This window comes from Halyomorpha halys, unplaced genomic scaffold (genome assembly GCF_000696795.3).
Source record: "Halyomorpha halys isolate HHAL.00 unplaced genomic scaffold, Hhal_1.1 Scaffold971.1, whole genome shotgun sequence".
NCBI lineage: Eukaryota > Metazoa > Arthropoda > Insecta > Hemiptera > Pentatomidae > Halyomorpha > Halyomorpha halys.
The window spans coordinates 79,545-151,633 of NW_027108333.1; the positions used below are offsets into that span (position 1 = coordinate 79,545).

General features: G+C 29.7%; 4 protein-coding genes across 5 annotated transcripts in view; 1 reads left to right on the top strand and 3 right to left on the bottom strand.

The window, feature by feature from the left end:
- Positions 1–981: 981 nt before the first annotated feature.
- LOC106687493 (DEAD-box helicase Dbp80) lies at positions 982–12,494 on the bottom strand. The gene is made up of 10 exons (XM_014431414.2): positions 12,280–12,494; positions 11,986–12,209; positions 10,753–10,845; positions 9,291–9,393; positions 8,355–8,469; positions 5,421–5,598; positions 4,639–4,879; positions 3,558–3,720; positions 2,467–2,658; positions 982–1,132 (listed from the first exon to the last, which is right to left on the bottom strand). The coding sequence occupies exons 1-10, from the start codon at positions 12,355–12,357 to the stop codon at positions 1,071–1,073; spliced, it is 1,449 nt and encodes a 482-aa protein (XP_014286900.1). The 5' UTR covers positions 12,358–12,494; the 3' UTR covers positions 982–1,070.
- Positions 12,495–18,158: 5,664 nt separating this feature from the next.
- Cnot4 (CCR4-NOT transcription complex subunit 4) lies at positions 18,159–55,349 on the bottom strand. Of its 2 annotated transcripts, none has more exons than XM_014431415.2 (15): positions 55,189–55,349; positions 53,950–54,060; positions 52,180–52,443; positions 50,491–50,577; positions 49,727–49,916; positions 46,234–46,336; positions 43,855–43,946; positions 43,641–43,773; positions 37,980–38,323; positions 29,166–29,287; positions 28,237–28,364; positions 25,019–25,152; positions 22,950–23,015; positions 21,054–21,164; positions 18,159–19,140 (listed from the first exon to the last, which is right to left on the bottom strand). In XM_014431415.2, exons 2-15 carry the CDS (start codon positions 54,055–54,057, stop codon positions 19,133–19,135), a joined length of 1,890 nt encoding a protein of 629 aa, XP_014286901.1. In that variant the 5' UTR covers positions 54,058–54,060; positions 55,189–55,349; the 3' UTR covers positions 18,159–19,132. The 2 variants fall into 2 exon arrangements, with proteins under 2 accessions (XP_014286901.1, XP_014286902.1); XM_014431416.3 differs by lacking the exon at positions 55,189–55,349 and adding an exon at positions 54,473–54,600.
- Positions 55,350–61,348: 5,999 nt separating this feature from the next.
- On the bottom strand, positions 61,349–66,708 carry Taf8 (TBP-associated factor 8). The gene is made up of 4 exons (XM_014431421.3): positions 66,380–66,708; positions 66,015–66,301; positions 64,658–64,805; positions 61,349–61,903 (listed from the first exon to the last, which is right to left on the bottom strand). The coding sequence occupies exons 1-4, from the start codon at positions 66,504–66,506 to the stop codon at positions 61,662–61,664; spliced, it is 804 nt and encodes a 267-aa protein (XP_014286907.1). The 5' UTR covers positions 66,507–66,708; the 3' UTR covers positions 61,349–61,661.
- Positions 66,709–71,307: 4,599 nt separating this feature from the next.
- LOC106687495 (zinc finger protein 132) overlaps positions 71,308–72,089 on the top strand; it is an 11,061-nt gene continuing 10,279 nt past the window's right edge. Inside the window, exon 1 of the mRNA XM_014431419.3 lies at positions 71,308–72,089. This exon is cut by the window's right edge and continues 239 nt beyond it. Within this exon, the coding sequence (XP_014286905.1) occupies positions 71,965–72,089 (125 nt within the window). The 5' untranslated portion in view covers positions 71,308–71,964.

The following is a 72,089-nucleotide window of genomic DNA, read 5'->3' on the forward strand; positions in this document are numbered from 1 at the left end:
TTGACAATGATAATATTATTATTTATTTTTTTTAATTGTTTTGACTTCACATTGTCACACATTTTGAACTTAATATCATTCTAATTCTTTCAAAAATACATATAAAAAAAAATCTCTAAAATTCTTAGAAACCACCCCTAAGTATCCAGAAATAGTTGTTAGATTCATTTGATTTTGTTTTCAAATTAATTTATGTTTTTTTTAAAAGTGCCACTTTTAATTGCGTACATTGCACAGTTTTAATGAAAATTCCACTGAAGTCCCCCGATGAAGGTCTGAAATTCAGGTTGAAATGTCGGCACAAATAAATAAGTTTTGTTTATTTGTGTATTTTTTACTGACCTCACCCCGGATCATCTTCTCCTCATATCTATCTGTGGTTAACTATTAACACCTAAGTAATAAATATAGTTTAATCTGTCAGCTAATACGAATGAGGATAGGTGATGAATAAATAAAATGCAATTTCAATATTATTTGTATATATTATACTAGACAAAAATTATTTAAATAATAAAAGTCAAAATAAAAGAAAGGAATAAAAGTAAATTATCAATTAAAATTTCATTTATTGGTATATATTTTACACATTATTGTTTATAATTTATTTGATTTTGAATGTAAAATTTAATCAGAAACTTAAAAACAACTGTTGAACTAACCATAAAATGAATAAAACACTAGTCAACTAATATTTCATTAGGTTGAAAGAATTAAAATTAAAACCAATGATAACAAAAATTATCAAACTTTGTTAAAAATAACAATTCCATTCTCAATAATAACTAAAACTCATTGTATGACATATACATATACCAAGTCAATTGGTATTTTTATGTTATGCTTTTTTACAAATATTTACAATACTTAGACCAATTCATCTTTTACAAGACAAATACATGTTACGGAGAAAAATAAAAAACCTATTGCTTTATTTTTAGCTACAGATCAAAAACTAAAATTTCCAATTCAAAATTAAAAAAAACAAATTTATACATGCCAATAAATTTTTGTTAAAAAGAAGAACCTTTGAGGCAATAATTGTGCAGTATTAAAAAATTACTAATTCACTAACTATTAAGCTTTTCCACTTCATCATAGTCGTCTGTATCTAGAAGAGATATAGTCCTTCCTGAAAAAAAAAAAAAATATATAAATAAATAGATATCTGCATAAATGTAGATATGAGTAATAAAAAAAATTACTGGAGTGGTCCATAACTCCTAATACAGCAAAATTTCTCTACATAAACAACAAATTGATAAAATGTATGCCAAAAGTGTTAGAAAAAAATCTTATGTAAAAGATATATTCTCGATTATAACATTCAGCATCAAACAAATGCAGAACGGCCAACACATTTTTTTATAAGGGAATTGAAAAATAGTCATCCAAAAACTAATAGCCACATGCATGTTAAGAGCATTAATAAGCTAGCTTCAGAGAAAACATCCTTGGAACTTTCCAAAAATATATATATATTTTTTTTTAATAAACCAAATATTAGGCTGAGATTAAATTTAAATACTAAAGTATGCTTAAGTTAATAAATTGAATCATGCAAAGAGTGAATAATGGAATATATGAGAAGAATATCAAAAAAATATGTAGATTTTGAGAAATGGGATAGAAAGATAAGAAAATACTGCCAATTGAAATTAGAATAAAGACAACTTCACTCGATATACCTGTTAGAGACATAAGGAGCCCAGGGGGATACTAAAAACAAACCTTAACCTTCATCTTCTCAGTTCTACCTCAAGACCAACAGATTTATTTTGAGATAAACAATCATAGAATCTTAGAAACAGTTTAACAGTATCAATTAATGTTTGTTTACGTGTGAAATAGGTTTATTCTAAAATTATAGATCAAAAATGATTCCAAAATAGGAGCCTAGATAGACTACCTTGGGTGAAAAACACAGTAGAGAAGACAAAGAAGGTTTGTTAGAAATAATAACTATCTAGGAATCGAAGAGGGAAAAAAAATAAACAAATATTTAAACACAATTAATGCTGTAGCACATCAAGAAACTTTTTAGATAATATTGAAAGTTAATAACTAAAAGAATCAACAAAATAATACATTCAATTTTATATTATTATTAAAATAAACTATATTAATTGAGGGAAAAAAAGAATACTTAAAACTTAATATCAAAATCTCCACATAAATTATGGGATTCAGGGATATACTTTCAGAAAGAACTGTCATTAAATTATTTTAAGAAATTGAAACGATAAGTTTCAAGTTTCTCACTTTAAAATGGTCTGAAAGAGTATATCAGTTATCTATATTAAATTTTTTTTTTTTTTTTTTTTTTAAGAAATTATCAAAGACGAATTAGGAAATTTTTTCTCCTTTATTATATTATCTAAATAAGATAGCCTAATTATGCAAAGTTTTCATTCAGTGAATGAATCAATTATTAATAGACATGAAGTAATAAAAAATAAAACATACCAAAATGATCTTGGATTTGCTTGAGAGTGGTGCCTGTCTCTCTCCGACTTACTAAGTTGATGGCTAGACCTCTTTTACCAAATCGGCCGGTCCTGCCAATTCTGTGAAGGTAAGTTTCACAATCTGCTCTTCCTTTATCTGCTACTGGGAGATCAAAGTTGACAACTATCGTTACCTGCTCCACATCAATACCTAAAATAAAACATTATATAAGCACAGTAAAATAGTAAAACTTTTTAATTAAATACTTAATTTAAAACTGGTCCAGCATATCATGTCTTTATTTATAGAAAATTGATGAATTAAAACCAAAACTATTCTACATCAAGATAGTATATTTAACTATACTTTAGTAGTATAATTGTTGTCTATAAATAAAAATAACAAATCTAGAATTAGAAAGAAGCTATAAATTAAAATAATCTATTCATATTCATTCAGATGGTAATAAAATTTATCTATCGAAACTTCATTAAATGGAGTAAAAATAAAAATATACATACATCATAAGCATTGGTTCTGAGAATCTAAAAGGTTACCACAAAGACAATTATAAACTTAAATCCACAATACTTAGAAGAATTCTTGGCTACTCAAATGAAGAGATAAATAAATTTTTCTAGGTAACTAACATTCATATAAAAATGAGCAGAAAACAGAAAAAAATAATGATAACAAAAGGAAAATTAATAATAACATAATTTATACAATAATTTGATAACTAGTTTAATAAAATATGACTTTAACAAAAATTGTACAAAAAAATAAAAATAAATAAAAACCAAAATATCACTTAAAATTTGTAGGAAATGTGCAGTTCCTGTGGTAAATAGATTACTCCAGCTGTCCAGAATATAGCCAACACAGTTTGGCTAAAATTTTGCCATTTACTATTAGATAGTAAAACATTTTTTATTTATTTTTAATATGAATATTATTTCTATGTCATTTCTTGCCTAAAACATGACTAAATAGTATCTTGATTAAACCTCAGTCAACCACCAATCATTATCACTTCATGACTCTTGTTGAAACAACAAAAAAAAAAATTAAAAAAATAAATATTTAAGAATTAAATAACCATAGTTTACCTCTTGCCAAAACGTTGGTGGTGATCAACACTTTTTCCTTTCCTTCCCTGAATCGATCAAGAACTTTCATCCTATTTTCAACACTTAAGTCTCCAGACAGTAATGCAACAGCGTGTCCATCCTTAGACATTTTTTCACAAAGCCACGCTGCAGTACGCCTTGTCTAAAATAAGAAGATAATGTTAAAAAATAAAAATAATAAATAAAAAAACTGTATATAGCCTTTAGAAAATATTAAAATAAAAGTTATTATCAGATTAGTTTTCATAAATTGAGTTTGTCAGAAATATTTTAACAGATCATTTATTTTTGTCCATTTGAGGAAATAGATTTGGAATGATCTATTAATCTACAGGTTAAAATACTGGTATAAAAATAAATAGAATAATGCAGCTCTTTTATTACCCAGAGATAATATTTATTGTGTTAGGGAGTAAGAAAAAATATCATCTGATCGGGGAAAAGTTATAAAAGGAAAACATTTTGTGCCAACATAGCATAAAGAATAATCATATGAAGTATACAATGATGAGAAATTCCTTTATTCAGTTAGATATTCATTTATCCTCATATAAAAGAAAGACTGTTTCATACCTATAGATCCATCCAATAACAATGGATCTCAATAATTGAACACATAGAATACATTATCGATTATCAAAAGAATTGTAGTGAAATGCTAAAATATTTAATGTTCAAAAATTGTTATGTACTAGGCAAAAATAGAAGATAACAGAGGTGGTAAAGACAAGGTATGAGAAATAAAAGCAGACAAACTGCCCGTGATTGATACAGTCCCCAGTATAATTTTACATGGGTTATGAATTATGAAAAAGAGTTAGATTATTAGGATGAGTCACGAAAAACAAGCTCAATGTAGTAAATGAGTGGTTTTCTGATCTGTTCCCTAAGGAGATTCAAGTAGATAAGATTTATGGAGAATGGAATAAATTTACCTTAAAAAGGGAACACAGTTGTTATTCATAAATGGAATAAATATGTTTTATGAAAGAGAGCAATTTTATATTAAAACATTTCAGATAAATATTACAAACAATACATAAAGAAATGAAGAATCTACCTGACAAAAAATCATAGCTTGCCCAACAGTGATTCCTCCATATATATTAGCTATAGCGTTGTACTTATCTTCCTCAGTCTCACATACAACATAGTGCTGCTTTATGTTGTCAAGTGATTCTTCTTCCCTTTTGAGTCGTATTATTGTAGGGCTAGGAACTATTGCTTGAGCAAATTCCATAACTTCATCATCGTAAGTGGCTGAGAAGAGCATAATCTGGCAATTGTCCTCAACCAGCGCTCTAATAAAAATACATAAATATGCTTTTAATAATCAATAGAAAATTATTTATGTTATTAACAATACATTCATCAGATTTATAGATTATTCAATGAAAATGCAATTAATCAGACATTCCTTCCAAGTCATCCATTGTTTTGCCTCGAAGGGTCCAATCAATTGAGTATTCAATTTCATATAGTTCATTTGACTAATATAATTATTATAATTATTTTTGTGAGATATGAAGTAATAAACTAGTAAAATTAAACATTTGTTGTGTTATAATAGTTAATTAGACCTAAACCTATTAAGCGCTGTTAATACTTTTCTAGTGGTGTATTAAGTGGAAATAATGTTTAGACTTCGGAATCACAGGACAAATGCCCCTCACTGATAAAACTGTTGAATGAGAAGGCCGTAACTTGGTAATGGGGTATTTTATTGATTGTTATTGAGGAAAAGAAAAAAATTGAAAATCTATTTTTAAACACAAAAAGAAAATAAATTTTCAAATCAAAACAATTAATAACATGCTAATTTACATAATATTAAATAATTACCTTCTGATCCTAAAACTTTGGTCTTGATGACCTTGTGTGGCAATCATAACATCAGCTTCATCCAAGACAAAAACAATGATCTTCGATAAATCAAAGAATTTATACTTGAGTGACCAGTCAAGCACTTTTCCAGGTGTACCAATGATTATATGTTCTTTCAATTTAGTTCCTCTAGGCACTTTTTAAAACAAGATAGTATTAAGTTTAAATTTCAAATGATAAATTATAGTATAGTTAAGTACTTATATCAGTTTAAAATAGAGCAAATAATGGATTGATGGAAAAATAATGCAAGTTTTTAATATTTACTAAAATTATGTCATATCTGTGCATCAAAAATATATATTTAGTATAAATAATTTCCTTTGTAATCAATACTCTTTTGCCAATGTACAACAAGCTTATTTATACCAGGAGGAAAAAAATTTGGACTCGAAAAAAGCATTTTCAAAATCACCTTGCCTTTCAAAGTTTTGTTCTTGTACAAAGCTGTCCATTGGTTTTTTTTATTCGTCCAAGACTCCCATTCGAGTCCAATACTGCTTAACCATGGTTGGGGGTCAAGTTTTTCATTTTGTGGGACCGCCATTCAATGAAAAAATTAATGTTCCAGGCCGGATTCAAACCGGCACTGCCAGCAGATCTCAAATTGGTAAGACCCGGTCTCACCAACTGAGCTACAGACGGCCCTACATTGGTTGTTTTAAAGGGCACATTAATCCCCACAACCTTCCTTGTCTTCCAACTCAGGATATCTATAGCTAAACGTCTGAAACCAATACCAATGTAGCACCGTACACTTGTTAATGATCCTCTGATCCCTGATGCTTTTGATATTTCAAGAAGATTACACTGTCCCCTAGTTTAAATTTGAAAAATAAATTTGACAAAAACTATTTTGTTTACAGAATTGGTTATAAAACATAGCAAATGCAAAAAACTACATTAATACTGCGCTAATCCATTAAAATAAGATTGAGTGAGGTTCATATTAAGCAATATATAAAAAAAGAGAATTATTGTGAACAATCTTATAATTATATACACTGAATATTCTTAATAGAAAGGAACCATTTAAATCTTTAAGCATAAACAATTAATTTTCTTTTTCACAAATTACAGTTTTCCTTAAGCAGAATTAAAATAATTTATAATTATGGAAATAGTATACATAAAATTCTAGGAAATGTTGTTCTAAAACTCTCTAAATACATTTTCATTATAATTCTCAAATACCTTAGTAAATGGAAGCAAGAACAAGCAATATAAAAAAAATTTAAATAAAACAAAATCATGGAGCTAACATATTAAGTAAGCACATCAAACAAGACCTTAAATAATTTAGATAAGATGATCTTTTCGCGTTAAAAAAAACAAAAACAAATCAAAGACACAAAATAAATCAATTTTTAAAATTTATAATACAAGTAATAAAAAATTACTCGTTTCTTATATTACTTGAAATAGATGAAGTTAACAAAAAATGATTCAGTTCATCTATAAAACAAAACAAACATAATTGATACAAACTAATTTAGATTCACACAATGAATTGTATTTTGACAGCTCATTCATAACTCTCATCCCATTCATAAAGGAAACTATTCAAGAACAATGGGTACTTAAAAATAAGATGAAGGGAAAAATATTTATTAAGAATAGAGTTTTAAGATTCAGGAGGGCCTCCTCTGTAAATTAAGATCTAGAAGGTTTTATTTTTCTTCTTTAATTTTTTTTTTTGTTTTTTTATAGATTACTGTGCATTCTCTACCTAAGGTAGCTAAGATATAAAAATTACTCCATCAAGAAAACAATATTCAAAAATAAGGTTAATTAAGGAATTTATAATTGTCAATTAATAATTACAGCAGCTCCATATTTAATTGGAATATTGAGTAGGAAATGATGAAAATTAAAAAATAAATTGACAATTAAATGCCTGAGGAACTGGAAAAAACTTATAACTTATTATCATCGCAGAGACTACAAGGTCTTCATTGCTTCCATTTTTCTCTGTCTTGTGCGAGGGTCCACCAGATTCTTGTTTCCAGAAATGTCTGCGAATCACTTTCAACCAGTCTGACCATCTCAATCTTTTCCTTCTACATACCCAAACAATAATTTCTCAATGGGTGAGTAACCATCCATTCTTGCGACATGTCCAGCCCACCGCAATCTTGAGAGTCATATATTGTACCACATTCAGTTCCAGGTAGATTTGGTACAAGACTACATTGTGCCTCAGACTATACTAGTCACCATTCTTTAGGAGGCCAAACATTCTTCTTAAAATTTTTCTTTCAAATATCATTAAACTATCAGCATCCACCCACAATAAGAGGCATAAGATAATATTGGCCAAATGAATGTTATATACAGAGATTTTTGTGTTTCTCAATAGCAGATGGCTTTTCATGAAATTATTGTCTAAACAAATTACAGATCCTAGGTACACAAATGTATTTCACTTTTAAATGTATATTCTCTAAACAAAACAGTGGGTGGTGGTGGCCCTTAAGGATTGGCAAGCATATACTTGATATTTGGCTAGTTGATTCACAGACACATTTTCTGTCCTGCTTCCTCTAGTTGTCTGAAAGGCCCTTTCCGAGTCCCTCTTTGATCTGGCTATGATATCTACGTCATCTACATAAGCTAGAATTTGAACTGACTTGATAAGAATCATACTGTTTCTTTCTACACCGAAGTAACTTATCACCTTCCCTGGTGCAAGGTTGAAAAGCATGCATGACATGCTATTTTAACAACTAACCAAAACTAACAACTAAAACAATTTTTTAACAACTAAAAATAAGTTGCCCTTGAAATAACCTATTTATCATTAAAAAGTACATAACAGCTTGAAAATATGTTTAAGTATTTGACCAAATTTATCTGTATCAGTAACTGATAATATAAAAATGTTTTACTTACAGACTTCATCCCTGACAGCAAGTCTAACATGTGTATCAACACAAAATTCACCCATTTTTGTAGCTACTTCAGCAGTTTGAACAGCAAGCTCATAAGTTGGAGATAAGCATAATACCTAAAAATATTAATCAAAATTTAAAATCATATTAATATTAAGAAACAATTAACACCCAGGCAATTAGAAATAGTTCTATATTTAATAAGGACAATTTTAGAACTTGGTATAAAATTGTTGAGCGGTGCAAAATCACTCTTAACACTCTTTCAGATCATAAAAATGTTTGAAAAACCATTCTCCTCAATCTACGCTTAGCAAGAATATTTTTTTTTAACATCTGGATATCAAACAAGCATGAGCCATGTGCATCCTTGCAGCCTAATATAATTTTTCTCTCCTAGTATGGATAATAAATAATTTAGTAACTTATAACGGCTAAAGGACAGCATATGACTCTATAATATTATATGATTGTTAATTGATAATGAAATAGATCAGACACATATGGAATAAGGTTGCTAATTTTTCTAGCTCCAAGCTACTACTTTTAAGAAAATGGAAATTTCAGTATTTTAACTTTAAATTTTTCCTTACTATGCAATTAAACTATTAGAAGTTAATTTATAATAAATCATGGCAGAGTGTTTCATTAAATAGAATCAACTTTCTGGAATTAGTTAACTATTTAACTAATAACAAATTTCGGTTCATTTTGATATGTTAATATTTAATTAAGTATGGGACAAAATTTAAGTATTTCTCTAGTATTTCCATAACAATTTCCAAGTTCAAGTTTAACACTATTTTCCAATTTGTCATCACTGAAGGGTTCTCTTTAGCTAACAAAGAGCTAACAACTTCAAACAGTATCAGCTAGTTACTGGATATCTACCACACCAAACAAGATGAAAATATATAAACACGTGCAATCAAATTACCTGAGGATGGTTCAACTGAGGATTGATTCTGGAGAGCATAGCAAGGACAAAAGCAGCAGTTTTACCTGTTCCTGACTGGGACTGAGCGATTAGATTTTGAGGTCTAAAAAACATCAAAAATATCGATTAGTTTTTTAAAGAAGATAAACATTATATAAGAAAGTAACGGTAAAATGAGTAAGAAAAAAAAAAATTTTTTTTAATTTAAGTAAAAATAGAAGAATTAGAAAGAATAAAAACAATAAATTTCAAGCTATTAAGAAAATAAAATAATAATTACTAACATCATAACTAATATCACAAGTGTTTAAAAAACAATAATTTATTGATAATACAAACAGAAACATATTTATTAGATTTTGAACATAAATTGAAACAACCAAATTAATTACTTATCATTGAAATCAATAATAGTAAAAGTAATCAAATCTCAGCTAAGCCCTTTAATCATTAAAATCAGGTCTGAGCCACATATTGTACCACAATAAATTATTAGGTTAATTTTTCCATCCACTCAGTTCTTTAACAAGATTGATTTGATTTTGGGTATGGATTCCAATTATTAGTATTAGGTAATTTTGATACTTGGGTTTTCTAATTGGAAAATTTATTTATCTGAACTATTTTTTAACTTAAAAAGTAAAAATACAAGAACTTTTTTTTAATGCCTAATGCTGTATCACACAGAAGGAAGGTCCTGTTAGTTTGGCAAAGGTCATAAAAATGTTTTCAACTTTGAATCCTTGAGTTAGGAGGATAGAAGCGTGGAGGATCCTCGAAGTAAGCGGCTAAAGGGAGGAGACAAATAAACTACCTTGTGAGAGATTGGACACCAGCATTGGCGTATCAACAGTAACTATTGCTCTCTCCATACCCAATAGTATAATTAATGAGAGAGGGATTTTGGTCCCAAACCATCAAATATATTGCAAAGCTCAAAAACATAAACTTAAACCTGGTTCATAGAGAGGTCAGTATGAATGATTAATATAAAGGAGATAGATGTATGTAATTAAAGAATGAGCCATTCACAGGAGATTTTTACAAGATAAAAATGGTATGAGAGATCAAATAATTCCTCAGAAGTTCTGTCATATGCAGAATTTTTATATTAAAGAGAGAAAACTCCCTACAGTTTAGCTTTAATCACACAAGATGACTTTCATTCACTACGTTGTTTTCAAAGAGTGTGGTTAAAGTCAATATTTTTATGTTCAATAAAATAGAAGTACATGTGTGAAATCCAAATGAAAGGAAGGAGAAATTGCAAAATAAAGACATTTATTAAGGCATAAGCATTTCCTCTGTATGTACTAGATCTAAGACTTTCTAATGCACCACACCCTTACACTCAAATCTCTAATTTTGTACATGCATCATAAAACCCCTGAAGCAGCCTCACCTAAAGAAACAAATGATAGAGGAAAAAATATATTTCTAAAATAATAATAATAATACTTACGGATCAGCAAGCAATATTGGAAGGGCAGTTTCTTGAATTTTGGATGGTGCGTTGAAACCCATTTCATAGACTCCTTTTAAAAGATTAGGTTTCCTAAAAAAAAATGTTCGAGTAAAACATAGCTCAGCTAAATAATATAACAAGAATATAAAATATATAATAATATATACTACAAAAACATAATAATAAATAAAAAGATATTGATATTCCATTGGCCTTGAATAAAACAGAATGTTGATAAAGAATCAGACAGAATTTGTCAAATCCTCGTTTAAACAAAAGACACTGGGCTAGTCGTGGCTTAGCTTGCAGATAATACTAAATATGAAAAATACTGTGAAACCAACTCATTTTAACCTTACAGGAGGCTAGATAGAACTGTAAAAGGAATATATAAATTGTAAAAAGTAAAAAGTAACAATTTTTTAAGCTTATAAATTAGATTGTCTAAAACTATATTTTTAGTGTTTCAGGGTATTAACTAGTTCATATTTATATAAAATCAGGCAATATCTCATAATATGAAGGCTAGGAGGTTAAGATGGACGGAACATGTGGCTTGAAGCAATCCATTAGGACACTTTGACACAATTATGAATGCCAGTATAGCTGGCAAGAGACTATGTCGGAAGCCAAAAACCAGATGGATTGACAGAATCTGCAAAGATGCAAAAGAGTTGCATGCAGTAAACTGGAAAGCAGTTGGCAGTAGCCCAAGACAGGCAGATGAAGATAAGGCTGTTTCGGGCGACCAAAGATTTGCAAGGCCTGCAGAGCCAAACGAAAAGAAGTATGCAAATTCAGGCCCTGATCTCAATTCCAAAGGCCCCATTAGAATTTGTTCATTTTTTAAGCCAGCTGAAGTCAACAGCTTCATATCCAATTAACACAGTAAAAATAATTATTTATATTATAATCTGCAATAACAGAAACATAGTTTGGGCAGACTAAAACATAAGTACCAATTGTTTTCCAGCAACAAGGGTAAAGAAGGAAGAGTTTTTACAATGTGTACGTCAGCAAAAACATTATGTACAAATGATTCATATTTATGCTAAAACATGTATAGGTATGCCTGATCGCTACCCGTTCAGTATAATATAGTACAAATGTACAACACATGTTCCCAATAAGTAACATAAAAGAAAATAAAACAATTATTTTAGAAAATCACAATGTTTAAGACAACAAAAAATACAGAATAAATTGAACAAACATAATCATATTACTTACAAATTTAGTGCTTCGAAAGATTTAACTGAATGTAATGGCGAATATGGATTCTTCTGCTGTATCTCAATATCAGCTTTAGTGGTAACTAATCTGGTCCTAGAAATCTTTGAAAGTAGAGATAATTCGGCTTTTGAAATGGTGTCATCTTTCTCCTCTGTATCATTGGAAGTATCAAGAATCTTTTTTTCTCCCATTTCATCTTTAGGTATGCTCACTTTATCAAACTAAAAATTAAACATGTAGGTAACATGCAAAAGGAAACAAATTATGGTAAATATAAAACTATAATAATACCTCTTTAGCTAATTCACCATCATTTTCTTTATCTTTGTCACTCCACCCACCAGAAACTTTCAATAAATTCACAGCCATTATAAATGAATGGCGAAATAAATACCCAAACCTCAATGTTTAAATCCTCAAAATCAACGTTTGAAAAGAAACAAATTTTCAACTACCAGCCAAAAAACAAAACGCAAAACACTACCTTGAGGCGAGGTAATTCAAAAGGTTCCAAACAAAGGAGAGGGAACGTAGGTAGCTAAGTATATTTATGACTACCTAAGCAACATAGAGGTAACAAAAGTATTCAATTGATGTAACATAAGGTATGGCTGAGCGAGTCAAAGTAACAACGTAAGAAAGCCGTTAACGATAAAAAAAAACTTCATCTAGCGGGTAATAAATATAAGGGAAACCAGTCCTCAAAACCTGTGGTTATAAGGAAAATTAGGTGAATGATGTTGAAGTAACAACTCTAAAAATTACGAGTGGGCTAAGCAGAGGCAACCTAGTAGAAATCTGAAGGGATTCAAAGGTTACTTAAAAAGGCTTTTTTTCCCTTTTGGTTTCTGATTCTTCTAAATATAAAAAATGGATTAGAAGTAATAAAAATTATACCCAATTAATATAATTCAATGGGCATTACTATCTTTTTCTTCCTATGGTAATAGAAGGAGCAATAAGGAGATATAGAGAGTATATCTTTATATCGAGAAAGTTTCCTTTTCGGGTCTGGATTTAAATATCTGAAGACGAGAAGCCTCCAAAATGTAAAACTTATTCTCGACGAGGTCTTACTCCCAGCATACCACTGATAGATATTCTACAAGCCGAGAGGCATTTTACTTTTATGTGTATTTATTTAGGATCATCAAGGAGGTCTATCTGAATTAGTATTTATTGTTAATAAATACATTGATTTGGTGTCTATGAAGCAAATTTTACATACACATATGCAAGATAATAATTTATTAACTGGTCTTAATTAAAATCCGGCTATTTGATGAGCTTCAAACGTCTTCCAGACGCTAGATCGAGCGCTCCTGTGCGTCGGTACAGCAATGGTTCCAAAACATTTTCTGTTGTTACTCCCTACTCGGGCATTCATACATACATTAAAAATCTCGTGGATTCTTGTGACAATACACTTCAACGTACGTACTTCAATTATCCTTAGAGTAATTGAACGTGTGGAAAAAGAAGGAAAAGCAGTAAAAAGTAAACCCTGGAATGCATTGAATATTTTTTCATTTTAATTTGTTGTAACATTTTACGCCAACCCTGAGATATGTATGAGGCACCCTAGGGTGTAGCGGCAACCAGTTTGGGAACCACTAACGTACGATATTTGCTAACCGTGGAGTGGCAGAGAGAAAGTTCTGATGGCATTCGCTCTAGATCCTCGTAAAAGAATAGAGATGGCTAATGGGTATTTACGGCTCAGTTATGCTCCAAGGTTAAAGGATGGGGGAAACATCCAAAGAAGGATCAATAATTACCAGAAGTGCAAAGTCTAGCGAGAGCTATAACCTGTAAAGACTAGTTTAAAGTTGATGAGAAAACACTTATTCAGTTTTTATTTATCCAAACTATAAATTTTTTTCCTCCTTAATGCCTTCAGTGGAGGTCATTCCCTTTCTTTCCAGCTCAGCTTCCCATTCGGTTCCAGCTTGTTGTAGGTTCTTTATTATTTGCAATAAGGACAATGTCATCCGCAAATACCATTACCTGGGCCAGTATTATCATCATGTTCCATTTGCCAATAGTAGTGCGAGCTGTCCTCCGATTGCACATTTTCAGGATTTTATCCAGATAAATTATGAACACGAGGGGGCTCAAACTATCTCCTTGCTTTACTCCTTTCTCAATTGCAATGGTGTCAGACTCTCTTCCATTAATCTTTACTATTCCCTTGGATTTGTGGTAGGTTGACTTTATAGCTTCTATCAATCCTTGCAGGATTTTTTTTTTTCAGAAAGAGCATTCCACAGTTCTTGTCTAGGGATAGAATCAAAGGCAGCCATTAGATGTATAAATGCCAAGAAGATACTCTTGCCTCGTTACCACGATTTATCAATGATTGTTCTGAGAGAAAATATGTGATTCTGGGTCTGGGGTCGAGGCCTGAAAGCAGCCTGTTCCTCTTCCAAGTTTTTCTCCACTAACACTCTCAGCTTCTTTTCTAATATTGTGGAATAGAGCTTGTACACAACCTGGGATATACAGATAGGGCTGCTAAGGCAAAGGATTGCCTTTTTTGTGAATCAGGACAATTATGTTCCTTTTCTTTAGGAATAGCTTTTTTCAGTAAGTAATTTCTAAAAAAGGCACTGCAATGCTTTCAATAATTCCACCATATTTGATGAAATCGGGAACAATACCATCTCTTCCTGCTGCTTTTTTTAGTCTTAATCTCTTCACTGCTGCTCCTACCTCTTCCTCCCATATCACCTCATCATGTTCTCCCCATATATTTTCTCTAATCATTCGCTCCTCGGCATCTCCAGAAAAAACTTCCCTGTAGTGGTGTCTCCACTTTTCTAAAATATCCTGATCCCCGGTAATCAATCTGCCTCCCTTGTTCTTTACATGTATCGGTTTGTTTGTCTTTCCTTTCATAGCCTTAATCATTTTCCAGAAAACTTTAATGGAAGAGAACATGATTAGGGATCTTATTGAACATCAGAATGTTTATTAGTTCAATCTGATACTGTGAAGATAATTAAAATTAATCAGATTTAGTAAATCTTATTGTCTTTCTCATCCCAACCCAGGAACCTTATAACAAATGGATACTAAGAGGAAGGATCATAGGTGCTCCCTCAGGCTTGGAAAGATGTTTTGACTCTGTACTTTACATTTAAGGAGGCAGTACTAAGTACAAAACTGGTTATAGGATCTATTAACTTACCCGGTAACCTACAGCCTTCTTATTATTGTTCATATTAACTCACAATATATAAATAACTAGATAGATTTATAAATATATAAAATTATAGATAGTCAGGCATATTTGCCACATTGTGTGGGTGTTTGCTTAAATTTATTGATTTTAACTGAATAAGGGTAATAGTGCAACGTTTATAACAAGAGTAAGAATTGGGCCCTAAACATTACTCTAGCATTTTTATTACAATACTACCATTTGTAATGACTGGGAAACATCACACATTACTGTGTCTAACCACAAAATGATCTCCTATAAACATAATGCTGAAAAGCCTCCACTCACTAAAAAGAAATCTTAAGAATGTGAATAGGAATATACTAGAGAATCTACCAACACACGCTGTAGGGAGCTGCAATAGGTCACAATCAGCTAAAGGAAAAAGCTTAGAAGAAACCTGTCCTTCATGTTGGGATCTTGTAAAATGATTGGGAGGTCCACATATCTGACTTGGTCGCAAAAAAAATTACTATAAAGGCCTTAAAATCAACAAGGCATAAACGAGATGATTTGCTGAAAACAATAAAAAAAAAAAAAAAAAAACACCCCTAGAGACAACCTAACGAACAGTAGTAGTAGTCAGCAAGCTTAATAAATTAGTTTATAGGTCTTTTAATATAGAAAAAACACGGTCCACTTCAAAGATAGACAATAGGCGCTGGTAACATCACTGGGGAGTTTCACCCATATAAGATTCCAAGCAGACATTATTCCACGAATAATATCTCCATGATGTCCACAGATATATACTATTCTGAATATAAACCTTCCTCATGAGTAGCTAAGTACTGGAATAATAGAGCACATCAAAAATAAAATTTATTCCCATGGACAGGAGAATAGTATTCCACAGGCCTTTATGCCCCATAGATTAATATTTTTCCTACTTAAAACCTTAGAGGAGATGGAAGTAGAACACCTAAAGCCTGGAACACACAAGCTTAAGGCTGAGCGGCTCTGATCCAAAACTCACCATCTATTAGGAAGCTCGGAGGATTAAATATGAGGAAGAAAGATTATTGGGGCTATGAGCAGGTAAGTTGGATTTCCGTCCAACCAAAAAACCTGTGAACTATGGCTTGTCTTAATTGGGAGTGCTTAGTCTAGAATCAATCTATTAACTTTTGCACTGATAATACTAGCCACGAGGGTTTCAATAACAGCCAAGAGCACCCACTCTAGAACGGTAACAAGCACCTTTGACTTTATTTAAACTGTTACATTTCATTTGGACATTGTTTCAAGAATAGCTTTTCATACTAATTGATGAGTTTTTACTCTTAACATATAGAGTAAATTACTTTTAATTAATATTTTTCTTAGTAATCTTTGTAGTCCCCTCCCTCAAAAAAAATAAATTCCTAAGGCTGTACACTGTAAATTTCGAAGGAAAACAAAATTTTTGGATTAAAATCATATAAATAAAAATATTAAATTTACTTCAGACAAAATTAATTATGACAATAACAAACTTTTATAAATAGTATTAATAAAATCATAGAAGCTAAATTATCAAAAAATAAAACAAGTATTTAGCATAAATTGAAGATATATAATTCCCGGATATAATTAGAAATCCAATTTTCCAGTTGTTCTATACATTGAGAACAAAATACTCTTTTGTACAAATAAATTATTTTCATTAAAGAAATATACTTGGAATGCAAAAACAATGTTGGGTGCTCGAGATTGTCCTAGAAATAATTTAAGTTATCGAGAAAATCTTTGCGTCATAATAATTATCATGAAAAAATTAAGAGCACTAATGCCCTGAACAAAAGAGATTGCTTGTACTAAATTAAAATGAGTTAATTGCTTTATTCCTGCTAGCAATCCTTTCTGCTATTTTTTCCCACTTTGTTTTGCTCTAAATAAATGCAAACTACAGAGGCTGTTAAATTAATTCAGACATTTCTGGGAACAGGAATTTAGTATTTAATAGAAGTATGCACCATGGCTCCGAAAAGAATGGTTTACGATAAAACTAGACCTAAGGAAAAAATGAATACAGATGTATTTAATAGACATATATGCTCCCAGTGTTAGTAATGTGGGTTAGAAGTAGTCCGAACATATTTAATGATTAAAGACTTGGAGGAAGGAGTATAACGGAAGGGGTAAGCTGTCAGGAAAAGTAAACCATGGACCAGGATGTGGCAGAGGAGTAAGAAAAGAGTATGAGCCAATCACTCACTGTCTCCTGTTTTAGATTACAATGGTGGACATTCCTATTAACTTCCACAAAAACTTTTACTTCGTGGGTGTGGCCTTTTTGGCTTCATTTTAGTTTTGAAGGAGACCAGGGTTATGTCATCCACTGATTAAAGACAACAAATATCAGCAAACAACAGAGATAGTAGGGCACTTAACAAAAGCCAAAGTCAATGTACTGGAGAAGAAAAAGTAATCCAGCAACATTCATACTACTGGGTGTCTCTTGTTTACTCTCAAAACAAATTATTTTTTTCTATGAATGAACTAAAAATTTATTTTTATGATAGTAGGAAAATAATGTTACCATTAAAAGTTGAAAGAAATAATAAAAATAAATTGAAATGGAATAGACTACAGATATAAATAGAACCTGCTTGGGTTAATAAAAGGATCAATAACAAAGGGGAAAAAAGAGTATGGCAATATTTTCTGATTTGTAAAAACTGAATAAAAAAGAAAGATGAATAATATACAACCTCCTAGAAGTCACCTATTCAGGATCATTGATGAACGGTACTAGAAAGCTCAAGGAAGATAGAATATTCATTATTACTTTAAAGATTTTTAAGATTCCATTAGGTCTACTATAACAGAATGAATAACAACTAATTAGGCCAGGAAGTAATTCATATTTCTGTCGCACTGAAAAGAAAAATTATCCATTTAATACTTACAGTTGATAGAACTTAGAATAATGAAAGGACAGAGTTTTGAAAATATTCAAGAAAAATTAATTTTTTAAGCACTGTATTAATCATTTCACCTGTGCAATTATAACAAATATTGCTATAATTTTTATATTAAAATATAAATTGAAAAAAAAAATTATAATAAATAAGGACATGAGAGAAAGAAGATCATGAAACAAAACAAAACTCTTGTTAGATCAAATAATCTGTAATTTAACATGGAACTGAATCCATAATTGATCTTATATATATATTTCTCTCTATTTATAGTTATATATTTATATATATATGTGTGTGTTTAATACTATAGTTTGAATATATATTGGAGAAAGACACTTGGAAGAATGGAGACCTAATTTATTTATAAATATAATATATAGCGAATTGAGGCTAATATTTGAATATAATCAAAAGGCTTAGAATCCAGTTCATTCTTAAATAGTAAAATCACAAAGAATTAAAGCATTGCAATTTATAAAAAAAAGTATTCAAAACTTTCTGCTACAAAAAAGCAATGCATTTAATTCGAACAAATGAATGTGGAATTTAGACAGATCACAAATTTCATATGAAAATAATGCACATAATTGGCATAAGCTACATTTAACATACGTATTTTTAAGAGCCAATTGTATAATAGATTATTTGTGCATGTATCCTTGCAGACAATAAATACTTTTGACATAATTTTCACTTATAATAAATTTATACAAAAACTATAATAACAAAATCAGAATATGGCAATACATAATATTAAGTCTTTCAGACTAAAATAAAATTTCTTTACAATAAATAATTTATAACAAATAACATGAAATGTTTTCATTTACAACAAATTAAATGCAATGCTAATATACATAAACAAAAAAGTCTGAATTCATATGAGATACAACCAATTATTAGTTTCAATAATAATTTAGCAACCCATTTGATTATAAGCGCACAACAAGATATTTAATTTTAGACTTCAGTCTGCCATCTCCTATGCCCAGGTTTCTTCCATCCTCATATCAGGCTATAAATCTAAAAAAACAAAAAAAACAATTAAAATAATGTGTTTTATCTAAAAATATTTTTCTCTACTTTAAATTTAATGAATTGACAATTTTTTTTAGAAAATTTTCCTGCATTAATATATTTTTATAAAAGAAACATAAAATATTTATAGGACAAGTGTATATTTCAGATTATAATAATTTACTTTTGCAACACACAGAGTGATCTAAATAAGAAAACTATCTAAACAACCATCCCTCACCTAACCACTAATTCTTTAACCGAAATAAACTAATCCATGAGCTGAATTAGTTTTGTCTACTCTTGACATTGAGGTTTGCACAAAAACTTATTAAATTACTAATGAGATGTAGATAGTTGACCGTAGATTAATGCTTGAAGAAGTTTGTCAAGGGGTGCGGTCAGCAAAGAACAACATAAAGTTACCAATCTTCCCTCTACGCCACAACCCCTGATGAAGACCTGAAACTCAGGTCGAAACGTCGGCATAAAATACATAAATATGGTTTTGTTTATTTATGTTGTTCTTTGCTGACCGCACCCCCGGACAAACTTCTTCAAGTATTAAATTACTAGTTTTGTTTAATGAATGAAGATCTCCATAAAAAGTTACTAAATAACTATTTTAAATTTGATTAATTTAAATCTGAACGGTTTACAAATGCTACAAGAAAATAAGAGTACTGTTGGGCTGTGTGAATTTTTTTGGCATAAGTTGGCAACACTAAGAAGTAGAGGAGGGTGTTATAAACACAATGAGTACCAGAGACTCATCAGCACCAAACTCACCTCATAGTGTCTGTTTCTGTGAAATTTTTTTAAATTTAAATAGAAATCCTGCCAAGTAGGAAGTGTGCGCTTTCATAAGGTTCCTAATTGGGGAAGAAAAAACTCTGACTGAAGTTCTTGCAAGGATCATAAATGTGTATGGTGAAGGTGCTAAATTGAGGAAACTCATTGTGAAGACAAACGATTCTCTACAGGTAATATAAAGGGATTAAGCCCAAAAAATGTCAATGTTACGTTAAGTATACTGTACATAGTAAGGCTAAGAAAAAAATTCTCTATCGATTGGTTTAAAGAATTTAAGTTGTAAATTAAATTGAATATTATGATAATATCCTGGTTCAAACTGTATTGAACGGATAAGTTGTTATACAGAATTTTTTTAACTTAATTTATATCTCCTGAAAAATCAAGAATATGTGTCCTGATAGAGTATGTAATCCTCTATACTTATTAGTACAAATATTTTTTAAATACAAAAAATTGAGCACTATTACTTTCTGAACGTCGCTTCTATATGGGCCAGAGGAAAATAAAACTACCTGTATTTTAGAGGTAACCTTATCATGGTATGAATAATAAATCAATTGGAAAAAAGAAATTGAATGAAATATGTAAACAATAAGAGCTACTTATCAGAGTAAAAATAGAAGATAAATCTCTGACTTATTTTTTAAGGACAATTATATATCCTCTGTCGGTTTCTGGCCATAGCCTACAAGGAAGATAAATAAGAGCCATAAGGGAAACAGACGAGAAACGTCCATTTTACTTTTAATTCAAATAACTATTGAAATAATGCTATTTGTTTTTAAAATAAGAGACTATTGCAAACATTAGGGCAAGTATCAATTTTTTTTCTAGTTCTTCCACCAACCTGTGCAACTGAAATAGTGGAAAACTAATTTTAATTCCAGAATTAAAAAAGTTAAGGAAAGTATATAGGAAAAAAAGATGACTATTATGAATACAATTTTTTATTTTTATTTTGTAAAGTATTAATCAAATAACCTTTGCTCTGAAAACAGATATTTCATTAGAAACAACACAAACGCTAATGAGACATGAAACTTATAATAATATAAATAAAAAAAAGAAGCTTACAATGAAAAGATTTAAATTACATTACTTACTATCCAACGTTTGTCTTATAGTAGAAAATCCTGGAGGGGGATTGCTTGTGTATAAATCACAGTGTTGTGCAGATGTAACTATTGCTGGATCCAATAATGGCCAATCCCACGCTACCAATTCATAAATAAAAATTAATACTTTTTGGATAACTTATGAAATAAAAAAAAAAAAACTTATAACTAGAGTTTTGTAAACCATCAGATTTGAGATTTAGAAGATTGGCAAGGGAATAAATTGAACATATATATACAAGGTCAGGTCGAAAAGCTTAACACATTTTTAATCAATTTCTGAGTACATGAAATAAACAAAAAATCAATTATATATACAATAGTTGACCGTATAATTTAAAATATGAAGAAGATGGTCAGGGTTGGGGCCAAAAAAGAACAAAATAGTTTTCGACTATTCATTATCCGAACTTTAAACCCACTTTGTAGAGCTTCATCAGGGCTGTTTAAAATAGTTGAGAACTATTCATTATCCGAACTTTAGCTCCACTTTGTAGAGCTTCATCAGGGCTGTTTAAAATAGTTGAGAACTATTCATTATCCGAACTTTAGCCCCACTTTGTAGAGCTTCATCAGGGCTGTTTAAAATAGTTGAGAACTATTTTGTTCTTTTTTGACCGCAACTCTGACCATCTTCTTCATATTTTAAAAATCAATTTTATTCAAAATTTTATTGGAGGTGGGAAGTATTAGATAACCATATGTATACATCTTGGGAGTAAGTAGTAAAACTGAAGGTGTAGTAAAATGTTACATACTAACACGAGGAAGGTAAACATTTAAAAAAATAAAGAACCAAGACTAAACATACATTAAGTATCAATGGAGATAATACAAACAGTTGATGAAATAGTTACCTGAATGTTCACTTTCAATAACAAGAAAATTCATCACAATGAGTTAATAGTTGAACGAGAATTATATATAAGAGAAGATGATTGGAGGTATGGGAAAGAACACAAATAAGAAAAAACTTATATATTAACGCCAACGTTTCGATCAGAATTCTAGGCCTTAGTCAGAGTTAAGAACAAAAACAATAAAACAACCAAAATGATTAAGTGGAATTATAGAGAAACAAGAAACATAAATTATGTAATCTTCTTATGTTTCTTGTTTTTCTGTAATTCCATTTAATCATTATGGTTATTATCTCGGTTTTTTTTATCCTGAAATGTTAGCACTAATATATAAGTCTTTAGTTATTTGTGTTCTTTACTGACAGCACCCACAATCATCTTCTCATAATCAAGAAAAATCATCTGAGACATACAATAGTCGATGCACAATCAAGTAAATAAGTTGTAAAGAATTTAGTACTGCCTCTTAAGTATCAGAATAACCATGTAATTCAGTCATAGCAACGATTACTACAGTAGGGTTTTCAATTTAGTACACTATTGGCACTTAAAGGTAATAAAAATCTACAAAAATGATAAAGACAATAATGGATCTTACTATCCCTAATGAACTTATTAAAGATGTACATTTTAAAACAGACCAAATGTGGTGCAAGCTTTAGTGATAATATCTATGTTTCTATCAGCAACACTACCCTTTTGTGGATGGTGCATTTATTTTTTAAAAAATTCTCATAAAACCTTAACCTCATTTCTCATAAAACCTCATTACCAGTAAGAAACTTAAATAAGGCGGTTGGAAACTAAATTATTTAAAAAATTTAATTAATACTGAATTGTATTAAATAACCAATCAAAATGTACTAATATATCTGATTCATGATTTAATGTTAATTTGGAAAATGATTACACTGGAAACTAATTTATAATAAAGACATATTAGGCTAAATAAAATATTAACTGTCTTCAGTAATTCTCATGACAGTATATAAATAACAAAATTTTATATTAATTAAAAATTTACCAGGGGGTTGAGGTGTGTGTTGTGGAAAGGCAACTGTCGGGTGAAGAAACGGTAATATCTTACTTCCTAAAACAAGAAATTACATATTAAATAATATGAGTTAATTTAAATTATTTTCTGACTACAGTAATTATAACAGCACAATAAAAAATAATAAATACTTTTTGAAAGAGATTCATGGGTAGCTTAAAAAAAAATTACTTCATTATAATATTTACAGGTTAAGTTAGATATACCAGGAAGTTTAGTCTGCTTTAAAACGAAGATGATTCATTCATGCTAGTATCAAGTAAGACACGATCATATACTCATGGCTACTAATAAAGATGATTCGCACCACTGTATTTTGTACAAATTCTAATAAGGAAGAAATGCTACAGAAGTGTGTAGAAATTTATTAAAAGTATTTGACGAATGTACAATTTCTGATAGAATATGCTAAAGATGGTTTGAAAAATTTGAAATGGGTGATTATGAACTTCCCAATAAGCCACAATCTGGGCGATCATTTTTGATTGACGATGATACTGTCAAGTTGGAATAAAACCTTTTTTGTCATCGTAAACAATGATTAGGGTGAAAATACTCAAGATGGGAGCCACATGACTTTATTGAGAAGAATGATCAAGTCATTGTATACACACACCTGCTTGCAAGGAACAAAATCGAACTATTCTTGGACTGGATGAAAAGTGGATTACCTACTAAAATATAAGAAAAAGGGCATTTGTGAACCAGGAAAACCAGCTCTCTCCAACTTTAAACTCATGTTAAACCTGAGTAAGAGAATGCTGTGTCTATGGTGGGACATTTCATTATGAGCAGTTAAAGCTGAATGAAAAACTATACAAAAAGATACTCTCAGCAATTGGATAATTTAAAAATAGCAATCCAAGAATACAGGCTAGTGATATTTAATAGGAAGGATATCATACTGCCTCATAATAATGCTTTTGGGAGTAGTCAGAAACTCACAAAGATGGGAAATTTTGTCACTTCCACTAATACTCTCTAGACCTAACACTTTCCGATGTAGAGATGTCACTTGCTTCTGTCCTTATTAAGGACTTTAAAGAGTTATTTATGGACCATTAATACTTTGAGAAATGCTCCATATTGCTACACAATGTTTTATTATTAATATATTAATTTTTAAAGATTAACATTCAGGTAAAGGTCTGAAAAAGGTTATATTTTGAAGAAACAAACTTATTTATTTATTTATTTTTTTTTAGATGCGTAATGATTCCATGAAGGAATAACAATAGCAGAGACATGGACATTTAAAACCTCTAATTAGCCACTATTTGGGGATAAAAAAATACCGGATAACTATGATGTGAGTCATGAGTCATTCTGGAGTCACTTGTGACTCCATGTCCATTAAAAATGTGACTCCTTAAAAAAAAAAAATTGTAGTATTAGAGAAAAGCCAAGAATGGCGTATGGCACAGTAATTTATCTATAGTCTTGGTTAATTACAAAGGTTTATTGAGAACATTAAACTAATTAAATATTATTGAGGAAATTAAACTAATCATAATCTACAGTTTCAGTAAAAAACAAAAAGTAGTTAGTAGTGCTTCAAGAAATGAGCTGGGGAAGCTGTTGACATATCTGGAGATTTATTTAATCCCAAGATATTTTTTTTGCCAATAAACCAAAGCATATAAGAGTAATATCGTCATACATCATTAGGTTATAATACTTCCTTGTTAGGTCGAGTATTATCAATAGGTGATAATACTTGCTTGTTAACAATGGTTTCCATTGAGAAGATTATGAACTTGTAGTGTTGTCTTAAGTCAGATAACACAATCATCTAATATGTGTAATTCAGGATGGCCAGATAGCCCAATCAAGCTTTCACAGTATGTTACAAGAGGAAAAAGCTTATTATGTCCAGTGGGAAAAGACCGTTCCCCCTTCTTCCCCTCAGTACATCAACCTCTGTATTACGTAATGTGTATCATCATATTCTTATTTAAATACAAATAGTTATTGAATTAACTTGTCATGAATGGCAAAGAGACCATTTAAAGATATGAACTACTTCTCACTATATTTACCTGTACGTGGAATACCAAGGCCAAACGCATTCATATGGTTGGGTGTCGATGTGAAGCCTGGTGGTGGGGGTCGGGAATGAGGCACAGTTGTTCCAATTCGCAAACCTTCCAGCAGTTTTGTACAATTGTTCAACCTATACAAATAAAATACAGTTACAAATAGTAAGTCAAAACATATAAAGAACAAGAATTAACAGCTAGCTATAAACTAATTAGGCATACTAAACCTTTAAATCATAAGCACATTTTGACTTTCTTTCTGTGATTTATAAGTTTCTTACTCACAAGCTAATTTACACTTTTTAATGTCTTGAGGTCTTATCCCTACCATCAAAATACAATTTTTTTGCAGTTCACCACAGTTATTAAGGTTATTCAATCAATAATTAATTAGTATTGGTTTTTCCTAGAATATTAAAATAATAAATAACACAATTATTTTATGAGTATTTTAAATATTAACTCTATCTTACAATTGTCAATTAGATTAAAAATATTAAAACTTGGGTGGGTATAGGAGGATCAGTAATCCTAGAATTGTCCCATAGAACCTGTTTTTTTTTTTAAGTTTATTATAATTCTTCTCATTACCTTCTACATATATGGTTAATTAGAGTGTCAAATGTTTATTATTCCAAACCACTCTCTTCCAACTCTTAACTTCACATTCCTTGCCATAATCAAAATATTTCTACTACTTAAAAAATACTTTTATCTATTTCTTATATTTCAAGTTTCTTAATAACACTTCTACAGTGGATATTAAGTTCTAAACATTTTTATATTTTTCATATAGTACATCACTTTTAAGGTTTTTGTATTTTTAACATAATCCAAGTAATAAGTTCTCTTAGTCTAGAATCTCAAATTTTTAAAATCAAATTTATGACCTAGTTTATAGTTTAGACGTGTTGCGCTACTTTGTGCTCTTGCATTTTTACTTTTTACAATTACTGTGAGCTGCGCCAAGTTTTCTGTTTTTTTTTTCTAATGTTTGACTATAAAGTTCACTATTTTATATTTTGCTTACCTACCTGGTCTTTTGTGTTTGTTATGACTCTATAATTTTTGGTTTTAGTTAATTATAATTTTATGATTATAATTAACTAAATGTTTTGGTTATCTCAAAATATTAGTAACTTAATTAGTCACCCATATAGATTATTAACAAACATAAAATATAGTTTATAAACATTGACACTAATAAATAACTTTTTAAACTTATTTGTTTTATTCACTGACTGCACCACCGCCACCACCACTGCACCATCTTCTCATAAAATATGTAATTTGACACAAAAAAAAAAAAAGAAAAAGAAAAAAAAGAGGAGACATATTCTCAAACATCATCAATGTGAAATTAATAATTTTAAGAGGGATAGCTTGAAATAATAAAAATAGAACTAATTAATAAATATGTAGGAAATAAATAGAAGAATGACTATAAACTTAAAAAAAAACAGTATCAAAGGACAAAAACGAACAGCTCAGTAAGTCAAAAAGTAAAGATAGACATATATTAACTAATGTTTTAACACTATATTGTTAATCTAATTGATGAAATAGTACTGATAGATAATGACAAATTGGAGTGAAAAATATGAAAAACAAAAATACTAAAGCAAAGTATTATTATTGTACTACAAATTGATTTTAATATCATCATGGGAAAGATTGCAAGATGTTAATTTAATATTAATAATTGCGAAATACAGCAGAAAAATTGAATCCAGGAATGCATTTTTAGCATCATGGGGGTACGATCCCAAAATACTAAATCATGTAAATTGACATGTAAGAAACTAATGAATTGTCTGGAGGAATTAAATTTGCTAATAATTTATAGAATTTCTTCAAAGGAAAATGTAATTTAAAGTTTTTTCTTAATATTTTCTCACAGCTACTTGAAAAAAGTAAAAATAATTATTCAGATTCTGACATTATCACAAAACTACTGGCCAATTAATTAATGAAGATAATAAAACTGAAAACTTTTATATAAAAAACATATCAGCTCTTAAGTTTGGTAGCATGAAGCCAACATGGGTACATCTAGGAATCTCCTGAATAGATATAAAACAATAAATGTTCCCATAGATCCCATGAGTATTACTCCAACATCTATAATGGAAGTTAAGCTTAGACTGGAGATTGAAGCACAAGCCTAAAATATTATGTATAAGATAAGAACAAGAACCAACAAACAAGAAACCAAATCCCAAATCCTGATGCTAACTAGCAGGCCATGGGAAAATTACTCAGCAGATTGAGGAGGACAGGGAATTTAGAGACACTAAACTTAATATTAAAATATACAAGGCAAAGACCAAATAACATCATTAATTACTATACGGATGGCCTTATTACAAAAGGGAATATCTATTTCTGAAGGGAATTGTACTTCAGTATTTTAATCAAAAATACTTGCTATTAGTTATTGCACCAGCACTCTATTAGAGGAAAGGGCTGGCTGGTAAAGATATAACAATCTACACACACAGCCAGGCAGCAATAAGGGCCTCAACAAACACTTGATCAAGTGTTTTTGATCACTGAAATGCAATACTGAACAAACCCTCATGTGACAATAAAGTTAGCATTGAATAGGCACAAGAACATTGTACCATACCAGGAAATGAGAATCCTTACATAATAGCCAGAAATGGTTCTAAAAACACTCACATAACTCTGGAGCCCAAGTGAGGTATAAGCCTTAGTTACGCACAGTAGAATAAAGACAACTTACAGCTTCAAAGTTAAACTATATTGGATAAATAAAAGATAACTACACTTTAAGCTGTTCCTAAATAGACCCTGTGACAACCGAAGTAAAACTTCAATTGGACAAGGTCACTCTGAGGAAAATCAGAGTGATCTACAATGGGTACTATAAAAGTTAATAAATATACATTCAACCTAAAAATTACAGAATCACTTATAAACAGATTCTGTAGCACTGAGGATGAAATGACATATCACATTGTCTGTTGGTGTGACTGATTTGTAGGTTTGAGGTTCACACTATTTGACATGGACTGCAAAACAGTGCAAATTTATCAATCTATTAAGCTTAAGTATGTTCATAGAATCTTCTAATCAAAAGCTGTAAGTTGCTCATTACAATTAGGATGATGGTGCACGATAAGTTTCACTGTCCATAAAGTCATAAATTAGAAAAAAAAAGAAAGGAAAAATTAAACATAGATATTTTAAATTACCTATTGTTGTGATGCATTCGAAGCTTAGGCTGATACCCATGCTGTTCTTCTTTTTCTATCATTTCTTCTAATGCTTTCTGTGTTTCATGAAACGGATCAAACCCAAGATCGTCATCTCTAACACAATGCTAGACAAATAATATTAAGTAAATTAATAAGTATTAAAAAAAAATAATAACAAAATTAAGTTATTTAAAAAATATGAATGGGCTTAGGATAGTCGAGCTCCTCAATGTAATCAAAAGTAATCCCTATTATACTGCCCTAATCAGGAAGAACAAAGTATCTAACTAATCGAAAAAGTAACAAGTTATTGCATTTGTAATAAGTTAACAATTTAATAGGCATAAAATATACTACATTAATAATATTGAATTCACTGTTTTATAACTAATTTAAACTAAAGAATTGTTTTGTAATTTGTTTGTGTATTTTTAATCCCAGTGATGTTCGAATCCCACAAATGACTTTCGTAAGATACTGGGTTCTTGAAACACGGGGCAATATATCTATATCATTGTATTATCACTATTCCTATACCAAACCATATATTTTGTTTAATATCTATTCTGTAAATAATTTTTTACCATGTTCCATCAACAATATAATTTACTTCAATAGTTTATGTCTATTTATCGAACAGTTCCAAATAATCAGCATAGCCAAGGATACATAACTCCTTGATTTAAACCTTCTTTATAACCTTAGAAATAATAAAAGCTTAGCGAACCTTAAATATTGTCAAAATCAGATAGAATGCTTTGAGTATGTAAAGAAAATTTAAATCCCCCCTTTCTACTTTTCAGGTATGTCAGTAAAACATTATGACCTTTTTACTGAACTTGAAAAAGTTTTTAGAACCACTGTTCTAACATAATAAAGAATATAAGAAAAATGCAACTAAAATATTTAATAGAAATAAAGCTTACATGGTCTTCATTGTGGCCTTTACTATATCCATTGAATGTGTGTTGCCAATTTTCAGATGAGGTTGGATTTGGTATTACATCAGGCGGTTGAGTTGTTAAACCATTTAAATGCCAATTGGTAACTAAAACAGAATTCAAATCAAATGTATATTACGAACATATAATAAATGAATTAAGACTCATTAGTACAAAATTAAAATAACTATTTTCAATTGATTATGGTAGGTTCATGACATCATTACTATCCAAAATATAAGTTATTACATAAAAGCTTTTAAAGTACAAAAACATACATACAGCTTCTAAATACATTGACAGGAATATGTACCATTAATGAAGGCAAGTATTACTAATGTATGGAATATTATTAATTTTCTTCCTCTCAAATCAATTTCCACTTTCATATTATTCGACATTATCATTTCCAATTTTAAAATGAAATGACAAATGTAATGTTGAGTATTATAATGTTTAATACACCTAACAATGATAACTGGTTATTCATTTCAAATAAAAAATATTCTGGATCTTTATTTTTTTTTATTCTGCATTTAAGCCCTGCCCTATTTATTATCTACTGGATAAGGACAAGGCCTAGCTGATATCAAAGATCACTTGATCGGACATTTAATTTGATCAAAATTAAGAGCCATTTAAAAAAAATCGATTTTATTAAATGGAACTTCCGGTTGGTAGACTAGAAACAGCTGATATAACATCATCACAGGGATACATATGCCCTAAATATGTATTTTCAGTTTCATACTGAGTTAGGCTTGGTTATTTCGACGCAAGGTACCTCAAAACGTGTATTTCCGTTGAACCTCGAATTCAAAATTAAGCACGATTATATTACTTTCCTTATTAAACATTTCATTAACCGGTAAGTTCGATCCCTTAATAGTTTTTGAGAAAATGGCAAAATAGGTTATATAGAATGATACTTCCGGTATGTCGGTTAAGGCGAAAAAGTCTTTACATTATGCCAAGCATATAGAAAACGAAGTTTTTGTTTCATACATCATAACTTTTTGAAGCAAGATTGTCCACATACATAACGCATTTTGTAAGAATTGTTTACTAAGACGCAGTAGACCTTGAAATTTATATTTCTGCTAAAAACTTAAGATTCGAAATTATTCACGATCTCAATATTTCATCTAATCATACACTGTTTTAGCTTTTAAACATTTCATAAAGTAATTATTACGTAATGAAATGTTACATTTTTGGATCAAAATAAGCTAATTTAATAGTTATATCCAAAACAATACATTGGTTGATCCACTGAGATTTTTGCATTCTATAATCTTGAAACTGAAGACCACAGATTTTAAAAGTTAAACAATTGTTATCTTCAGTTTTCTTCTTATTAAGACCAGACGACCAATGAATTTACTACAGGATTAATCAGATAGAGAATATTATAAAAACTGCCTAACACCACAGGTTCCATATAAGGTCGGCGGCTAAGTTTTTTAAGTCCCTCTAAAAAATTAATAAGAGAACAAAAAGTTATTTGAGCTCTATGTTGTATTGCATACTGTTATTTTTGATCTTAATAGGTTATATGAAAATTAGGGCAATTTTGAAGATAGTTCACTCCTGTTTTTAAATTAATAACAATCTAAGTAAATTTTAATCATTTATATAAAAAATAATCCAAAGTTCAATTAAATGTTTTTTAAAACTAAACTTTCTATTAAATTAATCAACTAATGCTAATTACGACTTTTCTTCTGCTGCCCTTTAAACCACACTATAAATCAATATCATTGGTGTGCACTGTATTAAAAATGTCAATGAGGTCAGAAATGAACTTCCTTTTCTAATTCAGTGATAGGTTTATTATATAATTATAATTTTCTTTAAACTAAGTGGTTTGTCATAATTTGACTATATAAAAAAAAATTAAAATAATGGTCACATGAGAAATTCACAGGGAGTAGAATACACATGCTTATTAAGCCTTCTATTTATATTAGATAAACTTAAACTAAAAGGTTTTTCAGAAAAACATCAATTAAAAAAAAGGTTGTCAAATAAAAAAATTTCATATGTTCAGTTATAACTGAATTGATGTTTTATAAAACATGTTAACTGCAATGACTGTAAAACATGATAACTAAATGAAAACTTAAGTGAAGTTAAATTGTTGTTAATTACAATATTTTTACCTTCAACCAGTAGTTGCTGTAAGTTAATATCAATATTATTGTCTTCAAAAAAACTAATTTCCTAAAGTTTCTTTTAACTATTTATGTAACCAGCCTTAAAAAAATCGATGATGCTAAAAACTAATATCCATGAAAAATTCCAGTTACCATGCTTCACGACCGAATGCCTCAATTGATCATTCTTTCAAACAAATTCAAGGCTTAACAGTGTTCACCAGGATAGATACTACTTTTTCAATATATAAACTCGTGCATGAAATTATTGACAGGGAAGATGATGGTTTAGATGACTTTCTGATGGAGGAGAAATCGGTGGAAGATTCAGTTTCCAAGAATAGGCGAAGAAGATGTTCCAGGAAGCCCCAAGATTCGGCTCAGCTATTTAGCTACAATGAGTATGCAATCCAATTCTTGTGTTGCTGTCTTAGATTTCAAGAATGAAGCACAAGAAGCGAAAAGAGAGTAAATGATAAATTCATAAATATTCGTTCTGTGGGACATTTTCATCTTTAATTGTTCATCAATACATACATCATTCGAATACAGGACTGTAGATGAACAGCTTCTCAGGTATCCAGAGAAGTGCCCCTTTCAGATCTATATGGGCCTTGAAGCCGTATAAATTCGGATTGAAAGTTGTGATATTAAATGATGGGAGGAATTTCATGCCACAGAGATAAATACTTTATTCATTTATTTAAAGTCCTTCAAATGGTGTCAAAAAACGGTAAAAGTGGAAAGTTCTCATGTAACATCTTTAGTGTAGCTTAATTTTTTTTTTATTATTTTTTTTTTTGAGGGGTCTCTGAACACAAATCTGAAGTTGTCCAACATTAGTTTTGCTGGCAATCATGAGAATCACACGATTATTTTTTTTTTTTAGCATATGACTTGCAAAGATAGCATTTTATACAAAAAGTAATATATATTAAAATAAAGATGAGAAGATTACCTAAAATTCATATTTCTATCATTTCTTTGTAGTATGTGCGTTTTTCACTGAAAAATTTATCTTTAGCATAATAGGTTCAATATTGTTGGTCTTCAGTTGGAAAATTCTTTGTTTTTTTATACATTTGTTTTAACTACCTTACTATATGTGTTTGGGAGTCCAACAAGTTTTTTTGGTAAATATGAGAAGCCAAAAAAAGAAAAAAAACATTGAAAAGTTTTTCAACTATAACTTTCAACTAAGTTTTTATTTTTTAAATTAAGTTTTTGTTTTATTGTTTTTATAAAAGGCAATCCCACATTAAAATAAATATGAGGAAATTACAATTTATATTCCTATGTTATATTTTAAATTGCTACAGTAAGATTTTATAGGGTTCCAACCTTTAAAGAGGCCTAAAAACTGGGTGGAAAACGATGGATTTTAGAAAGGAATTGTCATCTTAAAATCAAAGGTAAAACCAGTTTACTAACATAACATGGTGCCCTATCTCTGCAAATACCTAACCTCAAATAATTCCTTTAAAATTTTTGTCTTGGTACCATTGTGAACAGAGCAATCCATAACAAATATTAAAATACATATACTATTGGTTAATAATTATAGTTATGCTGAAATGCCTATAAAATGATATGTGAATTTTAGATTAACGATTGGTAGTTGAAAATGTACCCCAAAACTAATTTAAATTAAATTTAAAGTATTATCCTATTGAATGCTATTAATTGAAGCCGAGCAAACTCAGACGCACATAATGTTTGTTCTATCACTTTTTAGACTATAAAATCAAGTTTAAATTTTGGAGATTCCAACAATAAATATTCTGAAAAAAATATGTTTTATTTATACAAAACTGTATATTTTTTGTCGAATATGTTTTGAGTAGCATCTCCCCGTACATAAGAATAAAGAGGCTTAAATGGCTTGGCCATGTAATGAGGATGAGCGAGGAAAGAGTGGCACATAAACTGTAAAGTTACGTTCCTGATGGTGTGCGGCAACGTGGAGGGATGCTGTGAGGCGGGATCTGCGACAACTTAGGATCCCAGTTACCCTTACAGAAGATAGAGAAAGATGGTTGGCAGCCGTTGAGCAGGCCAAGGGCAGCCTGCCTATTGCGCCAGTAAAAGAAGAAGTATATTTTTTGCAATAAAGTAAAATTTTTTTAATTTATAATCTTAACATTTTCTTGAGACTGGTAAATTTTTTTAAAAATAAATAATTTAAATTCTATCCACTATAGTCTCAAAACCATTTATTTCTCTTATAAGTCCGACGTTTCGGCCATCTTCAGGTCTAACTCCTCCCAATACAAACGGCTCTGACTTTGACTCCCATCAAAATAGTAGATTATCCCTGAAGATGGCCGGATTGGCCGAAACGTCAGACTTATAAGAGAAATAAAAGGTTTTGAGACTATAATGGATAGAATTTAAATTATTTATTTTTAAAAAAATAAATTTTTTTCATTTTTATTAAAGCATTTTTTATTAGTTGAAAAAAAATAAATTTTTTTCATTTTTATTAAAGCATTTTTTATTAGTTGTCTGGCATAGCCTATGTTTCATGTTGTAACCCATCATCAGGATCTCAGATAGTATCTCTTAGGATAATTTAGATTAAGAATTTTTTTTACTATGTGGAGGAAAAATGCAGTGGACCAGAGGGGCTATAACAACGATGGTCGATGGAGACTGGAGCAAAGTACCAGGAAAACTAGCTATGCAATTCAGTAGAAAACAAGGAGCAGCACCTAGCACAGTTTCACCACATAATACACTCTTTTTATTGTTCTTAATAAATAAATATAACATGTAATGAATAAATAAAATGAACCTTAAAAGCAAAAGTGGCATATGTCGACACAGTAAGGCCTCGTTATTGCTGAAACTCCCAGTAGGGAACTAATAAAACAGGATATTCTATCAAGGAAAAAATAAAACAAGAAGCAATCAACATTAGATAAAAGCATTCCATTCCAATAGAATAATAAAAAATAAATGTAAACAAATAATTTAAACCACCAAACTCTATAAAACTAAGTAAGAAGGGTTGTCTTAGTCAATAATCTCAGGACGGTTTGTTCATTTATATGTAATGGAACCAATTTAAGATCTCAATAAACAAATAAAACATCATACTAAGAAGTTTAATAGAAACTAATGATAAGATTACAGTAAACGTTTAGTCTTCATGAAGTTTTGTTTTCTTGAAATAAAGGTTTGGAGAAACTCCAGATAAAAAATATATTTAGAACATCATCTGACATTTTTTAATGTAGAATTATTTTTGACAAGAAATTTAAATTTGATATGTTTTGGATCATATTATGACTTTTTACTATTTCATAGGGCTATAAAGTTCTTATACACTGAAAAATGAATTACATTCATCCAATGTGAATTTTGTTCTGGATCAAAAGTAATTTTGTCTGTAGATAGACAAAATGCATTTTGGTCTGCAGCTCCTTATCTCAGATCATTTTCAATGGAAGGGTGAATGGTAAAATTGATCATATAATAAAAAAATTAAAAAGGGTTATTATAATTTGGGTGTTCGAGAATATTTTTTTAATAATAAGTAGGTAAATATTGATCTATACAAAAATGTTCATTGAAAAATGAAAAGACTTTTCCTATCTTGACATGTCGAGGAAGCAAATAAGGAAATAATATTTGCATATTTATATTTAGTAATATGGTTTTAACAATCAAATATCTTCAATTTATCTCCAGAATTAATTAACCTCTATTGATTATTTAATATTCCCAGGTGAGTATTATAATCACTATTTAAAACAATAAATGAATAGACTAACCTTGATAAACACTGTATTTTAAAATTTAGAATAAAACAATTTTCATATGAAACATATGTTCATTATTTATTTTTTTTCTTCACCACGTCAAAATGGCTAAAAGCGAATTGTTTTTCTAAGGTGAAAATACAGGATATTGTAAATGGTTTGCCCTGGGAGGATCTTCCAATGCCAGGGTCAATCCAAAGCTGATACGACAGAATAAGTAATTATCTGCCACAGTGGGTCTCGAACCCAGGCCAAGAACCTTACTCGATGAGCTACTCCACTCCAAAAGATAATACATTAATCAAGGAAAAGAATACATGATAAATATATGCTTTAACCTAAATGAGTGTAAGTTACTGAATTTCCGGATTAACAAAAAATATAATAAATACAAATTATTAATTTGAATAATCACTACCAATCGTCAAACATTAAAAGGGGAGAAACGAATGCAACCCATCTTTATAAACAATTGAATATTAATCTGACAACTTTCTCAAGTGAAGGAATCTGTAGCATAGTGCTACCTTATAGAATTTATCCACATTTAAATAAATAATGAAGACATATATAAAGCCATTATGATGAAGATAATAGTTAATGTTTCACATACATTTAATAATAATTGAGGCTTAGTGAGCCTAAAGGTTCAATATCAATATGATTAATGGCCGTCTACCAACATCTGTCCAGTGATGCCTATCCAAATCCAAATCTACAAGATCAGTCTAGAGGTAATCTGCCCGCCCACCTGTTTTTCGGCTCCCCCTTTAATGTTTATCCATCGGTTCTGTGTTTATTGACATTTTAGGGATCCCTTCATTACTAAGCCCAACAACCTTACACGCCTTATATCTTATTCACTACAATGTATAACATGAAATATATTCACAGGGTTTGTTTAGCCTTCTAAATTCTATCTCTTCTCTCTACTCATCAAATATTTTACACAATACTTTATTTTCAAAAACCCTTAGGGCCTTATTTCACACCCATAAAAAACAGTAGAAAGGATAATAGTTATGTAAATTTTAAGTTTGTGACAGAAGGCTTAAGCCAAAAAGTTTACGTATAAAGTTAAGTATTTCTTGCCTTTGTAATAATTAAATAAATTTCTCAAACAGCACAAATGTATTTCCTCCGATATCTATATTATCACTGAAATGCTGTCAACCATATATTTAGCAACTGTTGCTCTCACTGCAATAGTGTGAAAACTATAAGTTAGTTGCCATGACAGCATTCACTTTCGTAGTATGGCTAGCACGATAACTGGAAGAACATATTGCGGCAGTGAAGCTACTATCACATTAAGACCCATTTTAACAGTGAAACTTTTCAGTCATGGTGTAACTGGCTGTATGACAGTTACAATCATGACATCTCATAGATTAAATTGAGCTTTCAAAATTATTAATTAGGCTGTTTGCTAAAAAAAATCTATATACATAGAAACAGACCGGTCATAATAATACATATATACTGGTGGTTTGTTTTCTATAACTTTTAAATGTCTGATACTAATTTTTCAAATATCTTTAACTTTTCAATAGTATATTATATTATATATGGGTATTACACTAATCTTATTTTTTGAAATTTGTTGACAACCTGGGAAAATATTTCTCCTTGCATTATCAATTCATTCAAAGCTTATATTTATACATTTTTTATAACTATTGAACAATGAGGAATTGGTTTATTTTTTAAATGAACAAAATTAAAGGTAACTACTATAGGGAAAAATATTTCATAATTTTTAGACAACTGTTACAAATCAATAATAAGTTGATGTTATTGAATAAGAAGTGTATTATGAATGGAAACATTGTTTTGTTCAATAAAAATATGATTTATCCATCATTATATTATGAAGAGATGTATCACTATATCTATAAAATGAAAAGCAGACTTCCTATTAGTTATATCAATAATAAATAAGTACTTCAGAGGAAGCCGTTTCAAAAATTCATTTAATTGGACATTAAAATAACAAGTTTAAATAAAATCATTCATTAGTTCTCGATAAAATTTTAAAACAGTTAAAAACCGATGATAAATCAGTACTTTGGCTAAGTTGACTTCAGTGAAAAAGTGGCAGTAACATCCCAGACTTATTCTTACCATAAATACATCATTTGAGTTCAGTATAAATTTTCTTTTTATGCAAAATAGTGAGTGCGTGTGTCTGTACACACATACCATTTAGCAAGACAGTAATTTGGAATCAGGAGACTTTAAGAATCTATTTCCACTAAAAACTCAAATTTGAAATTTTTCATGATCTTAATACTTTCTATATATTTCATAAATAGGTAAGTGAAAGTAAAATTAGAGGGCACAGAGGAGAAAACTTTAGGCAAAAAATCATCAAGTCTGTCAAAAAATTTAACAATTTGGCACTAGTTTATTAAAAGTATTTTTTTTTTGCTATTGCACACAGGTTGCCCATTTTGATACACAGCCATCCAGGACCAAAACCCAACAAAGAAAAAAAAACAAATAACAAAATTGGTCCACCCATTCAAGAAAAAATTGTAACATAAACACACAGAACAATGGTGGAAAATACCAAACATTTATACCAATTACAATAGCTTCTTAACCACCTCTGGAGGCAGTTTCTGATACAAAATATTATGATTATATATATAAATATTTAAAAATAGAAACATTGATTAGAAGCATGTTTGAAATATAGAAATATCGTAGTATGAATTTTTAGAAGTTAGAATAAAGCTAATTAGTTGTCATCATAGAGTTAAAATAAAAAATGAACTAGAAATAATTTTTAAATACAAGAGACAAATTAGCCAAAATTTAATTTTTAATAAATTTTTTAATGTACACAGTAGACCTGCAGCAAAATGTATTCGTACCTGTTTGTTGTGTATTTTGTCTTAATACATTTGGTGAATGAGCTGAACTTTCTCCATTTCTTGATCTGTAACCAGCATTAAAATTACGACAATACGGGAATTCACTAATGTCTTTGTAACTGTTGTCTCCATTGTGGTTTATAAATTCGTTAGGATGATTTTGAATAACATCACTGCCATTATGTTCCAAATAAACACTACCTTCTTTTCTAACTTCATTATACACTTCACTTTTATTGTCAGATATATCACTGTTATGAAGTATTCCATTAGTTTCTGAGCTTAGATCACCAAAAGTTTCTTGTATATGGTTAGCTGAACTACTCCCCACGTCTTTCTGTTTTCTAAAAAAAAAGAAGAAAAAAATAAAAGAAAGAAATATACATATAATTAGTTTAGTTTTCTTATTAAAATTACTTTAATAAAACTGAAATAAGAGTAATTATGCATTGTGACTAAGGATTCATTCAAGGGTAGGAGAAGGTTGGGGACTCACAGTAACTATTAAAACCTCTTGAAGTGCTAGGGGTAAATATACGTGTTTGATGCCCACTATTTCTTGAACAGGGACCAAGTTCTTTCCTGTTAAATTAAAAATCGAAAAAATATTTCATAAAAATCGGATAATAAAAATTTATATATTATCAAAATAATTACTTTAATAATTATTAAGTACAGAACAAAATAAATTTGAAAAATATACATCATCAAAACTCTGAGACTATTTCTCTATTGAAAAGGCTTACTAATCATCTTGATATTCATTTTCAAGGAATCACATTTTTATCAATTTTGACAAAATCATAATAAATAATGCATCAAACTTTCATTAATTAAAAAATAATAATTAAGAATATCTATCAGATGTATAGAGTAAATCGTACAACTGTAAAGAGTATAGTAATCATCACACCCATAGTAACTAATCATCAAAATAATACAATATGACAGCAGAAGTCAATCAATTGAGAAAATGCTGCTAGATAATCAGTAAGATAACATTAAAGTTTTTTTTGTATCATTGTAACAGTAAGAATGGTCGTTAACCAAGAGCTAAGCTGGTAGTAGCTAGAAATAAGTTGTAAGCCAAACAAAATTAAGGTAATGCTAATTAGTTCATATACCTATGTCAATTTGGATAGAAGTTTGGACGAAAATGGTAGAAAAATAAAGTTGATTTCAACACTCACCATATAAAGTGGTTTATTCCTAAAAAAAAAAGATTGGAAACCAGATAAAAGTTGATTAAGTAGTCACATTCAATGGATCCAAGAAAGTTCCGTAACCCTACACACATTTTTACTCACAGTATATTGTTTTTAAGACTACAGTTTTATAAAATGTTATTAATTATATGTAAACACACGAGATGCTAAACAATCAACAAAAATGACTGACAGAGGTGGAAAGATCATTGGAGGGTGTTACCTAACTCATCTAGTGCCAGTCCGCTGTGCACACCTGACCAATATATTACTTAGTTTCTTTAGTTTAGCTTTGTTAGTTTGCGGCATACACAATGATAAGTAAAAACAGATACTTACTATTTAAGCTAACTCAGCCTAGCTCTTAGTCAAAAACCTATCTGAAGATTATTTAATGATATCGAAAAATTAAACAAAATGAAACAACCCCTTGTTTTATATATATACAAAACTTAAAAAAATTGATAATAATTATGTCAAAGGAACCCATTGGTTCGATCCCCAATACATCAAATAAATTTTTACAAATGGTAACAGTCACTAATAAATACTATACAAATACAATATACAATTAAAATCTAAATATCTCCAAATTGAAGTATTTAACGATGTAATATATCAATCAACTTCTGATCTTATATCAAAATAAACTTTTTATTTTTTATGCAATTTTTTTCCAATAAAAGAAAAAGTAGAGCAAGCAGAAAGTAACATTCAATGAAAGTTAGGAAAAGCAAATTGTTACTTAAACTAGAATACCTATAAGATCAGCTGTGAAAATTTAGAATTCCATTTTAAAATATTGTTATTAAGATCATAGAAAAAACAAAAAATAAATATAAAATAATTATGGAAATAAGGGAGGGACATATTTTAGCTAATTTTTTTTTTTTAAATGTAAACACCTGCAAAGTGAAATGTGGGTCTGTGGGGAAAATAAAATCCATTCTAAATAAATTGAGGTAATTTCTAAAGACCAAGTAATTATAGTTAGGCCTATGTCTGTTACCTGTAAAAACAATTACCTACCCTCTGCAGTATTCTAAGTTAAAAGAAATGCCATTCCTTTTATTAGTACCTAGTAAGCAAGGCTACAGAGATAGGGAGATTAATTGAACCCAAATCATATAATAAATTGAAAAGAGAAAAAGTGTCTGTAAGTAGTGTTGCAGTATAGTACCATAAAGAATAGAAGGAATAAAAATGGCATGAGGCAACATAACTTAAGAGATTATCTCACACTTTGGCCTAGTGTATTTCAACCATTTCATTTAATCTTGATTATCTCACACTTTAGCCTAATGTATTTCAACCATTTCATTTAATCTTGATTATCTCACACTTTAGCCTAGTGTATTTCAACCATTTCATTTAATCTGTTAGCAAAAGTGTATTTATGAAAAAGTTTTGTAATTTAAGTAAGAGAGCAGTCATTATCACATCTTAAAATAAATTGCTAAGGAGAAAAAGAGAAATGTTCCACAAAATTTACTAATAATGTACAATCTAGCAATTATTGCAAAAAGTTGTACATAGTTAGAGAAAAGTGTCAATAAATTAATTTAATTAAAAAACAAATCAGTACAAAGATGCTGCTGCTGAAGAAGAGAAAGAAGACTGCCAGAAAGGAAAAGAAAATATCGAGCCAACATATTAGAGGAAGTAATTCATAAGACAAAATGCCTTTAAAAGAATACTTTAAAATTCTTACAATCACATAACAGGCCATCAACTGCACTAGTATCAGAGATGGGTAAAAATTACCTAAGTTGAAACTAATAGCTAATGTTGTTTCCCCAACTCTGACTATTATGCAATAAGGAACCAACCGATCTTTTTGAGACATTGTGTTTTTTAAGCTTTATCAATAATTTTAAATTCACAGAAATAACTCGAGGTACAAAAATACTTATGCTATCGTGCGTTTGATTTTCCTTATTTTGAAGGTTTTTTGCAAAATATAAATTCATAAACAAATTATTATTAAACTGTTACAAAAAAATTTTGTTTGAGTTGATTTTAACACGGAATATTTGGGTTTAACCAAAGGAGCCAAAAAAGCTCTTTAGGAACATGAAAAATTGTCTTGTAAATAAGATATAAAAAAAAAAACAACCTTCAGAGACGAATATAAAGTACATTTTTCAACCTGACATCTCCACTCTCACTAATCATAAATCGGTTAATTAAATAGAATTAACCTCTCCCTCCCTATTTCCTTGTTCCATTATTATTTACATAATTAATTAGCTAGAATCATGAAACAAATTCAATGTTTGATTTTAATTCATTTTATAAAATCTTCAAATTATGATATATCCATAAATATGAATAAAGGCACACTTAATTATGAAATGATTTAATCCTTATCAATTATAATAAAAAATATCAATATAATGTCAACATGTTTATTTTCTTATAACTCCTACGTTTCGGCCATTCGCAAGGATATATTATTTATAATAACCCAGCTAGCAATGTCATTAAAAGGTTCCAGGCTATTTTGCCTTTGTTAAAACATATCTTAGTCTATTAGTATCTTTTTAAACCACTATTTTACTCATTTTAATTTTATTCAATTTCTACTATCTATTATAACCTTACCAATTATTGGTTTTAAATGATTTGGTTAAAAATGCTCTCATTAAATCCGGCATAAATGTGAAGATTATGTTCAGACATATTTTGCATTTAAAAAAAAGAATGATATTAATAAATTACTAGAAGCATTAAATAGTTACCATGAAAGATTAAATTTCACAATGGACTTGGAGCAAGAGGTGAAATTGAGATTATTGGATATGTTGATGATTAGGCAAGGAAATAGAGCTTAATAACAGAATGGACCGAAAAGGAAATCAGCAGAAATGTAATTTTAAATCACTATTCTTGTCATCCCTTCCATAGATATGAAGTACAATGTTATAATACGACATAAATAATATTAAGAGAAAGAATATAGCAGCAATAGTAATGATTTAAAGTTAAGAACCAAATAAAAACGCATTAGTACAACATATATTCAAAAATAAATATAGTTCTAATTTTCAAAATACAATGGTTTCCATAAGAAAATAACACCTTCAAAAGAAAAATGCTAGATGCTATTTATATATCAGAAAATATTAATTATATGGTTAATTTCAAATCAGAAACAAAAAACTTAAAACTTAAAAAACTGACATTATGCTGAAATTTTAAGCAAAATTAATGTGTGACCAAAATATTTATATATAAGATAAATAATGTATAGTTAAATTTAGTAGGTTTTTAAATACTAAAATGAATAAACAAATAAAATAAAATTGGAAATTACTGAAAATATGCCAAACCTGGTACGAGGTGATTGATAACATTGAATAAAATTGAAATTAGTAAAACAGTGGATAAAAATAGGTCAAGAAAATAAACAGTGTGAGACTATTTGGATATTTTTTATAATAATTGATAAAAAAAAAAAAAGAAATCTCAAACAAGAAATTAAAGTATACAGAAATTTAATCCTAATGTTAGATCTTGAAAGTATAAGTCGAAAAGGAGGCATTTTGGCTCTTCAAATTTAATTCTGTTTGCCTGAAGCCTATGTTTCATTGATTACATCAATATAAAAAAAAAATATTAACCTTTAATGTTTTAGTTATATTATTCTAGCGAATGAAAGATATAGCTCTGATCAATCAGAATTTAATATAAAAATGATATCCCATTTTTCGATTTATACCAACCTAAAGATAAAATTGCTGGAATTAGTATGAGATAAATTAAGAAAACTAACTAAAAAAATAAATAAAATAAACTTGTAATTTGAAATTCTCTATAAGAACTTTAATGTCAAAGAAATTTCAATAGAAAATTAGTCTCTAAGCTGACTATGATATTGTTAGTCATGTACGTCAAAAATTTCAATACAGCAAGATATTTTTAAGTAAACCAAAATAAGAAATCATGGTCATGAAATAAGGTAGGCAATTGTTTAGCACTAGCTAAATATAAAAGCAAGAGAAAGTTGAGAATCGAAGTGTTAACTGGCACATCTCTGTGATACCAAGAACCTCTCTCCCTGTAACTCATTATCAACTTGCTGTATAACATGAACTGGTGTCTGAATAGTTATGTTCGTCATAAGCAAATTGTGCTTATAAAAATTAAATATTGAAAGAATATATAATAAAATGAGTACAGAAAGATGGAGGTCAAGAAAATGAAATGTTTATGAAATTAACAGAAACAATGACAGCTAGAAACACTGAAATACCAAATAAGACCTCAGAGTAAAGGGTGACTTTTGATGAAGATATGGGAAAAATTTAAATTTAAGTCACACACTACAAAAAGTACCAATGTCATAGAAACAAAACTATTACTGAGGTTTGCATGAATCCCTTATTTCATGCCCAATAGTATAAAAAATAATCATGAAATAAAATAATATTAAAAAAAAAAAATGAACTATTACCTATTGTCTTCAGAACAGTTCCTACTTTTAAGTTTCACAAAATTATTTTGTTTCCTGTGATCAGGTTTAAAGCTGTTGTTTATAGAATTTAATGAATCTGGAGGTGATGAAGACGGAGCAACTCCAACTATAACTTCATAAAAAAAGAAAAAAAATATTTTTAACAACATATTCCACACAGACAGGGAAAGTAAAAACAAAATAGCATCATTACCTGATGAATTTTGATGATTAGGATGCAGAGAAGGCCAAGCTTCTTTACAGGGTTGCTGTACAGGAACTGTAGGTGGAGAAGGAGTTGGTTTCCTGAAACAATTGGTAATGGAAAAAAAAAATTAATAAGCAGAGAAACAAAAATAAAATAAATCTGTGACTCCACATTTTCTTATGAGAATGGATCTCGATAACCAAGATAATGAGAGCCACAGGTTTTTAAGTCTGAATAGTTTAGAAGTGCGGTGATTCAACTAAGAACCATTACATTAGAGCAACTGGCATATAATCTTTTTCAGTACTAGAGATTATGATTTTCAGTTCATGTTTAAAAGTAGTAGACTTAAAACTCATTTCACAAATGTTACTTAGTGGGTTAACATCCTAAGACAACTACACCTAAACCTACAGGGTTTCTCATCGAAACTAAAGTTAAATTTAAAGGGTTGTTCTCATCGTCTGAAGTGATTTCTACTAAACATTTACCTTAAGATATAAGCAATCTTGAAAGTTGAACTGTCACGATTTGAAAGATTTTATTTAAATTCAGATTTGAAAGTGATAAAGAATTGAAATATAACATGAAGCAATGAGAGCAATTATAACCTCATGTTATAAGCTTTAGTTCAACTTACAAGATGGCTTATTACTACATCACTATATAAGAAGACATTTTGAAAGTTGAACATTCGAGATTTGAAAGACTTTGTTTATTTTATGATTTATTTATTTATTTTTTATTAAATGATTTTGTTATTATTCATTATAAGACTTTATTATTATATTAAAATGTGGATCGAAGGACCAATTACGTCTGGGATTGAATGAACTGTTATTTTATTAGAGGCTTAAATATACGCTGGTTCATGAAATGAAATGAGGAAGTTGATTTAGGCTAGTTTTATGGAATTAGGGAGATTTAGACACCTCTTACCTTACCTTAAATTAGTATTTCTAATGCCATATACTGCATTCATTGGAAATAATGACAGAAAAGTAAGGATAAGGTAAGGAAAAGGTGGGTAATTGGAATGCAGCTGTGCTACCTGGTCAGAGGCTTGAGAAAGACAGACAGATGACCAACCTCTTGTGTACATTATATTATTTTTTTCATTACCTGTCATCAAGCCAACTAAAATTTATTTATACTTGGCCTTTTTGTTCAATTAAATTACCCTCCCAAAAAAAAAAATATTTCCCTCAATAGTGATGTCAAACTAGTAATGAATAAACTCATTCCCTAATCCCTAAATCTTAAAAATAAAGTTATTAAATTCAAACTAGTTGTCATTATCTAGCTGATAATGTTATTACCATACATTTATAAAAAGTACATTTTATCTTTTGTTAAGAGTAATATAAGCATAAATATAAGGTATTAGTTCTGAGAAAATTTTACTATAAATGTATCTAGAATTATTTGAATTCTATCATGAAAATTACCTGCAATCTGAGAATCACCATAACTAATCATTCTTCACACACTTTTTTTAATTTTTTTATTTCTGATAGTTTGTTTTTTCTTTTATATTTGATTTTAACTAGTTTTTCTGTACTTTGTATTTTTTTTATAGTTTAACTAAGAATACTTAAAAATTAAGAATGACTGCTTGCTTTCATTAAATTAGGATAGAAAACTGAATTACACAAAATAGCATCATAGAAAAATGTAGGAGCAAGGACAAATTATTGCAACTTACTCTTAATTCATATTTTCAATTTGAATTTCCTGACACATTTAACTATCTGATACCTAGGAGAAAATCACAGAGAACCATCTAAGAATAACTACTGGTCAGGTTGCAAACAGCTGCGGAATTCTGAGCATTAAAAAAGAGATTTCTTTATTTTTTATCAACTGAGATTGACCATGAGGCTTCTTCTTGACTCGTAGGTAGTCAATAGAGTTTTAATTGCACACTGTCAACCAGTAATTGCAATTACCTCCTTCACAGTTACCGGGTGATACAAAGAGCCATTTTTTAACTTTTCATTTGATAGATCATTTAATTTGTTCAAGTTATTTTATTTCACAGAAAAGAACACTTTTTATTTTATCTTGTAAATGAAGATTTTTTAATAAAAAAGTTTCTTTTATTTAATATACTTTATTTGAAAAACCTTTTTTGAATAGCGTTAGTTTAATACACAATTTAATATTAATTCTCTATAAATTTTTGACACAGATAGGAATTTTCTTTCAATCAGAAATCCAATGTGTTACAGTCGAATGTAATATATTTGTGTATTGACAAGCATAGTCAAGAAAACGTAGTCAACACCTTAAACTCTTATCAGTATATAAACTAAATCCGTAGCAATCTAGTGCAAGTGGTCAGAATCAATAACAAAATATCAAAATTCAATTTGCATTTCTTACCGACTAAGTGATGTAGATAGCAACTGCTCATGTAACTTCTTTTCATACTCTTGGTGTTTTCCTTGTTGCATTTCTTCTTTCGTAAAACTTGCTTCTGGATCACCTATAAGTACACAAAATAAAATATTTCTGAAAAATTAATAATAATAAAACGGAGTAATATCTCTTAATAAATTATTAATCTGTGTATCCAAGACAGTAGGACTATAATACATGGAGAGAAATAAAAATAACCAAAGACAAAATTTTTTAAGCTGACAACCTCAAAAGTACGAAGAAAAGAAAATTCTTTTTTATAACTTCTTTACAAGCAGCTTTAGATCATTTCATTAATATATATATTGGAAAAAGGACACACAGATGACAAAAGTGAATACATTTAAAGAAAAATATTATCAACCATTGTTTAAAAAAGCTTTTATTTTAAATACTGAAGATAAAAATTAGGGTTTAGAACATTATTTTGTTTACATTATATCATACTTCATTCATACTTTTCAAATACAAATAAATTTCTAAACTGAGAACAAAAATATAGTATTATAGCACAAACAAGGTGCAGTCAGTCAATTTTTAAACGTCCTGAGCACAAATTACCACCAAGCAGGGGATAACAACCAAGCGAAAAATTTAAATTGAAAACAGATGTAATGTGTCGCCATTAGAGTGAGTGCACACTCACTTTCTTTTCTTCTATTTCTTTTCCAGTATCCTACAAACTAAAGGAATGGAGTTGTAAGCTATACAGCCACCCTGGGGTAAATAATGCTGAGGACAGAGAGAATCAAGCCGGAATGAGGAAATGAAAAAAAGGAGATAAAAGCTATTTATACCTTAAACCAACCAAAAATCCAGCATAATAGCTGTCCACATTAATTTAATTTAAGGTTATTATGATTTTCTTTTCAAAACTATAAAAGCATGCTTATTTTTCGATTAATTCTATATTTATATTCTAGCATACACATGTTAATAACACAATTATTCACCTCAGAATAACTTCCTTAAATAATTTAATATTGAATTACTTTCTAACATTAATTTTATATATAATTTGAAGAGGATAACATAAATTATCTATGCTAAAATATGATCATTTTTTTCACAATAGGTTAATATCTAAATTGAGCTACAACGATGATAATTAAAAATGGAGTAAATGTTATTTTTTAAACAATTTTTTTTTTCGTACCCTTCATTAAAATAAAATTAGTTCTTCGTACATATGTAACACATTTCATGTATTATATATGCTTTATTGTTTCTTCTCTCTTTGATTGCCTTGTGCCATTATAAATAAAGGGAAGAGGAGACTTTAAGATAGTTAAATTGAGCAATATTTAAAATGGGCCTGAAATTGAAAAACAGTGTGAAACCCACCACTCCTGTCCTCTGTGGTAGCCTTACTTATCTGACTTTTTAAAGAGACAATTATAGCAAGTAGGTTAGTCGATGTACGACATGTCACAAGAGCAGAGATCATAACACAGAACAAAGGCAATCTGTCTCACCCCACTAAAACCCCAAGGGAGTGATGGTCCTATATTAATTTTGAAATATTTACTTAAAACGAGAAGAGGAGACTTTAAGATAGTTTAGTCGATCAATATTTAAAAGGGCCTGAAATTGAAAAACGGTGTGATATCACCTCCAGAAGACTTCGGGAGTTATGCAACAAATTGAACATATTGCTGCTTTGCTTTCTAAATGATAAATTTTTTTATAATTTTTTATTTGACATAATCTGCTGATTTTACAGTAGTCTGGCATTACTTCATAATAGCCCTACTAGCTTAGGTCTGCAGTATGTAGTACGACCCCTTTGTCATCTTATGAGTACGTCCAATTCAAATCAAAATTTAAACTTGAGATGAGTTAGTCATGAGTCAAAAAAAGTTTTATTGAAAACCACTAACCAAATACCTAAATAATAAGTATTGTAAAATAATATCCTTCCAAAGCCTTAATTTGTCTGTTATCAATTTCATACATAAATAGTTGGCCATTGCTGAGAAGAAAAACATCACTACCACAGTCTCTGTATGTATGTACATTTGTAAGTAGTAACATTTGTGGTGGATTCACTCAAAATTTCTATTACTAACCTTATTAAGTGTTGGAAAAATATGAAAGGATAGACCAATAAATAAGTTAATACTTCTTTAATAAATAATAACAGGATAAAACCACAAATAAATGTCCTTAAAATACTTCTATTGAAGTTATCATTAACATCCTGAAATAAACTATGTTAAATACAAAAAAAAAAGAATCTGTTGGTCGAATTCCTGCTCCTTCTTCCTCCAAGGCTGCGAGTGGACTGATATCTATCATAACAAGTTAACATTATCAAGATCTTTCCAGATTTCAACAAACAGAATTGCCCGGAATAGTTGATAATGCTTGGAATTTATTTTCACAAAACCTCAGAGATAAAACTCGTTTTCAGCTTCATAAACAAAATAATTACAGAAACTAAAAAATCTACACCTTGGAGAGAGTAACACTAGTGACATTTTCTACCACCGCATTAAATTTAATTTACTGGATGTAGATTTATTATGTTACCATCGTATTTCTTTTTAAAAAACTCACAAATGAATACAAAACTTTTTTTTTAGCTGAAAAACCAAGTGAAGACTGAAGACGTCAAATAATAAGGCATAACGATGCTATACCTTGATTAATATAATTTGAACTGAATTTAATAACACCTGGAAGAATGAAATATCAACAATAGCAAAAGCAGTATATGCATAGTAGTAAAATATTTGATCAAAAATCATGCATGTTTTATGAAATGTATTAATATTAGTTTACCATAGTAAAAATAGAATATCTAATTACTTATCTAACTTTTAAAACACAATTATAGGGAGTATATTGGTTTATATACGAGATGTCACAATTCCTTGATGATAATTACACCAGAAATAATAAAAAGGAACCGTTCCTAGCTTACCTTGCCCCCAAAAACTCAAATTAGCGACAGTCTTACCTCACCTCTGAAAAATTTATTAACTAGAAAGAAGTCACTTAAATTAAAAAAATTAGTTTTACTAGTCTCATCTTTAAAACAAACACTTATAATGTGCATAGTGGTCAATGAACAACACGTCATAATCACTTAAAAAAGGAGATTATAATATCAAAAATAGCAGAAGGGAATTGTTTCCGGCCAACCCGCCCCCTCCCCCTCTAAAGCCTGATTTACAGACAGTCTTATCTCACCTTTAAAACATTTATTTAAAAAAGGAAGAGGAGAAAGACTTACTTTCAAAAATTACTGAAATTGAGTAACATTGAAAGTCGCTAAAATTGAAAAACGGTGAGATGTTGATAAAAAAATGTATAACGACAAATTGTTTGATAAATTAGCTAAAGATTATAAGATTTAACATTACTGATCAAAAGTGTAAATGTAATTAATATAAAAAATAATACTGTCAACAGAACAAAACTAAAAATAAGTATTAAGATAAGAAGAACAAACCGAGTTCATGTAGATACATGCAGTCGGCTTTAGGACAGGGCTGATTTTTCATAAAATGTGAACAATATTTGGTTGTGCCTAAAGAAGTTTTTACTGTTCGCCCATCAACTACTATATTATTTACGGACTGAATCGCCCTTAAAGCATCATCACTCTTCTGGTAAGTTACATATGCACTAGCACTTGGACCCTACAAAAAATAAATAAATAAATAAATAACATGAATGAAATAATAAATGCAAAGTAATATAATTTAACATAACTCTCCTCTCTAAATGCTCATGCTTACTATATAATGAATAAAGATACAAAATCAATTAATAATTATTTTCAGAGTTTTAAAGTTGGGATGGCTTAAATCATATACTGTCAGAAGTTAGTAATTAACAAATTGATTATTATTATATTCTCAATATAATCACAATAATCATGAGTCTGTTATTTCCCTGACCTCTGAACAATTACCTAAAAACTTGGTAAGGCCTCTTAGTTATAAAATAAAATACTTAAATTGCAATAAACCATTTACTTCATGAAATCTTAAATAAAGTTATCTGGTAAAACAATGACAAGTACAGTTGCACTACCTAGGGAACCATAATAGCCTAGGAAATAACTTAGAAATGATAGAAAGAAGTTACGTTACTTTTGCAGAGGAACGGATATGAAAATTTACTGAAAGATGAATGTTTGCCTAAAAAAATGTTTTTAAAATTATAAATAACACTATTAAAAATACCAAAAACAATATAAGGTTACATTACCTGAGAACCAGCATATGATGTGCTCTGATTTATCACAACTTTATGAATTTTGCCAAATTTTCCAAAATATTCATGTTTCTTTAATGTCTAGGAAGAAAAAAAATTAAAATTAATACACAAAGCATTGCTGAAATATGTTTAACTTATTAGAACAAACATAGGAATGAACCAATGAGCATTACATACAAAACATAAAAGTTAATAAGGAAAGAATGGAGAGTAAAAAAATAAGGTCAAAAGAGTGCATCTGGCCACTAGTTCATTTAGGCATTCACAACCTTGAGGTGCTAACAATCATCCACGAATCGGTTTGTACAGTAAAGCTACAAGCCACATGTCAATATCAATAACATGCTGGTTTATAAAAAAAAAAAATGTTAATTGAGATCAATATTCACTAGATGTCAAGTCTAGTGATCTGAAAAAGGTCAACCTAAAATTACTGGGAAAGTTTATGTGTATACACCAAAATCAGTTATATCTCAGATGATAAATTGTAGAAGGATAAGACACATTATTTAGTGTAAACAAAGTAATTTATAATAAAGCCGATGAGGGCGCAGTTCTTAAAAAGATAATTGCCTTTTCAACTAATTATACAAGAAAAAAGTAGATAATAACAATTATAATTCTGGCATATTAGGTCTTCTAAACTTCTAGTCATATGAAATTGTAACGATATTGTTAATCTTTCATGAAGGAGTTTAAATTCTCTTGTGATTATATTGATCTTTTCTAACTAAAGATGATATGAGTGACAAAAAGTTCATTGATTTTTCTTTATTTTAAGATTATTAGACAATATCACATAAATATATCTCAAATTTATTGAGGTAATTTTCAAGGAAACAGGTTTCTCTTATCATAAATCACTCTTTACATTACATATTACATTTCTTTGGTAACGTTATCATGTGGGCAGCTGAAAACTGACACTTTTTTTAATAAACTAATATTGTGGAGTGCCAAAAGTCAAGGTAGCAGTTACGCGAGTTACCTTTAAAACTTTACAAAATTTTTCCAACATGCATCATAAAAAGATTGTGGGGTAACAAGTCCAGCAAATAGGCATGTAAAAGAGGCAAAAGATAAAACTAAATACAACAAATTTGATGATCAACAATTCTTCAACAATAATTGATCCAGATGAGAGTCACTCTCTGAAAATACTATCTTCAGAATATGAAATCTGGATACCACTATTATCTTTGTTTAGAGGATTAAGATAGGTTGAACATGTTATCAAATAACATGTCATAATACAACTATGAACAGACTCCATTATTAGTGGTTAGGCAAACTTCAAGTAGACGATATGCTACAGTATATTAAGAGGATCACATGTGTAATACCACAAGCCTAGAATTCATCTGAAACCACAAAGTAGCTCAAGATATAAAGTCACAATAGGCCAAATATGTCGAAGTGACTAAGAGCTACCTATTCCTATACAACAATATTAATTATTTAGCCTTAAAAATGGATATTTTAAAATCGGAAATATCTAATTTCACAACTAAATTTAATTTTTTAATATATTCGGCTTACATCATACTTAAAAGAACCAATCAATACAACAAATGTTTAATCAACAACCAATAATTTTTTAAAACTAAATCATGATTATATAGGGAGCAAAGGTCTTTATACATAACCTAGATCATGTGAAGTAAAGGAAAATAAATTTACCTCAGGGTCTGCTAATCTCATTGGAAGACCAACTACAAATACTAAATTCTTTTGTACAACACGAACATTGGCTAAATGTTTCCGATTTTCTGAAATTTTTTGTTTCCTTTGTTGGTCCTTTTGTCTTTTTTCAGCCTTAAGTTTGGCAACTTCCTCTTGCGTCAAAGGTTTAAAATCAGCAGGATCTTCAGGATAAGCTTTTCGACAAGCAGGGCACAAACCATTTTCATCTGTTCTAATCCTATGCCAACAAAACCTACAAATCTAAACAAAAAATATACACATTTTTTTAATAGATTGTTACAGAAACACTATTATCACATTAAAGGGACAAGAAAAAATAATACTAATTACCAAAAACAGCCTTTATAGAAAGTTTAAGTAACTTTAAAGACAAACAATACTATCTAAAATATGAAAATAATAACAAAAAAAAATTATAAAAAGTTACTATGATAATTACACAAAACTATACAGATTTATAGAAATACCACTATTGCAAGAGTTGGTCTATTGATAGTCAATTCAGTTTTAAATTAGATACTTACATATTAATATAGAAGTAAGCTGTGTTTTTACTAATAAGAATGGTGGCATTAAAAATTAGTTCTTTAAAACATAATATATGGAATTAATTTAAATTGCATTGTATTACTTTTATTAACATTTCAAATAACAATAAAAAACAAGTATAATAAAATTACTTCGGTGGATTTAAGTCTCTAATGGCGTCCAAAATAACTACTAATAAGTCTTCTTTCAAATGAATAAACCGTCTGACAAAAAAATATTAATTTTAAGTATTGTTGCAGTTTCACCTTATTGTTTATTCCTTATTTTGAAGAACTCCGTCAACTTTCTATATTATGCATGAGCACTTACTACTGTTATCAGAGTAAACAAAATTATAACCATTACTTAACTTTAAAACATTTATAGTTAGCTTTCCTCAGCTTCATCAGTTTTATAACCCTTTCTACAGTCAGTATATCACAATTCACCATTTTCTTCTATAGTGAACAATTTTCCAAATTTTAATCATTCTTTCAAAAAGAAAAAATGTGAATAATATACAACACAGCATTTATGTTTATAAACAATATACAGAAATAAACAAGAAAGGTTATAGTATAGGTTACAACCATCAACTGTCAGATAGTCTAATATATAAGAGTGCTAAATTAAAGTTAGCTAATCCAAATTATTTGAAAATTCGAATACTTGAACTACACTTTAAAGAAAATCCTCATGTTTTATCTAATACCTATTACTTGAACTAAGGTTAAAGAACCATAAATTTTCTCTAATCCTATTAAGACTATAACTAGTCAATCAAACTCATTTGAAAAATAATTTTCATTCACATAAAACATACTAACAAATAAATGCATTTCATTATGTAAAATTCAGACTAGCCAAAATTAAATCTGAGATATAGTTATATAAATTTATAACCTAACCCACTAAAAATAATAATTAAGGTGAAGAAAACAATTAACACTAAATGAGAATCAATATTAAGTATTGATAGTAAGTTATTTACTGACAATTAATAAGTAACTTTAATTTATAGAATAACGTAGGCTATAATACATGACACATGAAAAACATTTACAAGTGATAGATACAACTTTTTAAGCCTGAAAAATTAATATAAGCAACAAATGATAGTCATAATAAATGTGAAAAGTGAAGTTCAATACATTACATGAAGATACTTGTTAAGTCCTTTACTTAAAATTAAGAGATAAAAACATAAAACATATTTACCTGATAACCACAAGTACATGGGAAAAAGGTCAAATCATCAACCTCCAACGGTTCCATACATAATGGGCATTCTACTTGTTCTTCCCCAATCTGATTCAGCACTGACATGTCCTTAAAAAAATGAATAGCTTTAAGTATCACAGTGATAATGCTAACCTAATAAACAATACTTTTATATATTATTTGAACATCAATTCATATGATTTAATTTTCAAAAACTTTCATGAACAAAGATAAACCAATTTCATTATAACATAACATAATACAACCATAACTAAAAAGAAAACTGAATTGTAGATATAGTTCTTGACACTATGTATGAGTTAAAAGATAACTCTAAAATATAAAATTGGAAACTAAATGAAGACAACTAGGGAACTTGGAAAAAATGTTAGGTATTCTATTTGATCACTATACTTTAAGCCCACATATCAGGGGTAATACCTTAAAAAGATTATTAACAGCTGCTAAGATAACTACATCTATGACAATTAAAAGGCTTAAATTATTTTAAATTACTCACGAAAAGAAGTAATAGTGCTCAATGTAAATAAATTCATTGTGTTAACATAGTGTTTATGTCATAAAAAATTTAACAAAAATTGAAAATGGGAATTGATATAATTATAAAATATACTAAGATGCACAACATATGTTCAGGGCAAATGAGTACATTATATTACCTTTAAAATGACACAAATTCCCAACCTCAAGACTTGAGGAAAAGGATCAAAGATTAATAAGAAATTAGGAACATAAAATGCTATTAAACACTAAACTGAACAAAGCTAATAGAATTTTTAAAAACAAAATAACATTTCTGAGAAATTGTAGCATTATGTGAAACAACATTCAATTTTTAATATGCTTGGCAAACAAACAGCTTCTAATAGTAAGGCCAATCTTATTTTATATCTTTACTTAGCAATCTAACTGAAAACTCATTTACAACTGGCTGCAATTTCATAAATATTTTTTAAAGTTAATACTAGTGAGAAGTAAAAGAAAGTTTCAACATTGTTCAATATTCTTAGCTTTCATCATAACAATATGTTATAAAATGACTGTGATAATAAATTTAATACAATTTTCATTCAAATTTTACTCCAAGAAACAGAAACAAATGGTTTAATAAAAGCAAAATTCGAAATTCTTTTCACTTCGTTAGATCCAAATAATACTTTGAATAACTAACTACCTTTCACTACATTCGTTATGAATAATATTTCATACACTTACTACTGTTCCTTAATAATATTGTCCGTGAGCAATAACTGTAAATGTAACCAGAACGATTTACACGTACTGTTTGTGAATCTACTCCGAATACTTTACCAGGAAATTTATGGTCGACGAATTTCAGTTGTTGTGCGCAGCTGTCAGCGCATTGCCATCGAATATGTCAGTAAATGCCATATGAATAATAATTATAAAGCATCTGATAGAAAAACATGATTATTTTAAAATTATAAAAATGTATTCAATACAATGTAAGTAAATATTTTAAAGGATTCTTCCTAAAAATACTTTCATATTTACCTAACTTTGGTCATTGCTTCTGTAATTTTAAATACTCTAAATGGTTGACAACTGAATACAAATTTTAAATTGACGAACTAGTATAAAAAAAGAATATTATATACAAAATGTATTCGGAAAGTTCCTATAAATAATAAGTATAAATGCCTGAGGGCGATGGAGACGGATACCATATTGGCCTTTTCCCTTAAGGACATCCTTATTACACATAGTTCGGCTATTCTGAGTCACTTGTTTGTCATCTCTTTGTTCAAACCCACCTATGTATATTTCAGGCCTCTTTTACACATTTTAAGTGAACGTGTTAGTTTGAGGATAATGCTGGAGAGGGGACAGTAATGGAAGCAGAAGATACACCATCTCTATATCGAATTCATGGCCGTTTACGATTAGGTTCATCGCAAAGAGCTTTATTGTGAGGCCTACGCGTGCCTCCTTTTCAGTATTACCCATGAGAAGCTTATGAGATATTTGGACACACAATGTTCAACTAGAGTGTGCAATTTTTGGCATACGTCATTCATCAGGCGTTCTCCTCATACTGTCAGGGAAGTATTTCTAGTTCAAGAGTAATCAGGCAAAACCTAAATACTTAGTGACAGAGGAGACGTCTAGGCGCAATGAGATGTTGTCCTTCCGAGACTACACATGTAAACTAGTCATCAACTTTGTATAATTAGACTCAATAGTGATCCAGAAAAATTGCCTGGAAGTTTAGATTAAAAGAAAAATAATTTCTGTTAACGACTGTAATAACAATGTAAGAAAACAGATTGGCGCCCCCATGGTCTCGCGAAAGACAAAATCATAAGTGTATATGATCAGAAAACGTCTGTTAGAACTTCACTATGGAACGAGAACAGTGAGACCGAGGTATAGATGAGTATAGTTGCGGCTGATACTCAGAACTTAGGGGTGCGCAACTGGTTAGTGGAGGAACAGTCAGGAAGAAAGGTAGAAGTTGCTGGTTGAGGTCCGGGCTCAGCAAAGAGTTATAGTAAACAAGTATAAAGTGAATTGTTAAGTTCGTTTCAACGCGTGTAAATAACCAATTTAGTGACAAAGTAGGATAGACTGAATTCTATTTTTCCTTTAGTAGCGGTGCGCAAACCTGAGTTCATAACTTTAACTTAGGACCTGGTTGAATCCCTTTGAAATAGACATCCACTTATAAGAAATGGGTTTTATTCTTAGATAAGAAGAAGTATTCTAAGCAATGTGTTCCATTTTCTTTAAGGGATACCTTTTAACGCCTATGGCTTTATCCAATTCTTCATAATCTTTAATTTTGATAGTCTTCTAAAATATCGCGGGTTCATTGTACGATGTTCAATATGAAAATACAAAATCATCTTCGGTGGAATTATAGTGGCACTGTCTTTTAAATTTAAGTCATCTTCTTGAGTATCGCGAGCCGATTGCTTCCTCGCTTTCCTTTCACCATGATCTTGCTAAATCAGAATTATCTATCAATACTTTTCAAGACCAACTCTTTATTCTCTACTGAGGAATTATCATTTTTTAATTGAACTCCATCTCGAACCTAAGGCCCCTCTTCAAATACATGTTGTCTTATCCTTTGATGGTATCCAGCTCTGTTGGAATTGATACCCTTGACGGTTTGAGATCCAAGCGGGTCCAAGTCCAATTGGCTCTTTCGAAATCATAGGCTAATTGGATGCTTTAGTTCTGGGCTTTTAATCGGTCATTTAACTTATTTTATGTAGAAAATATTTACGTTCATTTTCATGGGCAATTTTTTTAAGCCCAATTTAGTAATTTACCCATTGTTTGGAAGATTTAGTTTTTATTCAAACCTTAAATGCAGTTTAGAACTATGTAGATAATGAACACATTTATCGATTATCTGAAAATGTTCTATGAAATATCGTATAATTAATTATGTATACATACATTTACAAATCACTTACGATAAAAATTAAAATTGTCTAAAAGAAGAACCAAACAAGAGATAACGTTTTTGAGCAAAAGCTGATGTGCACGAAACAAAACTGATGACTGCAACTAGATAATACAAAAAGCTAAACCATAGAACTTTGAATTAAAATGACCCTATAAAAATAAATCCAGTGTTTTTAAATTACACGATCTAATGGGTCAATTCTTATCACCGAAATGAGTAGATTTCTTACGCGGTAATTGAATCTTTTCACTGGCTGTATGGCATGTGGCACTGTCTTGTTGAAACCACGTGTCATCCACATCAATACTATCCAATTTATGCAGAAAGAACTGTGTTATCCTGTCGCCATATCGAGCATCAGTAACATTCACTGCTTCAACAACTTCATTTTCGAAAAGATATGGTCCAATGATGTCTCCAGTCCAAAATCCCTTCCCAAACAATGACATATAGAGAATGCATTTGTTTTTGGACAATCACATCTGGATTCTCTAAGCCCAAAATAAGACAACTTTGACGATTAACCAAGCCATAAAAGTGAAAATGTGCTACATCGCTGAAAATGATATTGATAAAAAAAAATCGGCATCCACTTGTTGGTTTTCAATAATCCATTCAACTAATTCTCTTCGCTGCTCATGGTTATAAGGCATCAGTTCTTGAGTCAATTGAACTTTGTAAGCGTAGAGAGGGAGATCTTCAGGAAGTAAACCCTGTAGACAGCTTCTTGAAATTTACAATTCTTGTCCACGATGCGGAATTGATGTTACTGAACCAACACTGCTTTGATACTGACACTTGTTTTTTTGACTAGGGTGTTTAGCATCACTATTGAATCCAGTCTGCTTGAATTTTCCAATTGCTCTCTTCACAGTTGAAAAAGTTAAATCTACAGTACCACATTAAAATCCCATTAAGTTACTGCCACCGTAACACTTAACGGTATGGAGTGGTAATTTATTGTTTTTTTCGAGATAAACTGTTTACTTTATTTAATTATCAAATGTACTAAACATGAGAAAATTGTGACCAAGAATATCACATTTTAATAAAGTGTGGAGAGTGAACCACATAATCAACCAGAGGAAGCAACCATGATTTTTGCAACAACGTAATAGAGACAAAAAATACTCACCGTTCATTTATTCAGTATAACAGAAGCAAAACACCTAAAATAGTATATAACCAGAGTTTCCAATGTGTGGGAAAATTTCTTATTTTAAAGAAATTTTGAGATTTGAAGGATAAAAAAAAAGGGAAATAGTCCAACAAGAGAATTTTTTTATCAAGTTGCTAGAGGCTTACCAAGGCACGTCATGTTTAATCTATTTATATAAAAATCTAAACACAACAGCAATATAATAACTAGTTGATGCCTAACTACCGATCGATACTATGAATGTTGTCGATTATCCGATTAAATATTAACTTGGCTCTCGACCGGTTAGGAAGAAAGAGTGAGCCCTAAAGGACCGCCAAGATAGCTATTTTAGAAGAGGAGGATTCTCTTCACTGGCTGCGTTCAATTCCTTTTATTTTTAAATTTACAATTGTTAAGTTATTCTAATCTTACACTTGAATTTCTCGATTAAGGCACGGATTTCTTGAAAACGGCTAAATCGATTTTTATTATTGATGAACCAACTTATGGGAAATATCATTTTCTACGATTTTTAAAATTCAGTTACATGCGATTATATGAAGTTTTGATAAATAGGGGAAATCCTAATAGATCTCAACATAAACCTAGTCCAGGTGGGTGGTCAACTTCCCTCTTTATTGCTTCATTTTCTCTTTGATAAAGAATAAACTGTGCCACTTCCATTGCCTCAGCTAGAAGGTTACATTATTAAGAGTACTAGGTACTAGTAAATTTCATCTTCTACCCCTCAGAAAATGAGAGATAATTATATAATACCTTATAATTCTTCTTAGTACTGCCTCCTCTATTTTCATCTTAGATTTATTCCTGGACCTCTCAACCTGGTCCTGAACTCAGGATTAAAATAGGTGTAAAGATACTTCTTTACATCAATCAAAAACCTTGGAATCACTTTTGATCATACACTTTTCCACATCTAACAACTTTCTCATTGAACCATACCAACCTTCAGTAATTCAATTATCTCCACTAAAAAATGAAGTTCCTTTCTCAGAGAAGAGTCTAGGTCCTCTCCCTCCAAGAGGAACACCCAATCAAATGAATGAGATTTAAAAGGCTCAACCCTCTACCCTTACTCAAATATATGTTTTGGAAGAGAAGAGGGGAGAGAAACAGAAAAAGAACCAAGGAGGGTAGAAGTTGTATAATACAGTTATGGCAGACGACCTTCACGGACAGGGCTCCAAGAGTGCAGTTTTGGTAGAAGAGAATGGGCAGGGTAGAGGGCACAAACTAGACCTAAAAATCAGCAGAATTGAGGAAGATAGCACCATTTGAGAAGATATCCAATTTAAGTATACCCACTTTGCAGGGCTGTACTCAGAAAGAAGAGAGTATTTTTGAAGTTCTTTTTGTGTACTTTTCTTGACTGCCATCTGGACTGTTTTTCTTTTTACATTTAAAGTTATTAAGGCTACACTGCCATGACTAATATGAAATGTACCCACAATTTGTTCTAAAGAGTCTATGTCTCAGTAAAATGTTGCAGTATATTTTTCATACTTTATACTGTTTGAAATTAATAAATCTACAATACAAAAGAACCTAATAGGCATTACCAAAGGGAAGATGTCATAGGAACTTCTGAAACACCAAGGTCCTGTTTTAAAAATTTTGTGAGCTACACCAAATAAATCACTATTAATACTTTCAGTACTTCCTATATTACTATGTCCAACAGCAGAAAACTATCTGTATATTTCTCAAAATGATTAAGTCAGTTAGATGAAAATTTGCAGAGAAACATTTAATAAAAGAAGAGTATTAAGATCAGACAGTTCCTAAATTTTAATGGGAAATTTTAAAGTATTCTTAAAAAACAAAAATTGGAGATATACTCAATTGTGTACAATTTTTAGAATATGATTTGTAGTTGTTTTGAAAACTGAAACTTAAGATACAACTATCCATCCAAATAAATAAAGAAATACCAAAGTTATATACCCCATGCACTAGTAGATTTCTATCTTGAATCTAACACCAAAAAAATAGGAAGTATACTTAGCAAAAGAACACAGTATTGACTTACAGTGAAGAACATTATAAGTTTTGCTAAAACAAGGAATCGGTTTCACCCCTAACCACTCCCGCTCTTTTATTAGACCTTTCTTATCTTGCTTTAAAACATTTACTTATAATGAGTATTGGTCAAAGTACATTACAGTCTTTAGATCAAAATTCCACAAATAACTAGAGCAAATATTTCCTTCCTGACCTGCCCTCACATCCCAATTAGATAGCTATTCTATTACAGTCTTATTTTACTTCGAAAACATTTTGTAATAAAGAATGTTATGACTCACAAAATGAGGAACCAGTGTAAGAAAAAATAATGTACATTGGAGGTCACAGAAAGATGAGGAAATACCTAAATAACCTAAGCATGGAGAAGATGGTCAGAGGGTAGGGTGGAGGAAGCAGTTAGAAAATAAGCAAAAATTATTTATTTATGACGACATTTCGACCTGAAATTCAGGTCTTCATCAGAGCTAAAAAATAGTAAGAAAATAATAAACAAACAAATTCGGAAATATTTCCAATAACATATATATATATTTTATTTTGTATGTTTCTCTATATGATGGTAGTAATCTCTTTTTATTTTTTAGCCTTGTTGAAGACCTGAAATTCAGGTCAAAATTTCGGCAACAAATAAATAGTTTTTGCTTATTTTCTGACCGTACCCGACCATCTTCTCAATTAATCTACGGTTAACTATCAACAACCTGTTAATTAATAACTAATTAAATAAAATAACTTTTTCTGAACAACACTTCAAAAAATATTCTATATTTATTGTAAATATTTTTCACTAAAGAATAAGAAATGTACAAATATATTTACAAATATAAATATGCTTCAACACATTACAAAAAACACAAAGAAATTATTCCAAAACATTTTGTACTAAATTATCTATTATGAACAAACAGTTTTTAGGTAAAAATATGTAAGGATAAAACTATCAAACCAGTGCCTGTTGGTGGAAATTAATATGATACACAAAATGAATAAATTCCATGAGTAATGCAACACAGCTTAATGATGTTACATATTACTCTGCCAAGTATGGGCAAAATGCTCATATCAAGAAGGTGTCATAAGATCTTTAATTTTAATTTTTGGTGGTGGTAGTTTTACTGGCCTTAAATAAGGATTGTCAATGGAATCAACATCAGCTTTTGCATTATCTTCTTCTTCTTTGATACAATCTTTACCTTTTTTTCTTTGAGGACTTTTGGATGAATCATCATCTTCCAATTCAAACACTTGGTCTTTAGGAAGCAATGCCACTAAGTAGGAAGGAAAAGTTGGTTTGCAGGCAATGACTGAAAGAAAAAAAAGTTACAATGAAATTATATTTCATGAGAAAACCTAAAATCTGTTTAAAAAAATTATTAACTCATTTAACAGTACATTCTTCAGATCAGAAACCCAGCCCATTTTATTAAGTAAATGCTAGGGAGTAGATATGTAAATGGTTGGGATGGAGACAGAAAGTGAACTGGACATGCAGTGACCATCACGTGGTGACCTTAGGAATTAATAAGGATGATGATGGGAAAGCAGAACCTATCAGTAGGAAGAATTGCTCATTATAAAGGACTCAGTAAGGAAAAAATAACCATGATAGAATAAACCGCTTTTATGAACTTGAAAGCATGAAACTTATAGAGCAAGCAGGCAATTTCAGAAAGAAAATAATGCTATTGTTAAAGAAAATTTAAAAAATACATCCTTAACTCTTAATAAGTTTTTCCAGGAAATGATTCGGAAAGTGAAGGATATATGGCATGGTTACTTTGAGGAATATATTAAGATGCATAATGGTGATGTATCCCAGACAGCAGAAGAGGGTGTTGAGACTATTATGTTAAAATCTTTTCCTCAGGATGACCCAACATCTGATACTAAAAGTCATATACAGAGGAGGATTGAAATGGATGTACCTCTCCAAACTTAAGATTTTAATATTTTGCAGTACTTTCATATGATGTTGATGTTTTTGAAAGCATGTCCAGTACAGAAATTAATTGAAGAAGCTCTCAGTAACTCAAAGACTCAGTAAGGAAAGAAAAACCATGATAGAATAAAAGGCTTTTAAGAACTTGAAACCTCTGGTTCCAGATTTTTCCAACATTGTCCCTTAATGATTTGCTTGATTCCAATATCTCACTCTCTCCAGTTGACATAATCCTACTTAAAAAATATGTAGATGACCTCCTTGTCCTAAATCCTGATAAAATCCCTGATATTTTATCTGCCTTTAATTCTTAACAACCTTGCCTTAACTTTACAGAACTAGAAAATAATCACTCCCTTCCTTTCCTTGATATCCTTATAAGATATATTCACTGACTGGTACACTAAACCAACTTACTCAGGCATACTTTTAAACTATCGCTCCCAACACGTTTACAAAAAAAATTAATGTAACTAAAGCCCTTATTCACTGTTGTCTTTCGCTCTCTAATTCCCATTTCCATGAAACTAACATACACCGCATAAAACAGATACTCTTAACTAATAACTTTCCCTATCACTTCATGAATAACCTTATAAAGAACTACGAAAATTGCAAAATATCTCTAGCATATTCCTAAATACTTAATTTATTTATTTTTCGACTACTCCTAGTATTATTTATTTTTATTTTGTAGCATTTTACTTTTATTTGTATCCTTTAAGTAAATATAAAACACTTTCTCTTACATATTTTATGTTCTTTTATTTTACAAATTATTTGTTGTCACTTTTTATATATTTTACTTTTATTTAACTAAATAATGTAACTTGTAAACACATTCTTGATTTTAACTTTGAAAACAGCCATTTTATTTCTTTTTTCACCCCTTCTCCTTTCTTCCTTATTCACACAGTCATGTTCACCCCATCTTATTATCGTCATATTTACTAATTACTCCTTTCGGTTTATATAACTTCATATTTAATATCTTTCATTCTAGTAGTGTACTTACATATTTCATTAATTAATAAATTTTCATTCTTACTTTTTCATAACCTAATTTTCTTTTTTTACAAACATTTAATAACCAGATTTTCTCATTCATATTCATTTTTCTTTACTCCTTTTGAATTATATAACTTTATATTTTATTTGTTTAATTCTGTTATTTTACTTACATATTTAATTAATTACATGAACGTTTACTTTCCCATATTTTTAATAACTTTAATATTAAATAATTTTCATTTTGTACTTATAATTACTTACTAGATTTACATATGTGTTTTATTTTTTTGTTGTTTCCTCTTTCTTAATTTTATTATCACTTATTCTCATTTAGCCTTCATCTTCTTACAAAACTCAAGATTACATATTTTCTTTCAAGAGTATTTATATATCTATATTGTTGGTTATTTCCCCTAATCATTCTGTAATTCTTTTTATCCATTATGGTTATTATATTTTTTTTTTGTTCTAAGCCCTAATGAAGGCCCGATTTTCTGGCTGAAATGTTAACACTAATGAATAAGTTTTTACTATTCTTTTAAACCATTTTCTCTTTACTTACACAAATCCACGGTCAACTATTAACTCATCATTAATTTTAAATATTAGTCATCAGCAGTTTTTATAATTATTGTAAAACACGGTAAGACAAAATATGAAATTTTAATATAATAATTATGTTTTAGATTTCAGTAAAACTACTCGATCTTCCTAATTACATTATCTTCTCTACATCAATGTTTCACATATTCCCCTGCTGGATGTTACTTTATTTTTTCATAAAAAGCCCATTAGACAAAATTTGCAATATAATCTTATTTTTCAAACGTTTTCACCACATTCAATACACCTAAAAAAGCTTACCAAGTAACCTCACCACATTTCTTCATGGGTCTTAGTGGTAAAAATTTATTTTTATTTGTCTATATGCCTAAATATTATAAACTATTACATGTGTGAATAAAAGATGTTAACTGGAAAGATTGAGTTATTTCACTGAAAAATAATAATTATGTTAATTTTCATCTTCCAAGACATTTATGGAATATGAAATTTTAATAAAATTTCAGCCTAAAGTAAAATATAGCTTGATAACATTTATACAAACCAGGAAATATAGTATCTGGAGAGAGAAAGAGGCTATCTGTGTCATTGATTTTGGTTTCAAATTTATTAAGAGCCCGTTCAATATCTCTCTTTTGTATCGCAGATTTCTCTCTAATTGCTTCATATTCAGTTACAGGTTGCTTATGGGTCTGAAACACACAATCAAATTTTAAAATATATAAGATAAATATATTATATTAATTACAGTGATTCTAAAACTTAATACTAACCCGAACCATTTATTTTGAAATTATTTTTTTGTGTTATAAGCAATTACTATGTTACATAGAATTGCTTTATAACATAGTGTGTTACTATTTATTGAGCATTGAGCTTTTAGATTTTTAGCATCATGCCAAATTCGATAGAAAAAACCTGAGAGACTTCATTTGTATGGACTAAAATAAAAAGAAAGTAAATACCCTATAGTGTTTTTTCCTAGTGTTGATACAAGTATTAATTAATTATACTTGATCCTGTGATTTATTGGTGGTTGAGAGGAATAACTACAGTATTGAACAATTTTCCATACGAGAACAAAACTTAAAAGTATTTCCAAGGATGAAAAGTAATGAGGAATTTTAGTAAATTCGAAATTAAAAAAATATAGTCAAATGATTTAAAGCTTATATGTAATAACTATAGAAATTATTTGGATAACAAAAGTATTGTGAGAGGATCCTCGTGTTTTTTGGCATAATTTTAGATGTAACACAATTAATCCAATGCTTTTGGGTATTAATTAATTAATAATTGGTATTGATATTCTACATATGGTTGGCTTCTGCTGACAAGGACATTCAGTGTATCATGAGTGAGTGTAAAGGACAAGAGTCAAAAGCTGTTACATGCCAGAAGCTATTAAGAGTATCAGGGCTTTACAAATATCTAAAGTATTGCATTTCAGAACATTAGCTATGTTCTGTAGACAACAGTTACCAACAAAAGCTCACAAGAGAAATAAAATTCCTCAATAAGGTCCACAACAGGAAATTTTTATGTAATTAACTGGTCTTAATTGATAAAAAGCATCCTCTAAAAAAAATCATTACAAAACAATTTTCATTATTATAAACATTTGGTTCTGTGGTATAGGTTAGCAATACAGAACATTTGCAAACAATCCTCATTTCTAAATTACAGTTTAATATGATATTGAATGAACATATTTTGATATTAATTATATAGGTTACCTTTTACTATTTGACATTAACGTAAAAAAGATAATACTATAAAATAAAGATTATAAATTTTCATAATAAATACTTCACAAAAGTACTAAACAATTATATGGTAATTTTAATTATATATAACTAACATAATACAAATAGAATTTCCATGATGTTAGTGATACTCACAGGAGTTCTAATATATGCATGTGGATCAGGAAATACTGGAAGATGAGCGGGGATATGAGAAGGATGAGATGGTTTCACTCCTGCTTGCAAAATTCCTAGTTGTTTTGCGGGAACACTAGGAGTGGGTGAGGGAATTACAATACTGTTTACTCGTTTGGCAAATCTTTCAAGATCACTTATATGCAATCCTAAATTAACGAGAGCAAGTAAAACATCTCCAAATAGTGGTTCTGTTCTTCCTGCTAATTCACAGTAAGCACGGCTACTGTTTCCTATTTCAACAATAACTGAAAGAAATAACAAAGAATGAAATATAATGAAGAAAACTAAAACTCATTGTAAGATAAGAATATATGATTACTAACCACTTTGAAGAATTTCAACTAAAGTTTCAAGAGCAGTGTCATAGCTGGAATCAAATCCAGCTTCCAGTAAAGTACTGGCTGCTACTGCTGACAGGACTTTTCTTTGAGCTTTTAGAGGACCAAGCATAACTTCAGAATAATACAGTACTGACCAATAATAGCATTCCAGTTCTTTTCTTATTATTTACATATCTAAAATAAATTTTTTCAACAACAACCTCACAAAATGGCTCATATTATGATTAGAACAGGTTATATCATTTTCAAAGAGAACTAAGGAAAGTATCGATGTACATCTCAGTTCTATTTCTAAAACTGTATAGGACAGCTGGTGCTATAAGCTAGACTTGACTTCGGTAAAATGCCTTTATCCAGTGCTTTTTTTTAATTATTTGTTTCAGCTATTTGATTTAATAGTTAAATAAATATATATTTTCGTAAAATGTGAGGAAGTAAATACGCTTATCCGAGCTTTTTCTTTCACAAAATTATATTTCCATAAATGATGAAATAGTTTGTTCATTTTTTTATTTTCATTATCTGTCACATTGACAACAAATTACATTGGTGCCAGCTAGCTAGCAAAAACCTATAAATATGGCTACTTATTGGGTTGGGCACCTCTGCTTTAGTGTTTAACTGGTAACGACTTTTGGATTTTTTCATTTTTCAGCAATACTGGTTTCCTCTTAGTTTTGATTCAAGTCATCAAAAGTAAAAGACCAATAAAAAACTTTATTACCAATAAGGTACTTGGTAGTGAAGAAGATTGATCTTGTTTTTCAATTTTATACAAAGCAAAAAATGTTTATCATTTTCATTTTGATGTATCTTTTACTGAATTATAGAATTTAACCCATATTTCTTTCTTATAAATATTTTATTTCTATTTCTCTTTTTAATCAAAATAATATGTTTATACAGTCATAAAAATAACCATTGAATAATAGATCATTTGAAGGGTCTCTATTAACACCCATACCTACAACGAACGTCGAAATGTCGGCAGAAAATAAATAAATGATTATCATTATTTTTCCATCTCCTTCAAAGTAATATGACTGACATTTTCTGAGTACTATCAGGATTTGGTTGATAGTTGGTATTACTATCAACCATCTTTGCATGTTCGAAAACGACCGATACTTACCACGTGGAACTTCTATTTTAATTGAAAATCTTAGTTTTAGAAAATTTATTTTAGGGAACTACATATATTTAAAAATCTTTCTTAATGTATTTATTGTAGGACATGCAAAAATTTGTTTAACGGACTTCATATTGGATCACGGGATATTCAGAGCTTTACAGACTAGGAGCCACCCAAATGGAGAAAGAAACCTAAAAAATGGCACTGGCTTTATAGTTATACCAGTTTGAAGGAAATAAAGCATGACTTGATTCACCTTTAATTACGAAAGAATGTGTTCATTACGCAGAGGTCGTTGGATTAATATCACGCGTGTAAACGTATATGCACTGACCGAAGACAAACTGATTTCTAAGTATATCGGATTATAGGGGACTTTAAGGCCAAGAAAGGTTGATATATTGTTTCTGCTACAGCTAGATCTCAACTTGGAGGTAAATTAAAGGGCTAGATATATTTAAACATGAATATATTCAACTTAAAGAAAGTAAAAACAGGAAGACAAGTAGAAGAGCCTCAAAGTTGATTTGTGGTGTTAGTTATGACATTACTGTCATTGTTCAATAGTTTCAAAATTTTCCAGGAGAGAGGCCATGGATTTGATTTTTTTATTTTTTATTTTTATTGTTTTATTACTAATCTAATTGATCGATAAAAGACACGGGAAGTGTTTTATAGTCATTTGGAGGACTAAAATGTTTAATAAAGTGAAATTTCCGATATGTACAGCATTACATTGATCTTGATCAGGAAAGAGTTAACTAACGAAACTAATCCACCCTGATGTTCCTAATGTACTGCCCGAGCTTTATTGGCGTTCTTAAGCGGCATAAAATACAGGAATGCATATTTGAAAACACGGGACAACAACAAAATTTGTCTTATTATTTTTGAAAAGCAAATTAAAATATCAGGACTTACGAGAACTGTCCACGCACTTTTGAGATTCTCGGAATGTAATTTTTGTTTGATGGAATCTATTGATCATGTAAAACAGAACATTTATAACATATTTTATTTCTTCCGTTTGCGTAAAGCCAAATTAAAGGTAATTTCTTAGGAATTAGCTTCAGTGAAGGGAACTAGTTCTTACTAGCTCTTCCAAGTTTTCTTAGAGCTTGGAAGCTCAAGCCTGAGGTACAGTGTTGGAAGAGATATTTCCTTTTTTCCTAATTGTGTTTCTTTTCAATTTTTGCTATTGCACCTCACATTGGGACATTTGTAGTTTATTATATCAATACAGCAATAGTTACTATAATACAATAATTTAATGAATTATTTAATATTTCCGATTTATATTGTAATACATGCACATTATTCATAAGTGTAATGTAATAATACAGCCAAAGAAGATAATTATGTATTACCTTTAAATATATTATCTTGCATACTAAGGTGGAATTTCCTTTATAACTCTCTACCCTAATAGTTCCGTCGTGAAACTTCAAATTTGGTATGGGACTTCCAATTCAAAGGATGAAACAAAGTAGGGTTGGTTTTTGCTTGTCGTTGCTCCTAATGCTTATTCACATTTAATTTTTTGGTCAAGATGAATGCTAACTTCAGTCTATGTACGATAACTTGTATTTCTCGATTCGAGATGTTGCTATGAAGAATCCGACAACTTTACTGAGTAAATATACCTAATAAGATAAGATATTATTATGCAAAAAGCACCTGGATTCCTTACGGCATAATACCATATGAAGACGTAATGTCCTAGTACGCTGGGGCAAGTGTTCCCAACGTGCAATCGAACATTGTGGATTCAAATCTTGATATTTCCACTCTGGGGCTGAATGCAGCTAATTCGGTCTTCGGTGGAAGACTAAGGAGAACAACAAACTCGCATAACTACTGTTCCTCCCACTAGTAGCCTAGATGTAAATGCCAGGTTCTGCTTTTTTTGGGTCATCGTTATTGAAAATTATAGGAAAATTAAATTCTCTAAATGTATTAAATTATTGCACAAAAGCAAACATGTAAACAATATCATTAATAGTAGATATTGGGCTAGCAGTGTTACTGAACTAAAATGAAACAATAAAGTTTTATAACAAACAGAACAATAAAGAAATTAATTAATATGAACTATACAAAACAAGGGAGAGGTCTTTCTCAAGAAAAAATTAAATATTCATGGTTGGTAGTAAATTAATAATGTCAGCTGGATGAAAACGAATAGCAATGTCTTATTTGTAGATAGCAGTCTCCCCGTAAGCTGAGGACGTAGGTCGTGCAAATAATTGCCGTATGAGGATGACGGCAATGTAAACTTGTGTATTGCCGTCACAGTAACAGTGCAATACACAAAAACAAGAATTACTGGGAGTCGTAACCAGGCCTCACAGTTGAGTATTTTAAACATATGACGTAGTGTTTTGTTATAAACCAGTTGTGCATTGTCATAAACTGTTAATTTGTTATTACAAACAATTTAATTGGTAATATGTTTAATAGGTAACCTAAATGAATAAATATTTTCAATTTTCTTAAATTTAAACACTTCTAATACTAAATATAATAAAGTTATATTTAGTATTAGAAGTGTTTAAATTTAAGAAAATTGAATAAATATTTTCAATTTCCCCAAAAAATAAATAAAATGTTTACATGCGTAAACATTGATCGGAGCAACGCGTAATAACGACTTAATCAAATGAATAGCTCCTTCTAAAAAGATTATAATTGAAAAGGCTTCTCATCATTAAAATGGTTATAATTGACATTTCTTCAAACATTTAAAAGGATAAGGAAAAAAACTCTAGCCTTTGATTAAATTGATATATTTCCAGTTCTGGCGCATAATAGCCTTCGTTATTGTTAAGGACTGATTACTTGGTATCTTTTCTCCAGATAATAATTGTTCTATTCCCTCCAGAAAAAAATTGAGACCAAACAAAAAAATCCGTTTATCTAACTTATAATGCCTTATTGAAGTTCCAGCAAATGGTTGGACATTGTGTTCTCTTAGAAGCTTCTCAGCGAAAATTCAACATCTTTACTTAGTTTCTACTTTTTTATAACTAACCTGTTTTATAAAAATGAATACTTTAGCCACAAAACCATGAGTCGGAACTCCTAAAGACACAAAAATTCTGTTATGAAATGAATTGTATAAGAATTATTTTATATGCATGTACCACGTCACACAGTCAAACCTTCAAGAACTCTCGAAAGATAATACCTAGTACACTTGAAGATTACCTCTCTGCCTAATTCGTGAAAAAAAAGTTACTTCCCCATGAAGGTGGAGATTGGTACCCAGAGGCCAAGTCATAAGAAGACGTTGTAATGTTGCCATTCTTCGGAAGGTGGATTAGTTGTTTTAGAATCCTGTTTCAGATAGTTAAAAATAAACTGGAGCAATTTGAGAGCAAATTCTTCTGGTAACTGGCATATACACCAGAGGAAATGGGAGAGGAAGGAGGCACTGGTGAAATATGGATAGGTTAATTTTGAAAATATCCAATTTATTTCCAATTCTTTGCCCATTGAGAATAACATTTAACCACCTAAGAGACAGAGAGAAAAAGTTGATAGCTGTAGAACAAGCCAAGAGCAGTTTCATGTGCCTGTTGTGCCAATTGAATCAGAAGATTTACTTCCTATTGAATTTTAAGTAATTTTTAATATTGACCCGTATTCGGAATATTAATTGGTGTTAAGTTATACGCATATAAATTTTATTTTAAATGATTTCATATGTAATATTTAATGCTTATGGCCTTGATAAAATTATCATTTTCTGATACATTTTTCTCGATTGTTTTGATTTCATTTTGTTGAAGTGAATATTTTCTCCTTGTTTGACGATTGATGTGGACATATAACACGATCCATTTGTTTGATAAGTCTAAAAAGAAATAAATTTTCCATTACTTTCTTCTTTTTGATGTAATTTTTGGAGGTTTTGGCTACACTGTTGATTGCATTACAGCTTTCTTTTGCGTTGCTTTTAAACTGATATTTATATTTGTTTATTGTTCAAGTGTTCATAGTTCACTATGCTTCTGAAATCTAATGTTGTCATTCTATATGGCAATAGAACAAAGCTCTGACCACGATTTTCCTCAATTATGATTACGATAACCATAATTAGAATTAAATTTTGTGCAATTACAGTGACATCTAATTTTTGTTTGCTATTACTGTTGGCCTGTTACGGTTAATCATGTTGCATGTACTTAGTAATATTATTAAAAAAAAAATTTGTACCTTACAGTACCACTGACAATCGTGAAGTATCTAAGTGAGTTAACCTTCCCGCCTAAATAATTTTAGGAAAGATAAATTTATTTCATTGTTATTTCTCTTGAAAAAGTTACTTTATTTCCTCTTCCAGCCTTGATTTAGATTATTTGCGTTCATAAAATTGTTCAATGAGGTTTTTGGTTTTTTGCTCTATAAGGAACATTTGTGTCATTGGAGAAAAATGAAGAGAAAAGTGAAATATTTAGACATGGAGAACCTTGCATCTAAGCAATTTAGTTGCTTTGTTTGTACAGAGAAGTCGAAAGAAAAAGGAATATCCTTATTACAGTCCCAAACTGCATTTTC

Bases quoted from the DNA above. Each gene is read 5' to 3' on its own strand.
- LOC106687493 (XM_014431414.2), bottom strand. From the start codon at position 12,357: ATGGCTGTGAATTTATTGAAAGTTTCTGGTGGGTGGAGTGACAAAGAT. The intron at 10,846-11,985 runs GTAAGTAATATG...ATTTTTTTTTAG, and splicing joins TCTTTCGAAGCACTAAATTT to GAAACCTAATCTTTTAAAAG. The intron at 4,880-5,420 runs GTAATTATTTAA...TATTTTTATTAG, and splicing joins CAAAGTTTTAGGATCAGAAG to AGCGCTGGTTGAGGACAATT.
- Cnot4 (XM_014431415.2), bottom strand. From the start codon at position 54,057: ATGTCAGTGCTGAATCAGATTGGGGAAGAACAAGTAGAATGCCCATTA. The intron at 43,774-43,854 runs GTAATGATGCTA...TTTTTTATGAAG, and splicing joins TAATCATCAAAATTCATCAG to TTATAGTTGGAGTTGCTCCG. The intron at 28,365-29,165 runs GTAAGCTTTATT...TTATTTGTCTAG, and splicing joins AAGGCCACAATGAAGACCAT to CATTGTGTTAGAGATGACGA.
- Taf8 (XM_014431421.3), bottom strand. From the start codon at position 66,506: ATGCTTGGTCCTCTAAAAGCTCAAAGAAAAGTCCTGTCAGCAGTAGCA. The intron at 64,806-66,014 runs GTGAGTATCACT...TGTGTGTTTCAG, and splicing joins ATGCATATATTAGAACTCCT to ACCCATAAGCAACCTGTAAC. The intron at 61,904-64,657 runs GTTTGTATAAAT...TTTTTCTTTCAG, and splicing joins TCCAGATACTATATTTCCTG to TCATTGCCTGCAAACCAACT.